The sequence below is a fragment of the Rhinatrema bivittatum genome, chromosome 1, assembly GCF_901001135.1.
Source record: "Rhinatrema bivittatum chromosome 1, aRhiBiv1.1, whole genome shotgun sequence".
Taxonomy (NCBI): domain Eukaryota; kingdom Metazoa; phylum Chordata; class Amphibia; order Gymnophiona; family Rhinatrematidae; genus Rhinatrema; species Rhinatrema bivittatum.
This window is the reverse complement of record NC_042615.1, coordinates 586,186,710-586,258,798: the sequence shown is the minus strand read 5'-3', so window position 1 is coordinate 586,258,798 and position 72,089 is coordinate 586,186,710.

Below are 72,089 nucleotides of genomic sequence, written 5' to 3'. Positions count from 1 at the left end.
GGAGTGCAGTAATGCTATCCCGGGGTAGGAGGCAGGCAGCCTCAAAAGTTGTAACCAGGAGCATTGGGGAAATGATTGCCCTTGATGACCAGCCCTTGCAGATAGTGGAGAATGTGGGTTTCAAATATTTGCTGAAGGTCATAGTTCCAAATTACAAAGTCCCTTCCAGAACCACATTTAGCAGAAAGGTCATCACCAGCCTGTACAACCAGTGACACAGTCGCATCCAAGCGCTGCTAGCTAAGGCAGAGGGAAGTGTGCATTTTACCTGTGATATCTGGACTGCCATGAATGCTGCACACTCTTACCTCTCCCTGACAGCACACTGGTGGGACCTGGCTGAGGCAGGGGCAGGCAGCAGCTCTATTAGTGAACAAGTATCAGGGTGGAGGTGGGCTTTACTGCACACCCACCTGACTGATGAGGCCCATACCTCAGCCAATATTCTAGCATGCATCAGACAGATGCTGGCGGGCTGGCAACTACACCAGCGAGACAGGAATCCTCAGGCAGAGTTCTTTGTCACAGACAATGGTGCAAGCAAACATGGTAAAGGCAATATCCGAAGGGGGCTTTCAGAACATCCGATGTTTTGTACATACTCTGCACCTGGTAGTGAAGTCAGCTCTGGGGTTGGAATCCAATCACCAAGAGAATGAATACCTGCATACGTTAATACACAAGTGCAGGAACATAGCAGCGTACTTCCACAGAAGTGTAAAGGCGGGGCAGGTTCTCTGACAAAAGCAGACTGATTTGGAGATGCCTCACAAGCATCTCATTCAAGACACTGCCTCCCTGTGGAATTCCACCTTTTTGATGCTGCAGAGGTTAGTGGAGCTGCAGACACCCCTTCATGAACTTTTTTGTTCAATGGACATAGGTGTGCAAATTCCCATGGTAGGAGCACTGGATGGCTGGCGCCATCTTTAAAAATGGCGCGGGCATGGCGCCGGCCATCCAGTGCTCCTACCATGTAACAGGGGCCAGCCAATGGCATGGATACCCTGTCACATGGTAAGGGCAAAGGGCCATCGTCGCCATTTTTTATTAGTGGCAGCTGTCGGCCCGAGAGCGGGAGATCGCTCCCGGCGCCCCCACTGGACCACCAGGTAATTTTAAAATGTTTTTGGGGGGGTTGGGAGGGTGGGGGAGGCTAAGGGGTCAATTTTAAAGGGTCGGGGTGGGGATTTTTTTTATCGGGCCATCGGCGCCATTTTTATTAGTGGCAGCCGACGGCCCGAGAGCTGGCGATCGGTCCAGGGACTTCCACTGGACCACAGGTGATTTTAAAACATTTTGGGGGGGTTTGGGAGGTTGGGGGAAGGTAAGGGATAAGTTTTAAAGGGTCGGGGTGGGTTTAGGGGTTGTTTTGGTGTGCCGGTTTTCCCGCCCCTCCCTCCCCCAAATAACTCCCGTTAGTGGACACAAACCTGATTAATGATTTTTCACGATAAATCGGGGGAATTTCTATTGTATCACACTCTAACGATTTTTGACAATTTAGAAAATATCGGACGATATTTTAAATCGTCAAAAAACGATTCACATCCCTACTAATCAACAAATCGGTTTTCCCCCATGAAACGAATGCAATGAATTTGGGTCCCGGTGAAACAAAAACCGATTTGAAAAGAATTTCTTTCCTTCTGCACATCCCTACCAATTATTTTACCTAATAACTTTTTGATTTTGCAACTGGTCCACACCAAATTTTCATGAGTTATCAGGGAAGCCAAGAGGAATTAGACACAGCTATCATTTTCAGAAATTTATATAGTATGCATCTGCAAATATGCACACATTCTAGAAAATAAGCTCCATTAGTTCTACATGAAAATTCTAGTTTAGGCATTCACCGCCATAAGCAGTTTTAAGGGAAAGGCAGTTTTGCAAATCAAATAAAGAAATTATATTGGTAGTATTGTTAAGAAAGCAAAAGTAGTAAACAAAGACCCTCATTTGATTGACTATTAGAGGGAAAGGCAAATTATATATAATTGCCTAAATCTAAGTTCAGCTTTTATTCTTGTTTAATGATTATGAATTGTAGATTCTTAGGTTTTTTCCCTTGGCAATATTAACTAAGGATCTATTTATGATTATTTTATTGCTTTATGTTCTACACATATATTTTGATGTTTGTTCACTTATGTATATGTGTTAGGATTTTATGCTTTTGTATGCTTACAATAATAAACTGCTTAGATTTTTTATTTTTTTTGGAAATGCAGTATAGCAAAATTACTAAACTAAACTAAAGACAAAATTAATCATAAGAAGCATCTTGATGTAATAATTAATTCCTGACAGTAGGCTAGTAATTAGGCATCTCTCAAGCAGAAAGCAATAAAGCCACATTAAAAAGAAATGAACAATTATGTTGCAGTTCTACTAAGAATTTTAAAACATAGGTCATGAGCATATCAGTTGTATCTTATGAAATAATTAACACTTTTAAAACTTATTAGGATGTAGACTAAATATAAGAGCCAAATACACACTGCCCATAGAACATAAGATTTGCTATGCTGGGTGATTCCCAAGGTTCACTGAGCCCAGCATCCTGCCTCTGACAGTGGCCAATCCAGGTCACTAAGAGATACCCAGCAAATCTCAAGGAGTAGAGACATTCCTTGTTGCTTACTCCTAGGATTACATGGTGGCTTTCCCAAGTCTGCCTGGCTAATACTTTTTTGTAAACATTTTTTCCAGGAACTTGTCCAAACTCCTTTGAAACCAAACTATGCTAATGCTAAATGCGTTGACCACATCCTCAGGCAACAAATTCCACAGCTTGATTATGCACTGAGTGAAAAAATGTGTTCTAAAATTTGTTTTGAATCTTCTACCTTTGCATTTTTATTATGGAGTTTCTCCTAGTTCTAATACTACTTGTAAAGATAAATAGCTGTTTACGATTTTTCTGTTTCACTCACTCATGATTTTATAAACCTCCATCTTATCCCTTCTCAGTCATCTGTTCTCCAAGCAGAAGAGCCCTAACCTTTTTAGCCTTTCTTCATAAGGGAGCCATTTCATCCCCTTTATCATTTTTATGTCTTTCTCTGTACCTTTTCTAGTTCTTTTATACTTTTTTGAGATGGGGGCGATGTGAACCGCACACAATAATTAAGGTGTGATTGCACCATGGATCAGTATAGAAGCATTATTATGTTGTCTGCTTTATTCTCCATTCCTTTTTGTTATGTTTGCCGGCTCGCAGCACACTCACCCCCGAATGCCACAACATCAGGCTTCACTCACACAGCAAGGATGCTGCCATCCTCACTGGACCTGCTCTCCTTAGGCGCGGAAAACCGGCTGCAGGAAACAGGCAGTGGTGGCCTTGGATGACATCATAGGCTTCAGCCCTTAAAAGGGTCTCAGACTTCTAGACCTTGCCTCAGCAACAGGTCTCCTGCCTTCCTTGCAGTGCATGTTGCCAGCATTCCTGTTCCTTGTTTCTTCTTATAGCCTTGCCTCATCTTTCAGCCCAGCCTCATCTTGTCACCCGGTTCAGCCTAACAAACCAGGAACCCAAGGAGCTAGGCCTAGTGGGAGAGACCACCCTAGGTCAGCCTTGCACCTCTCTAAAATTAATGGTTCCAGGATACCTGATTCATAAAGATGTATTTCGATGCTTTTGCCTTACTGAACACAGGATAAAGCTGAAGGGAACTTTATACATGGAGCTCTGGTCCAAAACTATAGCATACCATCAGTGTCCTTGAATTCCTCACTTTCAATATCCTTCAGTTATGGATATTCTATGCCAGGGCAGACTACTAAAACTATAGTGCCATTGACCTTACAAGGCTGGGGTCTTACATGAAGAACAAATCAGTCTCTATATGTTACCCAAGACAAGCAACCCAATCATTCTGGATCTGCCATGGTTCCTGAGTCACCAGCCCCATATTGACTGGGCAACGATACTAGAAGGGGGTCCTAAGTGACATGAACAATGTATTATCAGAGTGTCTTCTGTGGTACTGGTTGCCTGGACTGTTACCTCTGAACTTGCAGGCCTACTCACTGGTGTTTTCAGTAAGAAGCATGTGGAGATCCTACCACCTTATCATTTCTATGATTGTGCCACAGATCTCCTCCCAGGCAAGGTTCCATCTTGAGGCCATGTTTATCCACTCTCCACTCCTGAAACAGAGACAATATCTAAATACATTAAAGAGAATCTGGACCAAGTCTTTATTCATCCATCATCATAACCAGCAGGAGCTAGATTCCTTTTTGTAGGGAAGAAGGACAGGTAATTATATCTCTGCATTGACTATTGTGATTTCAACTCAATTACACACACAAAAAAAAAATTGATACCCACTTCCTCTGATCTCTGAGCTCTTTGACCGCCTCCAGGGTGCGCAGGTATTTACGAAGTTGGACCTCCAAGGAACATATAATTTGATCTGAATCCATGAAGGCAATGAGTGGAAGACTGCCTTTAACACCCATGATGAACATTATGAGTAATGCTGTCCATGTTTGCAACTCCCCCACAGTCTTCTGATTTATGGTAAATGAGATATTTTGGGACTACTTCCAAGTGGTGGTCTACCTAGATAACATCCTGATCATTTCAAAATCATTGTCTGAGCACTGACCAGTCTCTCTCTCAATCACACACACATGCTCTGTCACAAATGCTCTTGCACCCATTCTACCACACACACACAAAGCTGCTACTCATGCACCCATTGTACCACACACACACACACAGAAAGCTGCCACTCACGCACCCATTGTACGACACACACACACACACACACACACACACACACACAAGCTCTCACCCATGCACCCAGGCACCCATTCTACTACAAGCACACACAAAGCTGCTACTCACGCATCCATTCTACCACAGGCACACAAAACTGCCACTCATACACACACAAGCTCACACGGAGCCTCTTCTCATTGTTTGGCCCAATAAGCCTGCCCTCAGTTTATCAGCTGCCGCTGGCCTGACTTCCGGCAGTGCGCAACGTCTCTCCAGCCTCCGCCGGCCTGACCTCTGGTGGCATGCAATGTCTCTCCAGCCGCCGCCGGCCTGGCCTCTGGCAGCGGCGCACAGTGTCTCTCCATTCTTTGGCCCCGCTGACCTGGTCTCCGGCGGGGCGCACAGCTTCTCTCTGCTCTTTGGCTCCGCCCCTGGGGAGAAGGGAAGCACAAGTGGGGCAGTGGGACACCGGGAGCCGCGACATACCTGCCGGTGCTTGGCGACACACCGGTTGAGAATTGCTGCTTTGAACTATGCTTATCTATATGTTCTGCAATTTTTTTCTTTATGATAGTTTCTACCATTTTGCCTGGCACTGTGGTCTATAATTTCCTGGATCACCCTTTGATCCCGTTTTAAAAATTTGCATTACATTGGCACCCCTCCAGTCTTCAGGTACCATATATAATGTTATTGATAGTTTACACATTTCCAATAGCAGGTCTGTAATTTCATTTCTCAGTTCTTTCAGTACTCTGGAATGTACACCATCTAATCCAGCTGATTTGCTATTCTTCAGTTTGTCAATTTGCCTTAGTACATCTTCCAGGTTCACTGAGATTTGTTTCAGTTCCTCTGTATCATCACCTTTGAATATCATTTCTGGCATTGGGTATATCTCTTGCATCTTCCTCAGTGAATAAGGAAGCAAAGCATTCATTTAGTCTCTCTGCTAAGGCTTTTATTATTCCTAAGTGCTCCTTTTATGCCTTCATCACACAATGCTCCAGCTGACTCCCTTGCAAGCTTTTAACTTTGAATGTACCTGAAAAAGTTTTTATTATGAGTTTTTGCTTCCACGACAAGCTACTTTTCAAATTCTCTCTTTGCCTTCCTTAGGAATGCTTTGTATCTGACTTGCCAGTTCTTATACTGTTTTCTTCATTCTTATTCCTTTTCCATTTCTTGAAAGATGTTCTTTTAGATATTAAAGCCTCTCTCATCTCACATTTCAACCATGCCAGTAGTCATTTAGCCTTCTTTCCACCTTTTCTATTGTGTGGTCTGCATCTGTTGTGGGCTTTCAAGGTGGTATTTTAAACAAAATCCATGCCTGAGCTAAACTCTTAAGCTTTGTAGTTGCTCCTTTCAATTTTTTCCTAAATGTTTTCCTCATTTTATCATAGTCACCTTTTCGAAAGTTAAATGCTGTTGTAGTAGATTTCTTTTTTGTGCCTCCTCCAGTTATTAAGTCAAATTTGATAATGTTGCATTCACTATTGCGAAGTGACTCCAATACGGTTACCTCTCCCACCAAATCCTGTGTTCCACTAAGGACTAGGTCTAAAATAGTTTCCCCTCCTATTGGTTCTTGTACCAGCTGCTCTATGAAGCAGTCATTTATTTCATCTAGGAACTTTTTTTTGTTAGCTTCCCTAATTTCTTTTAGCACTTCATTGTCTATTAGTTCATTCTAGTCAGGTGGATGGTAATACACCCCCATTACTATTTTATTCCCTTTTTCACCTGGAATTTCTATCCATAATGTTTCAACATTGCAATTTGTTTCCTGCAGAACTTTTATCCAGTTTGACTCAATGCTCTCTTTAACATACAGTGCCACCTCTCCACCAATTTGATACATCCTATCATTTCAATATAATTTGTACCCTGGTATCACAGTGTCTCATTGGTTATCCCCTTCCATCAGGTCTCTGAGATGCCAATTATATCTACCTCTTCATCCAATGCTATACACTCTAAATCTCATCTTATTTTTTTAAGACTGCTAGCATTTGTGTATGTTTCTTGTTTGTATTAATAACCCGCTCGTCAGTTGACAGGGGTAATCTGGAATTTTTCTGCACTTTACTTAAAGGCACCTAATCCCCTTTGGCATTTATTGCAACCTCTCTACTGGGATGCCCTGTTTTCCCTGTTCTCTTAGTATCCTTCAAAGATACATAATTCTGAACCATACGCTTCTTAGCAACTATTGGCTTTCCCCAATAATCTAGTTTAAAAGTTGCTCTATCTCCTTTTTAAAGGTTAGTGCCTGCATCCAGGTTCCACTTTGGTTAAGTTGGAGCCATCCTTTCAGAAAAGGATTCCCTTCCCCAAAATGAAGTACAGTTCCTAACAAATGTAAAACTCTCTTCCTTGCGCCATCGTCTCATCTACACATTAAGGCTTTGGAGTTCTGTCTGCCTCAGGGTCCTGCACATAGAACAGGAAGCATTTCTGAGAATGCTACCCTGTAAGTTCTGGATTTTAGCTTTCTACCTAAAACCCTAAATTTGGCTTCCATAACCTCTCTCCTGCACTTTCTTATGTCATTGGTACCCACATGTACCAAGACAGCCAGCTCCTTTCCAGCACTAGTGTCAGAAAATATTTTATTATTTTGTGTTTATTGATAGTTACCTATATTCACTGTAGTCAGTAATCAGTAGGCCATAAGAGAAACATAAGCATTAATACCCATATGCCTTTTCTGTTTTCAGAAACCATAGCACTAGTCAAAGCCTCTGCTGGATACATTCCAGCCCCCCTTCCAGACCTTGAAAAGAGCTGCTTTGAAGCTAATTCCTTATCTATATTGGAAAAGGAATGTTCAAGGTTTGAATTTTATGGCCTTGGGCAGCCTCAACCATTTGGTTGCTCAGGCATGTAAAAGTCCAATTCCTTTAATTAAAATGCACATGGAGCTTCTTAGGATAGGAAGGAATACGTAATTTCTTATCTCTGAACTGTTAGAAGAAAGAAAAAAACAGTAAGAGTGTTTTTGCCTGGCACTGCTTGGCATTGCATGAATGAAAGGAAAACAGGCAACACTTTAATCGGGCAGGAAAATTCCTATATTTTATTTTGCATATCCTGATATTAATTAAATTGTTTGAACCTTTTCAAGGTTTCAAACCATTTTCTTCAAAGGCTAAATACTGAAGTACTGACAGAAATAATACAGTTGCCACAGATTAAAGGATTTTGGAATTATAAAAATGGGAAGCAGACAAAGGAAGGGACAACTGTGACTGGCTTTTTCCTGACACATGAAAAGCTGAGAGAGACAAAGAGCGGAACCACTTCAGATATCTGGTAGATATTATTTTTATTTTTAGCATATGAGAACCTGTATTAAACTAATTGCTATTGTTTCTAAATTGGCATATATATTAGAAATGCATTAGTTAAATAAAATGTTGTTAGTTGATATATATTTAATTTTAATATTATCTGTCACCATATTAATGGTTTTCACACTGATTGAAGTGTATAGTTTGATGAAAATAAGATTTGAACATAGAAATGTTTTTTAGAATCATTTAGAGATTTTAAGATTGGTATTTTTCTTTATCTGGAATAAAGAAAATATTTTATTACATATTGTCTGGTTTTATTCTAGTGCATGCTGTGTTACATTAATTATTGGTTAATAAATTTCTGGAGTGAAATGAAACCATATCTCTGAAATCAAATAATAAACTTCTGTCTATAAGGCAAGAAGGGTAGAAAAAGAGATAGGATAAAGGGTTTACATCCAAGCAGGATCCCCTGGTAAAAACTTTTAATTCTGCTAGTGGTAAACTCCAAAACTTAAATCTCTTTTTTTCCACACTATCTAATATTCTATGTAATGCATGATGTCTGCTACCTTTGCACCAGGCAGGCAAGTTACTAAGCGATCCTCCTAACCTTCCTAATAATTGAATCACCAACTATAACAGCCGGTCTAACCCTTCCTTCCTGGGCACATACCCCTGGAGACCTAGCCTCAGTACGAGAGGATACTACATCTTGAGGTCAGGTCCTAGCTACAGGATTGCTTCCTGCCTCATCAAGATGATGCTCTCCTTCCAGGTGAACTTTCTCCTCCAAAGCAGCACATGAGCTACCAGACTGGAGGAGAGACTTCTCTACTATGTCTCTGAAGGTCTCCTCTATATACCTCTCTGTATCCCTTATATCCTTCAAGTCTGCCACTCTAGCCTCCAGAGATTGGATTAATTCCTTGACAGCTAGGACCTATTTGCACTTGGTGCACACATATGACCTCTCGCCAGCTGGGAGATCTTCATACATGTGGCCTCCTGACCCCCCCCAAGCTGGCCAAAAGTTCCTTTTGGGTGCAACGAGGGTCCCGGAGCAATCGCGCGGGGAATCACATGACGCCGCATCACTCCGACGTGACGCCGACGTCACGTGCTCCTCGCAAAGGAGTTCAGAAATGGCGTCCTGACTCCCTGCTGTACCACCAGGGAGTTTTGGTAAGTCTTGGGGGGTGGGGATTAAGGAGGGTGAGGGGTTTAAATTTTTATTTGCACGTATGGACATAGACTCAACTTATGGAATTCTCCATATGTCCATATTGACCGCAAATGGGACCCCCTTTCGACTTATGGACTTATGAACATAAACGTTTGCTCTGCACATCCCTATTATCTATTTACTAGACCTTATCTATTTTTTTTTGTTTTATATTTTTTGATTTTACATGGTAATTGTGTTTGGTAGGAGTAATTTGTTGTAGAGTTTATACATAAGGAATCTAATTCAAAACAAGAATCAATAAGTTGGGTAACTAGGAAGATATAGGTAGATTAATTGTAATGTGTTGAGGTCATTGCCAGACACATATAAAATAAATCCATAGACTGAGTACTATAGGTTAGCTTTACATCCCTGCTCAGGAAGCCCCCCCCAAGCTGGCCAAAAGTTCCTTTTGGGTGCAACGAGGGTCCCCTGGAGCGATCGCGCGGGGAATCACGTGACGCCGCGTCACTCCGACGTGACGCCGACGTCATGTGCTCCTCGCAAAGGAGTTCAGAAATGGCCTCCTGACTCCCTGCTGTACCACCAGGGAGTTTTGGTAAGTCTTGGGGGGGGGGGGATTAAGGAGGGTGAGGGGTTTAAATTTTTATTTAGGATCAACAATCGCGATTTCCAACTTATTCAACATAGCTATGTTGAATAAGTTGGAAATCCGATCGTTTTCGCCTCATCACTTTTTTAAGTTAAAAAAAAAAAAAAAGTTGCGTTTTACATTTAAATTCAAAACGAATGCACACCCCTAACAGATAAGGTATAGCAATGTAAATAGATATAGTATTATATATATTAACTTATGTTGTCATTGGATTTTCCATTACATTTTGTATTTATATATTGTTATGTTCTTCAATAATTCCATATTGTTTTTTCTCTCCTAGTATTTTGTTCCTATTACTTCTCTTCCTTTCACATTAACCCCACTAATTTCTATGTACTGTGTTAAGTTCCATGTAAACCAATATGATGTACCTACGAATACCAGTATATAAAAGCTTTAAAAAAATAAATAAATAAATAAATATAGTAAGAAAGTTGAAGGTGTGTGCGTTAGGTGCACACTTCTGATCCTTTTCTGCTACAGGGCCTCAGGAAGCTGGGGCTGTGGAATTCAAAGCCTGGTTCATTTGCTAGGATCTCTGGAGTCCTCTCCACGGGGCTGCTGGGTAGAATATGCAGATGAGCCTTCTGGTCCTCTTATGCTGTCATTATTGGGCAGGGAAACACTTACCCTCCAGGGCATAGATAAATAAGATTCCTAGTTGGGCAGGGTATCCTTAATTTAGATGGAAAAATACCTCCAAAAATACTGATGGCAAAAGATTACTCTTTGCATAAATATCCTTTTTCACTTCCTCTTCCTAGGGTAAAGACTCCATTCGGGGTCCTCAGAATATCTCAAAACAGTCTTACTCACAGTTCTCCTCCAAAAGCAGGCAACACAGCATCTCTCTACAAATGTACCCTTTTCAAAAAGGAAGGGTGACCACATATTTCCTCCTGGGTACTCTGAAAAATCTTCACAAAAATATATAAACTCTGGAAACCACCTGCAGCGGGTCACCTATGATCCAGCCCTGTGAGGGCTAGAGAGCATTGGATCCCTACCCTATGATTTAACCTAACTGGCAGATACTCCCTCCAACTAGAGGTACCATTGCTTTCACAGCAGGAATCCTCAAAACAGATAAAAACATCCAAAAATCTCCAAACAAAAATATGAAAGTAGTGCCAAGGGAGGCAGAGGTATGGGCCTAGGCTGTGAAACCAGTATCCAAGGAAGAGAACAACTCAAGAAAACACTCCTACTCTCTCTGACTCCTAACCAAAATGCCACATTGTGAAATACTGCAGGCTGCCTTTATAAGCAGCAGGAGACTGGCCAATCCAGCAAACTCAGTGGAGGAGCTGTTCCGAATGGTGCACCCCTCCCTCCTGCTACCGTTCATATTCTAGCTCAAAGGATTCAAGACTAGGGCCATGTAGTGACAATCCCAATGGGTCACCACAGTTGTAAACCACTTTGGAAGATTATCAAATTAAAAAAAAAACCCAAACAAACTTTGGAAATAACTTGAAGTCCCATTAGGCGAACTTTCAACCCAATGAAGCAGATTTCTTGATCCATGAAATGCTACCCCATTTCTCATAGTTCTATAAGGATTACACATGAAAGCCTAACAATGCTATCAAGTTGTACATTTGGAGCACTACAGTAGCACTGTGAGAGGTAGAGGAACTCAAACCCTAGTGTAAAGAAGCGATGATAGGTGTGGTTTGCAGTTCAGGCTGTGTGAAGAAGCATGCCGGGGGCATTTGAGGGGAGGTAGCTCTCTTAGAACAATTCACAACAATAAAAATATACCCAGCAGGCAAACAGGCATGAGACTTGCATGTGTATGGTAGGGTATGCTGCTAACGGTGCTGTCAGGTAATACTCTTGACAGAAATGATGGTGGGGTATGCCCCCAGCATTGCTGTCAGAGCAACGCTGAATTGCATTAGGAGTACTTTAAGACTCTTCCGCCTCTTGGCTTTGCCTTGTAAGTTTTGAGGGTTGCAGGTGGGACACAAGGGAGGAGATGAGAACAGTATTTGGGAGGGGAGGTGCTCTTGGGCTGTGGGTATCAGGCTTGTTTGCCTGCTATATATTTTTGTTTACTTAACTGGCTATATTCAGCATATATCTGGTTAGGTTTAATGTTATCCAGATAACTTTACCACTCATCGGTTTATTGAATACGGACCTCACTGTTTTTAGTGAAATAAAAAGGAATGGGGAGTAGCTGTGTGCAGCCACGGTATTTTTTCCTGTGTTTAGTTTTTTTTCTTTTTTTGTTTCATTTTATGTAATTTTCACATTATTGTGCATGCTAAATAATTTAGCGTGCACTAAAACCATTTAATGTGTGTTAAGTGGTTAAATGTGCACTAAATGGTAAGAGAGCGTGCAAAACTGATTTAGTGTATGCTAGAATGTAGAAATGACAAAAAATGTGTTTGCTTTATTCATTTGAAAATGCTGCAAAACAGCACAACACATGTCTTTGGTGTTTTCATGTCGTCATGAACAAATGACAGAATATCCCTAATGAGGTGCAATATGGCTTATCTAATGTCCAGTAATAACGCACAAAATGTGGAATCTAATATAATTATAGATTCTACTCAGGCAGTAAATTTATTTTTTGCCTGTTTCACCGATCTCTGAAGTATGTTTAATTCTTGGCCAAAGGAATATACTAAGACAGTAGAAAGAGGCACATCCCTTCCTCCCAAGCCGATTTGCCATTTTAAGATTAGAGTAAGCTTTTACTGAGAGAGAGAATAGTTTCACACAGTCTTTACTGGGGCTCAGTTTGTTTAATCACACCATTGCTTTGTGTTCCAAATGACTGTGGTCATTTCTGGTAAATCCTATTGCTCATCCGTTACCATCGCCCCTTCTTTTGAAGCTCTGAAACAAATGCTCTTACATCATTCCCCACTGCAGTGCAGCATGATTATGGCATTACTGTTTTTTTGGGTTTTTTTGCCTTTTTCATCTTTTCTCCCTCTATCATTTGCTCTCCTGTTTCCCGGATGGTATGCCCACGTCCCTTCGTAGAGGCCCACCCTACATGCTGCTCGATATTTGACAGTGGCTGAACATCTGGATCCGACAGGGTCCCTGTACTACAATGAATAATTCTGCAGTCTGAGCCACAGGCCGGCTTGATGGATTCATTGTTTTAATGAGCAAAAACATAAATCTCCAAGCAAGCCTGTTGATTCCAATAGATTTTTCTCACTTCCCAATATACAGCAGGAATTGTTCTTCTCATTTTCTTTTTGGTAGAAACAACGATATCTGTTAGGAAATGTTAAGTATGTGCAGAAGGTAGGGTTTCAGACTGATTCCATATATCACAATCTCTACAAATGTGGTCTGATGAAATATTGTTTACATTGATATAACAGAGCCGGGCAGTTTGAAAGGCACCAAGCCAGCAGGCCCTTGTGATGGGGAGGGCTACCCACCAGTGCTGATCACCTTGTAACAGTTAACATCCAAGGTAAAAAAAAATTGAAAAAAACTGCCTTTGAAACTGAGAAGAGATTTCTGTGGGGAAAACCATGATTCTGAGACCCGCCCCCTCCCCTGACATCATCGCAAACAGAGCCGGGCAGTTTGAAAGGCACCAAGCAAGCACCCTTTGTGCAACCCTTTGTGTTATTTCTTTAATATGCTCCTTGTTATACCTTTTGCTTAATTGTTAAGAACTTTGATTTTGATGGTTTTATTTTTGTAATCTCTTAGCCTCAGGTACAAAAATTTTAGATTGTAAGCCCTTTTAGGGGATAGTGAATTACCTATTGTACCTTATTGTAAGTCGATGTGATATCTCTTTTTGAAATGAACATTGGTATATAAAAATCGTAAATAAATAAATAAAATAAATAACATGTCGGTGAACCTAGTATACAAGAGCTTCAATGAAGAACAATCCGTTTATATTTTCATTGCTGCTACATTATGAAATTTCCATACAATTATTTTCTGTTCCCAAAATAGCAACTAAATATAAATCAACATATTGATAAGGCACTAGTGTAATTTTAGAATATTCTATTTGTAGGCAGAATTCAGGAAGCATATTTTAGAATGGGGCTCAGAGCTTTCAGGACCTACTGGGTGGGAGATGAAATTATTTCTATTTGATTACAATTCTGAGTCACACATATGCTTGCAGATACCTTTTCCAGTTCGCTATATGTACTGAGCAAAATGGATAACAGAGATCTATCCATAGCCAACATGCATTGTATTTTCAAATCAAGTCTTTTTATTTGTTTCTCCCTAATTTAAATGATTTATACTGTAGACATCATCAACCAACAATTTATTCTGATCACTATTAACCATATGAGAAACTCAGCATAGCAGAGGGGGCAACACAGTTCTGAATTGTACTGAAAACAAAATTGATAAGTGCTGGTGAAAATAAAATGTAATATAGGCAAGCATATATTTAGAAACAGAAACATGACATCAGAAGAAAAGGCTATATGGGCTATCTAGTCTGCCCATCCACACCAACTATTCAGCATTAGAATCCCTACCAATCCCTCTGAGATCCTCTGTGATTATCCCATGTTTTCTTGAGGGCAAATACCGTCCTTGTCTCCTCCAATTCCACAGGAAGGCTGTTCTATGTGTCCACCACCCTCTCTGTAAAGAAATATTTCCTTAGATTACTCTTGAGTCTACTCCCTTTCACCCTTTACCCATGACCCCTTATTCTAGAATCTCTTTTCCACTGAAAGAAGCCCACCTCCTGTACATGGAAACTTTGCAGGTATTTGAATATGATTTCAATTTAATTTAATTTAAAAACAATTTATCTTCTGCTTATAATGGAAACCCATGCTAAGCTGATTACATCATCAATAATACAATACATAATATAATAAATCATACTTATGGTTAAACATACACTTTCCATCTGAAAATACTGTCAATCTTGAACAAACAGAAATGCTTTCAATTACTTGTGGAAGGTGGGATTATCGCCTATACCTTTTAGCCTATCTGGGAGCCCATTCTACTTCTCAGGCCCAATAATGAAATATGCACGCGTCCTTGTTTCTAGTAAACCAGCCTCTCGGATAGTAGGAACCTGTAATAATTGTTTCCCCTGAGATTGTAAATCACAGGTTGCTATATATATTTCTTTAAATCATCAGACAGATAAGAAGGACCATCTGTTTTTAGAGCTTTAAAAACAAGCATTATTAATTTAAAATCAATGCGTTTTCTCACAAGCAACCAGTAAAGATCAATCAAGAATGGAGATATGTGGTGTCATCTTTGACCACCACTAATCAATCAGGCAGCAGAATTCTGCAGTATCTGCAATGGCTGTGAATGGTAGAGGCAGGCAACCCAACATAAAGTACATTGCAGTAGTCAAGGATGAATGCTTGGATAAGTGTCCAAATATCTTTTTTGTCTAAAATATGTCTTAAGTGTCTCCCTATCCCACTTTTCCCTCGAGGGTATGCATGTTTAGATCCTTAAGTCTGGCCTCATATGCTCTAGATTTAAAAAAAAACAGAAGCCACCTCTCTGGACCGACTCCAACTGTTTATACTTTTTGAAGGTTGCAGTCTTCAGAGCTGTACACAGTATTTCAAATGAGGTCTCACCAAGGACTTATACAGGGGCAATATCACCTCTTTTTTTTTTTCTGCTGACCATTCTTCTCCTATGCAACCCCTGGCTTTTGCCATTGGTTTATGCACCTTTTTGGCCACCTTAACATCATCAGAAACACACACCAGCAAATCCTACTTTTCTTTCATGCTTAGGACAATTCCACACTCTGTATTGTGCTGCTCCCTTAGGGGTGGATTTTAAAAGGCCCCCGCGCGCCGGCGGCCTATTTTGCATAGGCCGCCGGCGCGCGTAAAGCCCCGGGATGTGCGTAAGTCCCGGGGCTTTTGAAAAGGGGCGGGAGGGGGCGTGTCCAGGGACATTCCCAAAATGACGCGGCGTTTCGGGGGCGTGCCGCGGCGTTTCGGGGGCGGGCCCGGGGGCATGGCGCCGGGCCGGGGGCGTGGTCGAGGCCTCCGGATCAGGCCCTGGGACCGGAGGACAGAGCGGGGCTGCCGGCCGACAAAGGTAGTGGGGGGTTTAGATAGGGCTGGGGGGGTGGGTTAGGTAGGGGAAGGGAGGGGAAGGTGGGGGGAGGGCGAAGGAAAGTTCCCTCCGAGGCCGCTCCGAAATCGGAGCGGCCTCGGAGGGAACAGGCAGCTCGCGCTGGGCTCGGCGCGTGCAGGTTGCACAAATGTGCACCCCCTTGCGTGCGCCGACCCCGGATTTTATAAGATACGCGCGGCTACGCACGTATCTTATAAAATCCAGCGTACTTTTGTTCGCGCCTGGTGCGTGAACAAAAGTACGCGCTCGCGTATCATTTGAAGATCTACCTCTTAGGGTTTCAGAGCCCGAATGCATGACTGCATTTTTAGGTTTAAATCATTGCTGCCACGCTCTAGATCACTGTTTCTCAGCCATCAGTCCCTAGTAGCATTTCTGCCGATCTGTGGAGCAACAGTGATTGTAGGAGGATGAGGAGAAAGTAAGACCTGCCCTGCAGCTGTTCATGCTGTACTGCACCCTGCACCACAGCTAGCAGACATTTTACCTAACCCTCCCTTCCTGACCTGCTCTTCAGACCTTTTTTTTTTTTTTGTGTGTGTCAGCTGGGGCCTGATCTGAGATCCTATCTCTGGCAGGAAAGCAGTTACAGCTAAATGTTAATGAGTGAACATGAGACTGAGTCTGCCTGCCCCACTCTCAGGCATCAACTCCTGTATAGAAGCCAGGTGGAAGGGCCTGAGATTGGAGCACAACCTGACTCAGTCTCATTAACATTCAGCTGCAGACTGCAGGTGCTCCCCTTCCAAGGACTGGGCCTAGGGACCAGCCCCCAACTGTAAAAAAACAAATATTCATAGGGTAGGAGTATTAATCCTGCTACTGTTGCTGGATGGCAGGGGAGAGGGAGAAAGGGGGGGATTATAATTTTTTTTATGTCAAGCTCATGGTCAACTGAATAGGGGATGGAAAAAGAGGGCTACATTTGTTTGAATGAATAAATGATGGCTGGCTGGGAGGGAGATGGATAGAGAGGATATTGTTTTCTTTTCTGAGAGCAATGCAGTTGGCCAGCTGGGAGAGGGAAGGGGAGAAAGATTTCTTTTTAACAAAATCAAATTTTTAAAATCACATTTCTTAAACTGATTAAAATTACGCAGACCAGCTGCAGGGCTGACCCATAAGAAGGGTAGGGTAGGAGAGGGAGAACAATCTACCCCACTCTTTAATTTTTCTGGAAGACTCATCAGCATTGCAATCAACACATATAATTTAAGGAAGGTAGTTAGTCAATTCATGGCATATAGAAAGCTGAGAAACATCATTCTTGAGAGGGTCACGTGATGCGGTGAGCGAGGCAAGACGTGCCTAAGGGGGCTCCGGGTGCCACGCTCTGCTAAACTCTTTTTTTAAGCCTGCAAACCGCGGATTTATTATTGAACTAAGGCGTACTGGTGCACCATACATGTCCATAACAAATTATATGCAGCGCTCACCAGCGGGAATGCCCCTCCGAGCCGGGAGAAAAGACAAAGATAAGCTGAAACCCGGGGACGCAAAAATGGCGGCGGTATCTGAAACGGCGTCTGCCCCTGCTTTGCCTGAGCTCACACCAGAGATTTCGGCACAGCTTAAAACGATCCTCATGGAAGCGCTGGATGTGAAGCTGGCCACCATTTCATCTCAGATGACGGAAATTCATACTGCGCTCTCGGATCTGAACCCTCGGCTGGAGCAAATAGAGTCGCGAGTCAGAACGTTAGAGGATGACGCACTTACCATATCAACCAAGGTGTCGGCGCTGGAATCGCAACTCGAAGCGCAGGCAGCAAAAATCGAAGATCTAGAAAATCGGAATAGACGATCTAACATCCGGCTCCTCGGTCTGCCTGAATCGCTATCAGAAAAAAACCTGGGGTCTTTTCTGGAAAGCTGGCTCCCGGATGCCCTCCACCTCCCGGAGTTACTCCCTGTTCTCCGCATTGAGAGGGCCCACCGCCTTGGTCAGCGACGCGATGGTGAGACCCGCCCCAGAATTGTGATAGCTTAAGTCCTTAATTATGCTCATAAGCAAGCGCTCCTGCAAGCTTATAGGAGCGTTCCGGACCTGGCCTATGAATCTCACAAGGTTCGCATCTTCCAGGATTACTCGGCCAAAGTCTCGGGGCAAAGGTGGAGTTACTCGCAGGTATGCTCAGCTCTATTTGCTAAGCAAGTTCGCTTCACCCTGCAATTCCCAGCCCGGCTCAAAATATGGCATGACAATCGCACGCACCTCTTTGAAAATGCTGAGAAGGCTCAGCAATTTATGTCTCAAACATGGCCTTAACGGGTGGTGATGGATCGGCCATTTTGGTTAGACACCATTTACAGTGCAGAGCCGAGGCCTCCGACGGACTGGAGACTGCTTTCGTCCCCTAGGGCATCAAGGTTAGTGTCCGGGGTGAATGGTCTCACCGCACAACGATGTCTTTTGTTCATTGGTGCTACGGATTTCCTGACGGTTCACCAGTTGCCCCCATAAAAACGTTATGGTGCACGGTTGCGCCTTTTGAGGGTGGATGTACTGTTGTTTTTTTTTTTTTTTTTTCTCTTTCCACGAGGTCCTATGTCTTTGAGTACTGCACTCCTTCCTTGTTGACTGTTACGTTTTTGGGCTCTATTTAGACTTTCCTATGTTCCGCGGAGCCCACACTGTTATTTGGAGACTGGACCAACTTCGCCCATGGCGGGCAGCTGGATATCTGACTTGATTTGCTCAGTCCGGGGAAAGCGCCCGTTTACAGATTGACTGCTGCAGGCCCGACTGAAGACTTGCCTAGAAGAAGCGGTGCTCAGCAGAGCCTACGCGGAGAAGATGCGTGGCACCCGCCCGCATCAAATACGTGACTCTCTCCCCATTTACGGGGCTTAGGAGGGGCAAGGACTTACAGGGAGGTATTGGGGATGGGAGGGGGAGGGGGGAGAGAGCGGCAGGGATGGGGGGGGGTTCGGGGAGGGAGAGGGATGGGAGTGTTGAGGGGGGGGGGGGTAAGTGTCATGTGCTCATTTCTGACATTTTGATGTGCTCAAGGTTACTTTACTGTTTTAAGCTCGGGGGGTTGGGACTTTGCTTCCGAGTTTGTATGTCCACAGTGGGGGAGGTGACCATGAGAGAGCCCAGCCTACAGGCACAGAGGCCGGCAGGCTTCCCAGTTTTGGGCCCTGAAATGGGTGTTGCTCGGTTTTCTGAATCTGCTTCTCTTCAATATGGGTGATATTATCAAAATTGTATCCTGGAATGTGAATGGATTGGGGTCGCCAATCAAAAGGTATAAGATACTACAACAACTAAAAAAATGCAATCCCACTGTAGCATGCTTACAGGAAACCCATCTGACTGCTGGCGAGAGTCAAAAACTACAGGAAACCCATCTGACTGCTGGCGAGAGTCAAAAACTACTGAAAAATTGGGTGGGTGCCTGTTATTTTTCGCCTGCTAAAGGGAAAAAAGGTGGAGTGGCTATCTTAGTCCACAAATCCGCTTCCTGTACCATATCTCACACTATACAAGATCAAGAAGGGCGATTAGTTATGGTTGTAGGTACTGTTAATGGTCAGCAATTCACGATTTGCTCCATCTATGCTCCGAATACCTACTCCCATGCCTTTTATTCATATGTCTTAACTCAGCTCGTGACCCATGCCCAAGGTTACATAGTAGTTGCGGGAGATTTCAATTTCACTCACGATCCACAATTGGATAGGTCGCCACCGGGACTGGCCCCTAGGGGACATGCTGAGAAGGGAGCTGCTTTTTTGTGTCAGGAACTTTCTTTGCTCGATTCCTGGCGCACGCTTCATCCCACAGAGCGGGATTATACCCATGTATCGCGGGCCCATGTAGCCTTATCCAGGATAGATTACATACTAACACCTCAGGACGGATTTCAGGCCCTTAATAAGGCGGCCATAGGGTCTCCAGCAATCTCAGACCATGCGCTGATCTGGGTAGAGCTGCGGTTTCAAACCAAGGAACCTAATGAAAGGTTCTGGAGGTTCCCCAGTTTTCTAAGTGCGGATCCTGAGTTTAAAGAATTTCTCTCCCAAAAATGGAAGGATTTGGAACTTAATAACCACATACATAAAGAAAATTCTCACCTGTATTGGGAGACGGCTAAGGCAGTGATGAGAGGTGAACTTATTTCCTATATGGCCTCACGGTCCAAACGACTCAATCATAAAATATTACAGTTAGAATCTCAACTACGTGATTATAAGAAACGTATGACCTCTCATCCTACAATAGCCCAGCATAAGATGTATTTTAGTATATTGAGAGATATAAATTGTGCTTTACATCAAAGGGCCCAACAGGCATTCCAGACTGCAGAAAAGAATTTTTTTAAATTTGGTAATAAAGCGGGTAAATATCTGGCATCATTGGTGCGCACCCACAGAGGAAAGACTTTTATTCCCCTAATGAAAACAAAGGATGGGCTAATGGTCACGTCCCGTAGGGCCATATGTGAGACATTTCGAGTGTTTTATGAATCCCTTTACACTGACGATATCCCTGGGGGGGCTAAGGAAGAGACGGATTTCTTTCAGGATCTTCCTCTACCGTCTTTATCGGCTTCCCAACTGGCATTTCTTAATAGACCAATCATCCCATTGGAAGTTTCCAATGTTATCGCCTCAAGTAAAAGGGGTAGGACCCCTGGCCCAGATGGTTTCTCATTCGATTTTTACAAACTCATGCAATTACAAGTAGCTGCTCCCCTTACCATCTTCTTCAACGATGCTATTCAAAAAGAGTCCCTTCCCACCCATTTTAATACCGCTTATATCACGGTTCTCCCTAAGCCGGGAAAGGATCACAGCAACCAGCCTCTTACCGTCCCATCTCACTTTTAAATTGTGACTTAAAAATATTGGCAAAAATTCTAACAGACAGATTGGGGCATTTTTTACCTGCACTTATATCCAAGCATCAAGTGGGGTTTGTCAAGAACAGGCCGGCCTGCACTCATATTATGCGCCTGTTAACTGCTATGGCAACTTCTCTCCATAATAAGACTCCTGCGTTAGCCATAGGGTTCGATTCTGAGAAGGCGTTCAATAGGGTCTCTTGGCCTTATATGTTTTCCTGTCTTCAGAGATATGGGTTCCATGGTAACTTTATGACCTATCTATCACTCCTTTACAGAAATCCTAAGTCCCATATTGTGGCCAATGGTTACAAATCGGAGGCGGTGCATATAGGGAGGGGGGTTCGGCAAGGGTGCCCCCTATCACCTCTACTGTGCATTTTGGCTATTGACCCGCTACTTAGAAAAATAGCACAGACCCCGGACATCAGAGGGTTGGGATCTCCTGATCATGAATTCAAGATAGCCGCGTTCGCTGACGACCTCTTGGTCTATATTACTAATCCTCACACTTCCTTACAGCTGCTGTTAGACATTCAAAAAGCATACGGTTCATTTGCTGGGCTGCGGGTGAACCAAGATAAATCTGAGGTTCTAGATGTCGGAGGCAGAGTGCGGGGAACATGGGTTGGAACGTTTCCGCTCAAATGGGTCCAGGGAGCCATGAAATATTTGGGTATTAGAATCCCTTCCTCCCTATCAGATCTTTATAGGGAGAACATTGACCCACTTCTACGTACCACGAGAGCCTCCTTGGAAAGATGGGGGTCCCTCCCACTCTCCCTCTCAGGCCGAATACACTTATATAAAATGATGATCTTACCTAAATGGATCTATATTTTTCAAATGTTACCAGTCTGGCTTACCCAGAGGCATCATCGAGTACTCCATGCGATGTTGCGGAAATTCTTATGGGCTGGTAAACAAGCACGTATCGCATTGAGGTCTTTGATGACGCCATTCGAGAAAGGGGGCCTGAACTGTGCTGATATTCGGATGTACAACATGGCGGCCCTTCTACGGCATCTCAAAGATATGCTGGAAGACACCACTTACTATACCCCACTAATAGACCTCCGGAATTGGTTAGGGATACGGTCTTTCAATGCGCTAGTTCAGCTGCCCGCAATTCACCTGCCCCCGTTGATTGCGGCGCAACCATGGATACAGGCATGTCGCAGGGCGTGGGTCTTCCTAGGCAAACAACTCCATCTCTCTTCCAGAGTAATGGCCTTCTTGACTATATGTGACCATCCCTTATTCCCACCAGCGCAAACACCCTCTGTCTTTCACAAATGGAAGAGTAAGGGACTGCAGTGGCTGTATCAATGTTATTCCCAGAGCACGGGGCTTTTGTATGCCTTCTCAGACCTGCAGACGACCTATGACATCCCTAATACAGATCACTATGCATATAATCAATTGCGGCATTTCTTAGGAGCACAGGGGAGCTGTTTTGCGCCTTCTCCTCCTTTTTGGGCTTTACATAAACTGGTAGGGGCCAAAAAGCTTAACAAACCAACTATAGCCACTTACAGACGGGCGTTGCAAGAAGCGACAGACTCAGGAGATGTCGCCTCTCTTTATGAGAAATGGGGAAAATGGCCCAAATTTCCGTTATCTCTCTCTGTTTTTCTTAAGTGTTTTAAGGCTATACCCACCTGGTCCGAAAGTGTTCTGTACCGGGAGCTACAATATAAATTTTTAAGGTATTATTATATGACTCCAGCCCTGGCTTTCCTAGCTAAGGTCAGCCCCTCCTCTACCTGCACGAAATGCAAACAGGGAGAAGGCACGTACCCTCATTGTTTTTGGTCTTGCCCAGTGATCTATGCTTTCTGGACGCAGGTTGTTTGTACCTGCGGACAACTATTACAGAGGGACCTCCCGATGAACCCCATGTGGTGGTTGTTTGGGGTGACACAGACGAGTTCACCTAAGCCAACAAGGGACGAGCAATATTTTATCTGTAAGGCAGGGCTGATAGCCAAGAAGGTGATTCTTACCGGTTGGGTGGGTGAGGAGGCACCTAGACATGAGCACTGGTTCACGTTGTTCATTAAGCTCTACACTCTAGAATTTTGCAGTGCCAGAAATACCTCATCTAAGCGTAGATTGGACGTTGAAACAATATGGAAGCCCTTAAATGCATATCTGCGACCCACCATACATTCTTCCCGGTAGCATCCGACACGGGGCCTGAACTCCATGTCTCCCAGGGCTCAGTGGCAACTCAGCATATGTTAGTACTCGAGCACATTTGATGGCGCTTTGCACAGACACATTGGGGTTAGGGGGGGATAGGGACTACATACGGGGCTACGACTTGTCTATAACATACATTTGGGGGGGGGGGGGGTGAGGGCGGGCTAGGCTGGCAACGGATTGTTAAGTATCCTCCTTTTGACTCATTCTTTATAATCTTCCATTCTTGGCTTAAGAGTGGGCTTATGGTATGCGTAAGGCCGAGTTGAAGGTTTGTCTTCTGTAAGTAGATATGAAGTCTGCTGTTGGGAGTAGTTCTCCCTTTTTATCCTGTTTATGGATAAGCCCACTAAGAATGATTGTGTAGCACACTGGTATCTTCCATATTCTTTGTTATATTTGTCATATGTTATTTGTTATTGGAGGGATATAAAGGAGAACACCAGAGATGGATTGTTCAGAGCTCTGGATGTCATATCTTCCCTTTTTCTGTTCTGTATCGTGTGCTATGTCTATGATGTTTATGAAAATGCAATAAACATATTATACAAAAAAAAACAAAACATCATTCTTAACCTTCATTAGATCTGTTCTTATGTTTTCCACACCTTCCTGGCTTTCTGCCCTGTCTATACAAGTTTATGCACCTAAAGTGGATCATTCTGAGCAAGATATTGACAAGTTTTATGAAAATTTGGACAAAGCTGAACATCAATGTAATTCCTAGAAGTATTTATCATTATGGGTGATCTACATGCAAAGGTTGCTCAAGGTAGAATGAATAATATAGTGAAACCATCATGGTGCTGGACTTTGAAATAGAATGGCAAACTATGGATAAACTGGTATACAATGCATCAAGCATGTAACAACAAAAGATTTTTTTATATATATATTTATATATATATATATATATATATATAATCTAAGATATCTGAGGACCTGGAATAGTCCAGGAGATCTAGCACAGGATCAAATTGATTATATCATTATAAATTAACACTTTCATAATGCTGTTCTTCAAGTTAAAAGATTTGTGGATGTGGTAAAGTTGATAGCTTGCACATATGGAAACAATTCAGAGATGGAGAGCAAGAGGCCAGCAGAGACACAGAATGCCAATAGTACTTAGTGGGATCAGGAAAGTAGAAGGAAATCAAATTGGGGGGAGTACACCTTGACCTTATATTAGGTGGCATAGAAGTTTCTTTTCAGGAAGAAGGAGAAGGACTCTTGCTCGGTACACCAGCACACTTGTAGAAAGAGAAAGAAGGTATGTGACAAATTGATATTTCGTATAACTGGAAACATTCCAGAGATGGGGAGGAAATAGCCAGCCAGAGACATAGAAGGTACTGTATAGAAAACCTCATAGGAGGAGATGAAGGAGAAAGAAGAAATAGTGCCCAATTTAGGACTGGATTTTCTAACTTTGCAATGTTTTGTGAATCGCGCGGGGGCGAAGCGGGGGGCCGGCTTGAGAAAGCCAGCAGCCTTCGCACCACCGCGGTTTTATCGCTGCCGGCTTTCGCACCCAATAGCGCCATCGTGAAAGGAGGTGCTATTGGGCGAACTACTGGCAGCGATAAGGGGTCTCACCTTATCGCCGCCGGTGATGTTTCCGCAACGTCTGCCCTGACTCCTTCTCTTCCGATGCCGACACGATCTAGCTATTGCGTGCAAAAAGTCCCTTTTTGCGTGCGATACGCTTACAAAATGACCCCCTTAGAAAGAAAGGGGTAAAGATCAAGGAGCTTCTTGTCATTGGAGACCAAGGGAAACATGACCTAAATCCCACCTGGAAAAATAAACTATCGGCAAAGTGAGGTACATTAATTGTTGGATCCAGGTGAGTCAAATCAAGGAATTATTTAGATAGCAAAGTCTCTTTCTTGGTGAATGGCTGCCATGGAGAATAGAGTGGACCAGGCCAGGATAATCCAAGGGTTACTCAGTCAGTAGCCTATAAGGAAGTTGCTCTTCGGTAACTCACTGAAGAGCTGCATGCTTTGTTGAGCTCTCTGATAGAGTGTTTCAACAGCAGTCTTTTGGTTTAAACACATTGGTTAGACTATAAAGGTGCTACTCAACCCCTGTCACTTTTGCTATACCAGACTAATATGGCTATCCCTCTGAAAATCTTTCAGCCAGTAAAGGATTTCTATAAGAACATAAGAACATAAGAAAATGCCATACTGGGTCAGACCAAGGGTCCATCAAGCCCTTCTATGTCAGAAGGTTGTGTAAACCTGCTACTAGGGAGTTAAGCAGTTTGGCAGTACAAGTAGAAAACATTTTGTTTTGGTTTCTGCATGGAGTTTATGCCAGCCTGTATTCAAATACCTTCTGTACATGTTTGGAATCACTTGATATGTTACGGAGAAGAACTATGTTATTATGTATGACATAACAAACCTGTGAAGAAACAACACTGTTCCTTTGTTGTATAGTCACTTACTAGGAGGGATTCATGTGGTGACCTGTCACACATTTAAAATTAATCTGAGAAAATTATTTTTCACTCAATGCACAATTAAACTCTGGAATTTGTTGTCAGAGGATGTGGTTAGTGCAGTTAGTGTAGCTGTGTTTATAAAAGGATTGGATAAGTTCTTGGAGAAGTCTGTATTATCTGCTATTAATCAAGCTGACTTAGAAAATAGCCACTGCTATTACTGGCATCAGTAGCACGGGATCTTCTTGGTGTTTGGGTACTTGCCAGGTACTTATAGCCTGGATTGGCCACTGTTGGAAACAGGATGCTGGGCTTGATGGACCCTTGGTCTGACCCAGTATGGCATGTTCTTATATGCTATGTAAAAGTCAAATTGAAGAAACTAAAGAAATAAAAGTAGGTATAACTATTAAAGTTTAATTTAGTAAGAAATAACTGAAATAAATGAGAAATAAAGAATAGCCAATAAATAATTTAAATGTATTTTAAAAGTGTGCTGGGAATAATCTAGCATGTTAATTATCTTCAATAAATTATAGCACAAGTAATAGAGGAAGATATTCTAAAACAGAAGACAAAGGAAGATATGAATGATACAAAAATATTGGATTTAATGGACCATAGACAGAAAGCAAAACAATCTAAGACAACAAAAGATCTTGAAGAGACAAGCACGTTAGAAATGTAATAAGGAGAAGGAGCTCTGACTAAACCAACAATGTAAAGAGTCTCAAAATTGAAATCTATTGATGCTGGTAACAATCATTGAAGAACACAAGAAATCATAGGAAAGAAAAAGTTGTGCTTCAATAGCTACATGAAAGCAAAAGATGAAACAATAATAATGGATAAAAATAATGCTGGATCATTGAGAGAAATGCTTCTTGGAGCTATATGATGACAACAGAGTTATAAAACCTGTTTACAAAATCTATGGATAGCCCTGCAATGAAGGGACAATTCAGGCTACAATTTTCTTAGCATATCCTAATGAAGCTTCTGCTTGCTGTCACAATCAAAATAGAAGAAGGGCAGCAAAGCATTATGGACATTCTTCTATATGTGACAAAACTAAAAAAAATGCAGGTATTGCATAAAGAATACTTAGGGTATAAAACACATCCTTGGTACTGCTTTCAGACCGTCCATCTTCAGACCCTTGTTTCAAATGTCATTTTGAGAACATGCAGGTCTCTATGCAAAACTGAACTCTTCACTTTTATAAAAAAATTGAGAAACTTCCAATGAAAAGGTGTGCTTGGCTCTTATACATATGGATTGACTATGCATATATCATATGTTTTCACTTCTGTAAAAGTAAGTGAAGCAAAGGGGCCGGAACTCTTTCACCAATACCAAAACGGACAACACCCTTGGGACCAGATCAACGAGCCTGCCTGCCTACCTGCATTTCTGCCTGATCTTCAGGGTTAGAGAAGAGACACTGACCTGAGATGCCTGCACCCAGCTGCTGAGCTTTCCAGACCTGCAGGGGTGAACACAGATGTAGATGCACTCACAGAAAAGCAAGTTTGCTTACTGTAAATAGTGCTTTCTGTAGATAGCAGGATGCATTAGCCATGCTGTCTGGGGTCGTCCTTCCGGGACGGCTGGGTGGAGCTTGACCAAGCTGACAGAGCTTTGCTGTGTGCGGCGTGCGGCCTTTGCCGCGCAGCGCCATCTTCCCCTCAGTCTATTCCAAAGCGTGTCTGCGAAGTGTGATGTAGAGACTGTCCGGGAAGGCGGGGTGAGTCAGCATGGCTAATTCATCAGGCTATATACAGAAAACATCATTTACAGTAAGCAAACTTGCTTTTTCCCCCCACAGATAAGCAGGCTGAATTACCCATGCTGTCTGGAAGTCCCCAGCTGAAGGTTGTAAGCGCAGCAAGACAGGTCCTCCTCATAACATGGCACAGTTCCCAAGGATGAGTGAAACATCAGCGCTTAATCTGGTCCAGAGCCATGAACATTCTTCTTATTGTGTTCCTGATTGGAGAATGGATTTGCCCATTACCACATCTGCAGCTGCTTGTAGGTCGAGATAGTAATGGGAAGTGAAAGTGTGGCGTGGGGATCACGTGGCGGCTTTGCATATGTCCATGATTGGAACCTCGTGTAGATGGGCTACTGATGCTGCCATTGCTCTTACTTGATGGGCCTTTGCCAAACTGGTCAGTCTCTCTCCTACCCTGATCTGGATCCCACATAGTCCCCCTGCTCCCTCTACTCCTTCAGAGAAAGAGCCCTTGTCATTAATGTACTCATAGCCTTCTCCTTTATTCCTTTTAATTATCCTCTGTTTTGTCTCCCATTTCACTGCTCCTCCTTATATACCCCCTTATTTTCCCTATTCCCTCTTCCTCTGTCCTCAAACCCTTCTTTTTCCCTATAGCAACAATTTATACCCCTTTTTATTTATCCCTCTCTGCTTTCTTTTAACCCTTACTTTTCCCTATAGCAATCCTGCTAGTCTATACATAGTTGTCTTTCTGAACGTATAATTTGTAATGTCATATATAGTGTCTCCTGTATGTACTAGTTAAAGATAATGCATATTATTGTATATAATACTTTTTGTTATTATTGTATATAATACTGTTTGGAGTGTATAATTTATATAAGGTTATCCACAGTGGATAAGGTTACACATTGTCCCTTATTGAGTATATAATTTGCAATGCTACTTATTATGTTTCCTCTGTTGTTTTCCATTAGGTACTGTTCCTTTTCTCCTCTTCCTGTTTTTTCCCTCTCTTCTCTCGTCCCTTCTCTCTTCCTATCTGATCCCTCTTCCCCCCACCCTGGCTTTTGTAATTTCCTCCTTCAATTATATTGTAAACCGGCATGATGTACCCATGAATGTCATATATAAAAGCTAATAAATAAATAAATAACTCTTTTACTGTAATGTACTGAATGCACTGAGAAATCCAAGTTGAGAGAGTTCTCTTAGAGACTGGCAGAGCCGGGGTATTTGGGTTGAAGGAAATTAATAGTTGTGAAGATCTAGCTTTGAAGTACATTCTAAATTTATAGTAGGCAAAGGTTTGCTTGCAGTCTAGTATATGAAGCTGCCTCTCACCCTCATTTTTGTGAGGCTTTGGGAAGAAGGTTGGCACGGGGATAGTTAGGTTTATGTGGAAAACCGAAACTACCTTGGGCAAGAATGAAGGGTGTGTCCGTAAGGTCACCGTGTCGAGATGAAATTCCAGGTATGGCGAATAGTGAACAAGAGCCTATAACTCACTGACCATTCTTGTGGAGGTCAGGGTGACCAAGAACAGAACCTTCCAAGAGAGATATCTCATGTGATTAGTCTCCAGAGGTTCGAAGGGTGGAATTGTCAGCTGTTCCAAAACTAGGTTGAGATCCCAGGGGACAGGTGGTTTGTGAACCAGTGATCACAGTTGTAGAATGCCCTTCATGAAGTGGGAGACTAGTGGATGGTTGGACATTGGTAAACCATTGTGAGAATGATGGTAGGCAGCAATCGCACTCAAATGAATCCTCACTGAAGCAGTCACCAATCCCGCTTGATAAAAGGAATGGAGGTACTCCAAAGAGGCACTCCGGTGGGCAGGAGAAGGGGCTATGCACTTGTCGCCACACCAAGCAGCGTATCTTAGCCACTCGCCTTGGTAGTTATGCCTGGTGGAGAATTTTCTGGATGATAGCAACACCTCTTGGACTTCCAAAGGCAAGCGCATTTGACTTAATACTGTCCTTTCAACCTCCATGCTGTGAGATGCAGTGAGGAGTGCATGGGGTGAAACAAGGTGGCCCATCCTGTGACAATAGAGGGGAATGGGTGGTTTGACAGAGAGAGACACACAAGTTAGCATATCATGGTTGTCTGGGCCAAGCTAGAGCGATCAGGATAAGGTTGGCAACATCCACCATACACTTGTGTATGGTTCTTGAGATGAGTGGAATAGGGGATAAGCATAGAGAAGCCCTCCCATCAATGATATGAGAAACGTGTCCTGTGCTAGTCATCTCTGGCTGGGGTATACTGAGCAGAACATCTGCACCTTTCTGTTCAGCTTCGTAGTGAAAAAATCTATGTGTGGGAGGCCCCAAGTTTGGAAGAGAGACTCCACTACAACCTGGTGAAGCTCAAACTCATGCGGATGGAATATCCTACTGCTCTGGAGTTCTTCGCCCCAGGTAGGTAGGTTGCCTGAAGGCTGATGGAGTGCTCCTCCCGATCATTCCAGGATGTGCACTGTTTCCCTGCACAACATCCAGGAACCGGACCCTCCTTCTTTATGTAGAACATTGCAACCTGATTGTTCATATGGACCATGAAGGTTTTCCCTCATAGGAACCTATCGAACGTGCATACTGCATTTCTGATTGCTTGGAGCTCCAGGAGGTTTATCTGCTGGAGACTCTCCCAGTGGGACCAGAGTCCTTGTGTCCACACGTGATGCAAATGGGCTCCCCAGCCTTTGCTTAAGGCATCCGTGGTGAGGATTATTTGATGAATTTGAAACAGGGCCCCAATGGAGAGAGCTGCGGGGCATAGACACCAGTCCAAGTCTGTTGTCATGCTTCGGGTTAGACGTACTTACCAGGACAGTGGATGTGAGAACTATGTCCACTGAGACTTGAGTACCATGTAGATGGCTACTGCCATGTGACCCAGGAGGGTCAAGAGCTGGTGGGCTGAAGTGTGAGTAGAGTCTCTCAGCTGTGTGGCCAAGGTGTGCAGTGCATGGGCCCTGTCCACCAGAAGGAATGCTTTTCCCTGAGCTGTACTTATGCGGGCACCAATAAACTGTAGGTTCTATGATGCTGGAGACTGAACTTCTCGTAATTGATTATTCAGCTGAGCCCCTCCAGGCATTGGATCGTAGGCATTGTGGGCTGTTCTGAAAGGTGCAGATCATGGTGCTTTTAGCAACCAGTTATCGAGGTATGGGAACAACTGGATTCCATGCTTCCTGAGCTGGGCCACTGCTACTGCTAAACATTTGATGAAGACTCTCAGAGTAGACGAGAGACCAAAAGGAAGTACCTTGCACTGATAGTGGCATCTGTTGACCTGAAAGCACAGGTACCACCAGGAGGAATGGTGCATAGGAATGTGAGAGTACACATTCTTGAGTTCCAGTGAGCACATTCAGTCGTTGGGCTGTAGGAAAGGAAGGATGGACTTGAGAGATGTCATTTTGAATTTCTCCTTTTCCAGGAATTTGTTGAGAGCTCTTAAATCCAAGATTGGGTGGAATCCTCCCGATTTCTTGGGAACGAGGAAGTATTGGGAGTAGAATCAGTGGTTCAGTTGCGAGCTGGGGACCCACCGGATCAAATGCAGCTGTAGCAAAGGTTCCCTGAGGTGGACCAATGTGGGCTCACTCAGTGGGGAAGAGTTGGCGTGCTCTTGAAATTGAGGAAATAGCCTTCTCTGACAATAGAGAGTACCCAACGGTCAGAGGTGATAGCTTCCCAAGAATGGTAGAAATGGGAAATCCTCCCTCCTACATGTAGTGGTAAAAGCAGCCCAGGTGTTCCTAAAAACACTGCTGGGGTTTTGTGCTGTTAGTCGGTGGCAGACATTGTTGCCTTTGGTTTCTCTGCCTGCCTCAGGTCTTTTGTGGCTGTGGTAGTTGAGGCAGTGTCGGAGGGTTAGATGGCGGGCGGTACGTGGAATATGGCCTATACAGTCACCTCTGGATGTAGGGCTTCCTGTATGTTGGGTAGTACTTTTTAGTCACCGATTGCTCCATCAGGGACATCAGTGACAATACTGCAATGTTCTGTTCTTTTAATTGTGCTACCGTCTCATGGAGCTTGTCCCCAAAGAGGTTGTCAGAGAGACAAGGGAGGTCTACCTAATTGTCGTTGACATCTTCTCAAATAGCGGTGGACTGAAGCCACACCATTTGACAAGTGGCTATGCCTCCTGCCATGGTACGAGCGGATGACTCAAAGGCCTCATAGATTGTGCACAGCAAATGCCTTAGACCTTCTTCTAGATCATGGAACTGTTAAGGTGGGGCCTCCTCCGGTGAAGCGGCAGCAAAGAAGGGCTTGAGCGACTGAAGACCCTCAAAGATACAGGGTGATATAAAATTGGTGCTGTTGAATCTTGGCGTTCAGCATCCCCGCCTGGAACACTCTTCTGCCGAAGTCATCCAGGTACTAAGAGTTGCACCCTGGAGGAGTGCTGGAATGGATGCGTGCTTTCTTAGCTCTCTTCATGGCTGATTCGACCACAATGGATACATGTGGTAGATGAACTGTGCTATAAAATGGAGATTACCTCATCCTGAACTTAAGGTCCATCTTGCGAGAGGTTGCTAGCCTCCGAGAATGGGACTCCCAAGCCTGTGTCATAACTGCATTTAGCACAGCATGTGAAGGCAAGGCAGTTGGCTTGGCTGGTGTTTTGAACATCTTTAGTATCCCCAAGACCTCTGCATGGGGGGTCTGGTACTTTTCATGTTTCGATGTTGAGTCTGGCACTCACCTTCTCCACAAACTTTGAATAGGAGAGGTCTTCTAAAGGGGAAGCCAGCTCAGGTTGCCCTTCTGGAGGGTCCGATGGGTACCCTGTCAAGGAACCTGGTGATGCGGGAGGAGAGAGGGAGTGCCCTGGAGCCGGACTTCTGGATTAGGGGTCAGAACCTTCGTCCTCTTGAGGAGGCAAAGGTGGTCCACCATGGGGAGGGGGGGGGGGGGGGGGGGGGGAGGAAGAGGTCCTCTTGTGGAATAAGTTGAGAATTGCCGTTTCCTTGGTCTTCTACGGAGGAGAGGGACAGGGTTAGGATCTTATACATTGCCTGAAAAGTCAAGGTCCCTCGCCCATGGCCAGGTGATGAGACCTCTGCCAGAGGGTTACTTGGTGGTAGTGCTGCCAGAAGGATGTCCAAGTCAGAGCCTCGGGGGTCGGATCTTTACCCATTCTGCTGAAGCATATTTCCTGTGACATTTTCAGAGGGGGTCCTGCAGATGTGGGGTTGATCTCTTGTGTCTGGAGACTGAAGATCAGACCGGGTCTACTTAGACTTAGGAGCGAGAGGAGCTCGTGAATCCCAAGTCAGACGCCTGTCATCATCAAAGAAGACCAGATTCAAGTCAGGGAGGATGGCCCCCTGACTTGGATCTCTGGCCAGGGCTGGACCTTTGGAGGATTTTTGTATCTCGGTGACTCACGGGTGCTTTTTGCATTGAGCTGCATGACACAGCTTGGACCTGCATTGGTGTTCTTGCCAATGAGTCGTGCCGAGTCAATTCAGACACCTTCAGGTGACTGTGCTGAATCTTCCTTGCACTTCAATTTCAATGCATGCGTCAATGATGTTTGAGGTGCGTGGTACTTCATGGCAAGCAATGCGTTGGGGCGGCAAGATGTATCGAACGGTTGCGTCGGTGCTTCAATACTGGACAACGCAAGGTGCCATGGTGGTTGTGTTGGTGCATCTCTCAGCGCCTTATGCCCCAACTGGGAGTGCTGAGGGGCAGGGGATTTACCCCCTGGCCCCCCTGCTTATCCGGTGGTCCCAGAGAGGAGGCCCTTTTGGACTTTTTATGGTGATCCAGACTAGACCTCGGAGAGGAGTGGGCCAAAAAGCACTCCGAGCTGGGGGCATAGGACCCCAAATTACCTTCCCGTAGTCTGGCAATCTTGGCAGCTCATTGGCACTGGGCATGGGGGGACATGCAGCCGCACTCCTGACATGCTTCCTGGTCATGGTCCAGGCCGAGGCACAAGAAGCAGTAATTGTGCCCGTCTGTGGTAGACATTATCTTGCCACACTGGCAGAATTTGAAGCCAGGTGGCCATGGCGGCATGTTTTCGATCCTTTTTTTTTTTTTGTTTTAAACAAACATGATGCTCTCTGAGGAGAGAAAAGAAGCTCCATGTGCAGGCTGCAGCGTGGAAGAAACAGACTGAGGAGAAGTTGGCGCCGTGCAGGAAAGTACTCGCAGCCGTACATAGAGCAATGCTCTGCCAGCTTGGTCAAGTCCACCCAGCTGTCCCAGAAGAACGTCCCCAGACAGCATGGCTAATTCAGCCTGCTTATCTGTAGGAAAAACTATCCATCTCCAACTGCTGTTTGCCAGCATGTTGAGAGGACAAACTTTAACTTTAAGAAGAAAGTCTGAAGTTACTATTATTTTTTAAGGGTAAATCTATATAAATAAAAATGTTAAATAGTTTGGACAAAATCTCTAATCTCAGAAACCACTGAACCGATTGCTTTCAAATTTGGACACAACCTTCGTTTCGCATACAGGAAGGTTCTTCTGAACTTACATTACAGATATGTCACACCTGTGACAGGTAAAATAGGTTTAAAAATGTTTTCCAGAAAACAGCGACATCTGCTGGACGTAAGCGCCATCTGTTACACCTTACACTAACACACGCTACACTAATCATTTCGCCAGTCCAAGTCCACATTTCACTTCCATTTTAACACATTCGTGCACTTTTTTCGCCGGAAGATAACTATTTCCTTTACAGATAAAATACACCCACCACCCTCCTCACGCCCCCCACACACATGCCAAATTGATTTACTTCCCACAGCCTCCCAACACACACAAAACCACCCTCCTCACACACCCCACACAATGCCAAATTTATTTACTTCCCAGGCCCTCACAACGCACACAAAACCTGACAGAAGTCCGGGAGGCTCCAGCGGGGGGCAACGACCGGTCCGGGAAACATCTCCTGCACTACGGCCGTCGGCTACCCGCCATCAACATGGCGCCGACGGCCCTTTCCCTTACTATGCCACTCGGGGACACCAATGGCGGCAGTAGCCCACGTGACATAGTAAGGGCGAGGGCCCCTCAGCACCATTTTCAGGACTGGCAGCCAGCGGACCTTTGCCCTTACTATGTCAGAGGACCTACCGCTGCCATTGCTCCACCCCACTAACATAGTAAGGGCAAAGGGCCGTCGGAACCCGTTTCAGTGCTCGCGGCTGATGGACCAACACCAATACATCATTCCCGGACCGCTCCTGAACGCCCGCTCCACCGACTGACATTTTTATCAGGTCTCGGGGGGTCTGGAGGGTGGGGGTGGTGATGAATTTATTGCGAACATCTTGGGGAGGGGTCACAAGGGGGGGCAGGTTTCATTCATTCAGCAACTCTGGGGGGGCAGGGGGGTGGGCTACTGTTTTTCGCATGGCTGGGGGAGGGGGGCAGGAGAGTGTGGGGTGGTTAGTTTAAGAGAACTTTTCTCATAGGGTTGTTTTTTGGGGGAAGGGGGAGGTTCACACACAAATACATACACTAAACTTGCACGAGCTCGGGAATGCACCAAAATAGCCCTCCCCAGACCACAAAACAAATTTGGAAGTGCAAATTTGGTTAGGCACTCCCCTATTTAGTTACATAACGCGCACAGATGCCCAGGGACAGACCACAGGTAGCACCAATTTAATTTCCCAGGTCTTGGGAGGGGGCAGGAAGGTGGGGGGGTTATTATTTGATTTAAAGGGTTGGGATTGGGGGGTGGGGGGGTTCCCACAGAAATAGAAAGACAAAGGTTTTCTGATCTGAAGGGTAGGCAATAGGCGGGGGGAGGTGACAGTGAGGGGAGGGAGAATGAGGGGGGAGGTGAGTGTCAGGGGAGGGAGAATGAGGGGAGAGGTGAGTGTGAGGGGAGAGAGTTGGAGTGGGGACAGGGGAGGGAAGGGGGGTGAGTGACCAAGGGGGAGGAGGATGAGTGACTGAGGTAAATGAGCAAGGGGAAGGGGGAGGGAGAGTAAAGAACCTGACTCTGCCACTGCAACACGTGGCCGGGTACCGCTAGTAGCCTATAATTTTTCTGATTTTAATTTTTGCAAAATGTTATGCTAATTTAGAAATTGTGAAAGGTACACCTAATTATCTTGAATTACTGAAGCACTTAATCAATCATTTTTAATAGATTAATCGACTGTGTCTTGATTGATAAAACGCCCATTAAAACCTCTAATTTTAGATAAAATTAATGTATCCTTGCTCTTATTTAAAATGAATCCTGATTGACAATAGTTTGAGTAATTAATAAATTCCAGTAAATTAATATTCCAATTACTCCTACATTTATAGTGTTTTACCCACAGCAATAATGTCAGACAAAATCAGAAATACTCTGTATAAAATGAAAAGGGTAAATTAGTAAGTCCAGATGACGTACTCAACTCACTGAAATGCTACAAGTTTATGATGATTTAGGCATAGAAGAACTCGCTACCCTCGCTAATAAAATATAAGACACAGTAGTAAATCCAGCAGATTTGAGTGAGTCAATATTAATTGTCCTTCCATACGTAGCCCCCTACTCCCATGTCCTCAGTGCAAAAAAAGAGCTTTGATGGGGAAGCTGGGTCTGTCCCAAAGGGGGCGGGAGGAGATATGCTCCAGAGCCCTTGCGGTTCTACCTTTACTCGGACTTGAGCAAATACTCGGGATCCTCAGATGGTGCTCCAACAAACATAGGGGTCTTATTTACTAAACCACAATAAAAGTGGAAGTAGGCAACCAATTTTAACAGGTTGTTTACAACCTTGTGGTTAGCTAGAGACTGCATTGTACAAATCACCTCCTCTTGTTGGTACCTTTCATTAACTCAAAGAATAGAAGTTCTTCAGTAAATTTACATTTGCAGTTAATTCCTCTGTGTATGTAACCTCCTTCCCCCCAAAACCACTCCAAGTTGAAAATGTTGCCTCTTACAATGGTACATATATATATAGCATGTCATACTGACTCTTTCTCTCTCTACTTAAAAGGTACAGTTATTTCTGACGCTAAATCCCATGTTACTCTACTTCATTCCATGCTAGGAGACCCTCTTCATCCAGGCCTTCACTTAACCTACAGTTCCAGCAATTCCTCACTAATTCAGACACTGACTCCTACCTAAACTCTCTGACAAGTGTAGCCTATACACTTATGCCTCTTCTCATCATATTATTGTATTATCTAATTTGTTCAGTTATGCCTTCTATCGCTCCGGCTATCCTAGCCCTCCAGGTTAATACCCCTTGTTATATGTAACTTTCATTTCTTGTTATATGGTTGACTTTGTTATTCCCCTCATGTTATTTGTAAACCGATCTGATATGAATTTCTTTCATGAAGGTCGGTATATAAAAATGTTAAATAAATAAAATAAATAAATTATCTCCTTCCACTTGCATACTAAATGTAAAATTTGCATGCTAACTTGTTGCTGTTTATTGCATGCGTTACAGCCATAACGTGAAATGATACATGACCCAGTATTCTGGAAGGAGTCATCATTGTAAGAGAGCAACATGGCTTTTCAATTAAGTCAAAGAAAAAACAGATTGAAGGATGTCTGCAATTAACAAGCAAGTTGTCTTTCCCCAGGAAAAGAAATATAGAGGGCAATTTTCAAAGCTTTTTCCAAGGGTAAAATAATGCTTTACCCATGAAAATTGGTTCTCTGAAAATTGCTCTACCTGTGTGCAGAGAACACTACAAGTATAGTGGCACTATATGCATAATTTTACCAGCAGTGAAAGGAGGCATTCCCGGTGTAAGGGTTGAGATGGGACTTGCAAGCTTTGTATACTTTTAAATTTTCCAAAGTGTTGAATTAATTTTCAAAGTAATTACTCACAAAAAATTAACATTTACATACGTAAATAGGTTATAAAATAGCATCTATGCAAGTACAAACATCAAAAGTATGCGTGAATTTCTAGTTTCACACACACATTTACCTGCACAAAAAATGGATGGGCTGAGGTTTTCCAGGGCAGGGCCAAGAAGAATGCGCATAAGTTGCTGTTTTATAAGAGATGTATTTGAATATATTAGGTAACTGTTATGATCCTGCCCGCGGACCCCATCCCGTGGACAGGCTCTCACCTCTCTCCTGTGCTGGCCCGATGCTGCTGTCTTCATCGCGACCCGGACTGCCACCGAGCCGCACCTCCCCTCATCTTCACGGCCTTCCTGCCGCTGCTGCTTCCTCCTGCGCAGTTGGAGCAGCACTACCGCTGACTCCTCCAAGGGAAGTCCCCACCGGGATTCTCCCCTCCTCCGCTGCCCGAGTGCCGCCATCTGAGCTCCTCTTCGCAGCAGGAGCCGCCTCTGGCCTACTCCTTCTTCCACATGCGGCAGGATGCCACCGCAGGTCTTAGCTCCGCCCATCTTCCTCCGGGTCTCCCTCTAGGCATGGGTGCGTGCCTCTCTTCCTGCTTTAAAGGGCCAGAAGCAGGAAGCACCCTTCGGCCCCTCTGGATGATGTCCTTAGGGCACTTCCTGGACCTGCCCTATATAAAGGCCCTGCTTCAATTCCTCAGGGCCTTCAGATGGAGTTACACACTCCATGGAGCTACTACATCTTCGATGGAGTTCCACCTATCCCATTATGGTCCATCTTGCTGCTCCTGTCTGGATGAATCCATGTTCCATGTCTTCTCGTTCTCGATGACTCCGTTCAATGCTCCGGGTCTCATCCTTCGTCAGATCTTTGTGGTATATTCCAGCCCTCGGTTTCATTTCCTGTAAGCCTTAGGGTTCCTCATCTGTACCTGTATATCCTGGACATTCCAGATGTCCTCTCATCCAGATGCCCAGATGTCCACTCGTTCAGAGATCCAGATGTCCAGATGGCCTTGTGTCCGGAGGTACCATTCTCTTGTATACCATTTCCCTTCTCTCCTTATCTCGATCCTGAAGAATATGCTAGGAGCCTTGCCGTCCACTGGACTTCATCTCCAGCCGACCTCCTTAGGAGTAAATCCGTCTCATTTGGTGTCCGTCTTCAGGTGACTGGAATCCGCTTCCGGCTGGACTTCTCTCGAGTGCTGTCCAGAGCCTCCAATCTGTGCATGTTCTGCTCTCCGCGTGATCCATGACCAGCCTTCCAGGTTGTGTAGGGCATGCAGCGGGACAGGTTGGTCCGTGACCAGTCCATGTCTGGCTGTGTAGGGTGCCCTGAGGGACAGCACCTTTCAACTCCAAAAAGTCTCGTCTCGCCCAAGCCTCCTAGAGACTCGTATCGCCCAAGTCTCCTAGAGTCCTTGTCTCATCCAAGTCTCCTAGAGTCCTTGTCTCATCCAAGTTCCAGGAGTCCTTGTCTCCCCTAAGTATCTGACTCTTTTATGCTCGAGGATCTGGAGTCTCCTGCCCCAGTTATTTGCCTCTTAGTTTCCAGATCTCTGCCTCCATCTGACCTCACTGGTGCATGTTGGCTCAGCGGGGGGCAGACCCCGCTTCATCCTACTCCTGTGTTCTTGCTCTTCCCATACTCATACTTGCTCACCTCCCTTGGAGTATATCTTGGGGATCCTCCCTGAGTCGCCTCGTGGGCCAAGGGCTCACTCTCTCCCAGGAGCAAGTGATCATGCTTCTGCGTCCCTTCCCAGGGCCTGCTGAGTGCGTTCGTAACAGTAACATATTTGCACAATTTTATTCCTGCTAATATATAAAACAATTAATACTGGACTTGTCTGTTGCCTGCTATAGTTGAGTGGGAGGTCTGGGTGAACTGGGGTGCGTTCACTGTGAAATAATAGGAGGGTTTCAATGAACTGGAGATGGATTGGGTGGACTGGGGGAGATATCGGCAAACTGGTGATTTTGATTACATGCACATTTTTGAAAATAGACCTACTGAGCATAAATCAAGGTTTTATGTAAGTTCTATTTGTAGAGATACTCTAAGACTAAAATGGGAAAAATTGCTCCTTGAAGTAGCTTGATGCTTTACCCCTGATTTTGATGAATATATATATATATATCTAACAGTTAACATGGACTCATTTCTCATGAAGTATTGTTTGAAAGGCCAATGCCTGTTCCTAAGTATGCCTAAGATATCAATAGATATGAACATTAAAAAAAATGAACTGATTTTACATTGCCACAGGTGGTTCAAAATAACGAAAAGATTGTTCAGATTTCTCTGGTATTCCAAGGCCTACCTAACACAGATTATCCACACATTCAACTAAGTGACTTTGTCCATTTTAAAGTTTTCAAGACAAAGTACTGCTTATGGCCAAGGTGGAAAGGACCTTATCAAGTACTGTTGGTGAGTTATTCTGCTTTAACATTGCAAGGAATTGACCATTAAGTACACATTAGTCATTGTAAGAAAGGTTATGAACAAGTTTCTACAGCAATTCAACTAGATCAACATGAGATCCAGTGGGACTGGAGCAATACAGAGCGCTCAGCTGAGCGCACTGTTAACCCGCAGTCAGACGCGTGTTGAATAGGCGCTAATCAGTCCCCTAATGCAATAAGGGATTAGCGCATATTCAACGCGCATCTAAAGTGGAGTGAATCTAATAGCGCTCATCACATGCAAATGCATGTGAATGAGGCAATTAGGCATTCACTCCCAATGCGAAAAACAAAATGTGCGTCCCGGACGCACATTTAACTGTCATCTATTAACGCCTGCCTGGAGCAGGCGTTAATAGCTGAGCGCAACTAAAACAAGTACAGAAAAGCAGAAAAAAAAACTGCTTTTCTGTACTGCCACCTAATTAATATAATTGTGATATTAAGTAGGATGAAAAATTCAAGAAACAAAGTTTAAAAAAAAATAGACAGTCGGGTTCAGGAAATGGACACTCGACTGACAAACATTCATTTCCTGAACACTCGGCATCGGTTTTCCTTACCGGCGGAGGTCAGAGTCATGAAAATCCATGCCAAGATTATCGGCGTGGGTTTTCATGGTTTGGCCGTCCGCCGGTAAGGAAAACAGACGCCGATAAACTCGACGTGGGTTTTCCTTGCCGGCGGATGGCCGAGTCACGAAAACTGATTGGGCTTTCGTTAACACCTCCTTGCTAACATGACCCCCTAATTTAAATATTGCATGGCGCCCCCCTTGGGGGCACCTGGGGCACATTAATAAAGCGGGCGCTGACTGTTCAGTGCCCGCTTTCTATGCTAATTTATTGTATCGGCCCCTATGGGGGCCAAGATTGATAAAGAACCCATAGTCAGCCTGTCTCACTCAGCCATGTGGGTTCCATGCCTTCCAAGTGAGATTGCACCTTTGGGGAGAGTGCTTGTTCTAGATGCTTGTGTAAAGCAAGTAAGATATGTGAAATGTTGATATTTAGCTTTGCAGCCCAGCAGAGACACTGATAACATTGTTGGTGACAGTGAGGCCTACCCGCTGGCCATCCAGTGCTCCTACCATGTGACAGGGGCCGGCCAATGGCACGGATACCCTGTCACATGGTAAGGGCAAAGGGCCATCGGCGCCATTTTTATTAGTGGCAGCTGACGGCCCGAGAGCGGGAGATTGCTCCCGGAACCCCCACTGGGCCACCAGGTACCTGTAAAAAGTTTTTTGGGGGTCGGGAGGGTGGGGGAAGCTAAGGGATTAGTTTTAAAGGGTCGGGGTGGGTTTTTTGTTTATCGGCTCGGGCACAGCTGATAAACAAAACCGCGATCGGGCTGGATGAAAAAAAAACACGATGTGAATCGGAACCGGAATCAGAACCGATTCCGGTTCCGATTCACATCTCTACTCCCTAACCCCTTAATATGTTTATGCTGATTTTTATAAGTTGAGTTACTTTCTATTTTTTCAGCTTTAACAACTATGGGAGAGGTTCCCTTTACTAAAGAGGATTCTGAGATTACTGAGTTCTGTGGAGAGGGATGACTTACAGCCATCTTGTGTAAAAGGATAGAGGGGAGAAAGGAGTTGGAAAGGATCCCAGCAGGGCTCATGAACATCTGCTGAAGATTTAGGAGAGGAGGAGTAATAGCAGTATCGCTTTGATATTAAAAGGGAGAAGAGGAGAATAGCTGGTGATAGTCAGGTATTGTGAGAAGACTAAGGAGGGAAGCACTAACATTTGTCCTATGCCATTGGAATGAGTGAAACATGGAAATAAAGATTGAATCAATTGGCTTTACCATCTTAAACTTTAAACAAGATATTAAGAAGTCACAAATGTATTACAATAACTCACTTGTAACACTGATAAGTGAAACAACTGTAAAGAATGTTTTCATCATTTCATAATATATCAGAAATACTAATGTTGGAAACCAAGTCAGCTTCCAGTGTGTTTCTTACTGCCTAGAGACTAACACTCAGCAGTGCTGTTGTCATCACTGCTGTGTACAAGAACTTTGAACTGGGACTTAAGTGTTTGGCCAGGAACTTTTGGCCAGCTTGGGGGGGCCTCCTGACCCCCCCAAGCTGGCCAAAAGTTCCTTTTGGGTGCAACGAGGGTCCCGGAGCGATCGCGCGGGGAATCACGTGACGCCACGTCACTCTGACGTGACGCCGACGTCACGTGCTCCTCGTAAAGGAGTTCAGAAATGGCGTCCTGACTCCCTGCTGTACCACCAGGGAGTTTTGGTAAGTCTTGGGGGGGGGATTAAGGAGGGTGAGGGGTTTAAATTTTTATTTAGGATCAACAATCGCGATTTCCAACGTATTCAACATAGCTATGTTGAATAAGTTGGAAATCCGATCGTTTTCGCCTCATCACTTTTTAAGTTAAAAAAAACAAATAAGTTGCGTTTTACATTTAAGTTCAAAACGAATGCACACCCCTAATAAATACTTATGCGCCCTGGTGTGCACCCAGGTCCACTGCCACGTTAACTTCTGCTGTGGAGAAGGTGTACATTGTAAAAAAAAAAAAAAAAACCCAGCCATTTTGGAGGGGTTTAAAAGGTCTGGGGTTGAGAGCAGGCTATTAAGTCAGGGGGGTTTGGAAGACATAGCTCAACACTGGGTGAACTGGTAGATGAACTGGTGAAACTGGTCATGGCTTGAATGTGGGCCGGTTTAAAAATACCGACTTATGCGCCTAGGTGCATGCCCCCTTAAAATTAGGTGCATATGAGTTGTGGGTTCAGGCTATTTTATAACATACATGCAAGTTATTAAATCGCTGCTTTCTTGGGCACACACCCATGCGCTGTTTTGATAGTACTATGTACATAGGGATGGTAACTTTTACACACATAGGAGAGAGGTTAAGGAGAGGTGAACTCAAACCTATAGATAAGAGATTGATAATTGCATCACAGGATAGTGGACTATGGACAAGATAATTCACAGCCAGCATAGAAAAGACTGGTAAAAAGAATAAATGCAGATTCTGTGGAACAGAACTAGAAATGGTTAAATATCTCATCTCTAGATATGACATGCTGATTAGGGATGTACAGAGGAAAATAATTTATTTTGGTTCATTCATTGATTTTGTGGTCATCTTAATTTGTTTCATTAGTTTCCAAAGGAAAAAAAAATTGTTCATTCGTTTAAAGGTGAATTTTAAAAGTCCGGCACATGCATCAGTTAGGGAATGCACGAATAAGTCGGGCTGGCGCACACAGAGTGGATTTTAAAAGCCACCGAGATATGCGCATATCTTCCACAGTATACACATCTCAAAAGATTTCAAAAAGGAGTGGGGCATAGGCGTGGTCTGGGTGGGGCATAGGCATTTCAGGACATGAACTTATAATGTGCTCGTAAATACCGACATGACCTGACACACTCCAAAGCCCCCTGCCACATAACTTTTGCTCTGGATGCTGTGTAAGTTAAAATTTAATGAAAACTAGGAAGATCTGCACAGTTGTAAGGGTTGAGGCTAACTGGGGGGAGTGTAGGCTATCAATCAAACTAAGGGGGGGGGGGGGTTGGAGGGCTTATCTGTTAACTGGGTGAAATGGGGATGAACTGGTAAAACTGGGGCATGGCATCAGGGTGCGTCCCTTTTAAAATTCTCTGTTTTATGCAGTAGAAGTGGGATTTGCACACCCATGCGTGTACCCACTTAAAATTTGGCACTATATGCACACAGACAGGCTATTTTATAACATGCATGCATATACACGAGCAAGTTATAAAAAAGCTGCATCCCTAGGTGTGGGCCAACACACATATGTGTACCTGCGTGCCTGTTTCGAAAGTTACTATCCCAACTTGTTCATTCATTTGCCATTAAAGTCAATGGAGGAAGAACTGCAACCTATTTTGTGTTCCAACATTGTGATTTTCTCATTAATTCTAATGAATCTTGTGGGAAGACATCATCAGAAAGGGGAAAGCACTTCATGGTGCCTAGACTGTGACAAAGGAGGACCCAAAAATGGCACAAATATCATAGTGCAGCATAAAAAAGCAAAGGGGTATCAGCAATGGCAGGAGTTCTCTAAGGCACTGCCACAGAATTCAAAGAAGCAGCAAAAGAGAAAAGAACAACTCAAAGTTTCAAAAGAAGATATCAACAACAGGGGCATGAACCCTCGAGGGCACCATGTGAGGCAAAGTGGCACAAAGAGTGTCATCAACATCCTATACCCTGCAGTTGGAATAAAGCAGAAAAGTTGGCAGGAAAAACCCCAAGGCAAAAATAAAGGGACAAAGCAGCACAAAGAGTGGCATCAACACATCAAAGCATCATGAAAAAATGAAAAGCAGCCCCCACAATAGCAAGAACACTTCAAGGTGTAGAGTCTGCGGTATGGCAGGGAGGCAGAGTGGGGAAAAAAGACTCCTAAGGCATAGCAGCAAGACCGAGTACCATGGGAAATGTCTGTCTTCTTTGGAAATCACTTGCCACTTATCTTTCTTTTGTACTAAATCAGATGCCATCAGTATCCCTTTTGTGACAAAAGCTTTTATTACATTCACTACTTAAAATTGATCTTACTGCTGGACGGAATTTTGGGTTTCTTTTTGGAAATTTGCGTTCTGATTGAAACTTTAATATGAAATTTGAATATGAAAATGATATCTCCTTAGAGTGGCTTTTCTGGTAATTTATTAACTTTCCTTTTTTAAAAAGGGTTTTCCCATATTCTATAGCTGAACACAATCTCTTCCCTTTGTAGATTTTCTGGAATTGCATTAGTTCTCTCTTTCTACTGAAAGCTTTACCACATTCAGAATATGCAAGAGATCTCTCCTGTGCATCTTTTCTGCTGAGCCTAAGCTTCTTCCTTTTGACTGAATATCTTTGGTGACAACACACCCCAGTATAACCCAAAAAGAAGAAGAGTAGAAGAACTAGGTTTGGATCCTAGAGATGTACAGCAAAATATTAAGGGAGAGAACTAGAAGAAAATGTATTTCTTTCTTTTTTCATTTCTGGAGACAAAAAAACTCCAATGTAATCAATAAACAGAGTGGGAGAACCAGATTGGGAATGGAGAGGGTTAGAACAAAATGAGTCAAAAAAACAAGTTGAGTGAGAGGAGAAACATGTATTTTTTTCTTTTTTCACATTTTTGTTCTGGTGACAAAACAAGCATCCCAGTATAACCAACAGCAAACAACACGGAGGCACCAAATCTCCCATGCTGTTACATAATAGAGATATATATATAAGGGGCATGACAGGTAAGAATGTAGCAAAAAAAAACCCCAAAAAACAACCCTAAGGTGGTGCAAGGGGCATAGAATGTAGACAGATTAGTAGCAGCAAGACCCCTACAGTGTTGTAAGGGCATGGCAGGTAGGAAGATCAGTAGCAGCAAGACCCCTAAGTTGGTATTTAAGGGATATGTCAGGTAGGAATATCAGTAACAGCAAACCCCATAAGTTGGTATATCTGGGGGAATGGCAGGTATATAAAGGGCATGGGAGTTAGGCAGATCAGTAGCAGCAAGACCCCTGAGTTGGTATATAAGGGACCTGGTGAATAGGCAGATTAGTAGCAGCAGGACCTGAAATGTAGTGCAAGGGGCATGGCAGGTAGGTTGATCAATGGCAGCAAGATCCCTAAATTGGTATATAAGAGACTTGGCAGGTAGGGATATGGCACAGACATCAAAAGAAAAATAACCATTGTCTAAAAACCTAAATAAATTGTTTAATATCCTAGTAATAGGAAATCAAGTATCATTAGGATCCAGATTATGAAACTTTGGACTAATCCATTACTCAGTTTGGTTAGAAAACCTTAGGGAAGCAGTGGAACAAAGGATTTAATGCATTTTTAAATATGAATTTTCAGCACTTTTCACCAGCACAGCCTAACCAGGGAGCAGATTCTTGCAAATTAAAATGTTCATATATGCAAGGTCAGTACTGATGCTGTGTTCAATCAAATTGACCAATGATGTTAAGTAGGAAATAAGTAATTATTTGGAAACCAACTGTACTACTCTTCAAATACCACTAATCATTTCTTGGAAACACAATAGTCTGCAATAGTGTAGCATGCATTAATTTGACATCAGAATAATTTTGCAGGTTGGAGCACATCAAGTAAGTACACTTGTGTCTTTGGTCAGTTAATGAGATCATTAACAATATCAAATGGGCAGAGTATTCATTTAGTGACTCCTGAGCAAGAATCAACAGCAATTCTATCCTCTGCCTCCCTTCTTGATACTGAACTCAGTCTTATTTAAATTATGACTTTCTTTATTCCTATACATTATTCTTTATTTCTATTTGCTATTTACATTTCCAATGATTACTCAAGAACAACAAAATATAGCATACATAAAACAGATATAAAACAAAACATGATACATAGCCACATTGTTTTTTGTATGGTATTGTTTTGCTATTATATTTGTAAAATTGTTACCTTCCTTGAACTATGGAGGGTGCGGGATGCAACTATTTTTAAATAAATAAATAAAACATATATTTAAACCATAAATAATCACCCATCATAAAGCTCCAATACTATCCTCATATGGAAACAGCATTTACAATTAAAAACAGATAAAACAATCATAGAACCTTATACAGAGTTTAATATTTAATGTTTAATATATAGTTTTAGCAGAGGTAAATCTTGTCAGATGAATCTGCTGAATTTCTTTGACTGAGTGACCAGAGAGTTGGATCAAGAAAGAGTGCTAAATGTAGTGTACTTGAATTTCAGCAAGACCATTGACACGTTTCCGCACAGAAGACTTAAAAATAAATTGTGTGCCCTTGGTATGGCTCCTAGTGTGACTGAGTGGGTTAGAAACTGGCTGAGTGGGAGGTGACAAAGCATAGCGGTAAATGCAGTTTTCCCTGAGGAAGGGGTTGTTATTAGCGGTGTGTTTCAAGCATCAGTCCTTGGACTGGTTCTTTTCAATCTTTTTGTGAGCGACATAATGGAATGGTTGTCAGGAAAGGTTTGTATTTTTGTCGATAATACTAAAATCTGTAGCAGGGTGGACAGCCAGGAAGGCGTGGAAAAATTCTAGTGAAGCTTGAGGAATGGGCTATGGTCTGGCAGCTAAGATTTAATGCTAAAAAATGCAGAGTAATGCATTTAGGATGCAAAAACCCAAGGGACTGGTACAGTATTGGAGATTAAATTCTTCTATGCACAAAGGAAGAATGGAATCTGGTGGTAATTGTATCTGAGGATCTTAAAATGGCCAAGCTGGACTCCCAAGATGGTGGCACACTGAGTCTAGGGTAAGCAGGGATCCTTGAAGCTAGTCGAAAAATCTGTTTTCCTATTAAAAGAAAATGCTTTCAAAAAGAAAAGGGAAAATTTGGGTTTACCTTCATCGACAGTGCAGCAAGAGATCACTAATTACCTCAGCTCGACAGCAAATAAACCAAGAAATGAGGATCCTGATGTGCTAGAGAGAGAGCTTTGTCTGAGCCAGCAGAGGAGTTGTCTTTGAGCCCCAACCTGAGGCAAGCACCAACACAGAGGGCGGGGGAAGTGTTGCAGCCCGGACCGCTGTGTGACGGAACCTCTTCCGGATTATTAGCAGAGAGAACAACGCTGACTGCAGCTTTGGTGGAAGCAGGACAATTTTTGGCGGAAATCTCAGAGATTCCAAACAGCGGTGGATCAATAGGTACCGGGCTAGAACCAGGGGCGACAGGGAATGACCCCATGGAAGGATCCCTGCTAACCGCCATGGTGGGAGTACAGGAGTTTAAACCCCTGGTAATTCCTGAATGCCCTCAAGTTGTTACTCTTGCCGCTTTGTGGGACTTAGTAGCTTGCTTTGCCGGCACTCTTAATAGTTTTAATACACGATTAGAGCATTGTATACAGCAGAATACCCAGGTTTCTCTACAAATGCAAAGTCAATTAAATCAATTAGCAATAAAAGTTGCAACTCTAGAGGAAAAGGAATCTGGGACTTTGAACTTTAAGGCGGCTACAGTTAGACAAAGAAGCTGCTCTGGCGAAAAGGATAGAGACTTTGGAGAATAAAACCAGGCAACTCAATTTACAAATATTAAATTTCCCCAGAGTTCTTGGCGAAATACCCTATATAACTTTGAAAAGGTTCATGGTGGAGATATTGAGTTTTACCCAAGATGACATCCCATCTAATAACAAATGCTATTTCCTGCCAAAGTCTACAGTAACATCATCTGGACAAAATTGGCAGGGGATTCGAACTGAAATTCTTGAAAATTCAGCCATAGAAGTTCTAGAAAGAGCTACGCTCCTGGTCTCCTTTATTTCTTTAATTGATATTCAAACAACAATTATGAGAAAATATTTCAGAAGTTTTCCTGTAACATTTATGAATGCCAATATTAAGATTTACCCATCGACACAAATAAGACGTAGGGGTTTCTTAACCCTATGCTAAGAAGTAATTGGTATAGGTTATTCTTTTCTGTTAAAGTTTCCATGCAAATGTGTGTTAAGGAAAGGGGGTGAAACATTTTTTACCCCAGAACAATTGAAAGTATTTTTAGATTTGAGAAAACCAGCCATATCCATTCCCACAAATACATAATTTAATTTGCTGGGTAGTGTGTTAAGTATTTCCTTGATTTTTATTTTAACATTAACATTCTCTCTTTAAATTTCTGGGAGTTTCCATCAGTGATTTTTGGTTAAAATGGAAAAGATAGATATTGTAGATTATAAACTAAAGGGAGAAATGTTTCTCTTTCTCTCTCTTTTTCTTTTGGTTATCCATGTATTTCATTTTGCAAAAATGTTTGTTCTTGTAAATCAGTAAATTGATAAAGAATTTAAAAAAATGGCCAAACGGGTGGATAAAGCAATGGTAAAAGCCAGAAAGATGCTTGGATGCAAAGGGACAGTAATGGTCAGCAGAAACCAGGAGGTGATATTGCCCCTGTATGGTCCCTAGTTAGACCTCACTTGGAATACTGTGAAAAATTCTGGAGACCACACCTTCAAAAGAATATAAATAGGATGGAGTCAGTCCAGAGGGTAACTATTAAAATGGTCTGTAATTCTATCCAAAGCATATTGGGATAGATTTAATGATCTAAACAAGTATACCCTAGAGGAAAGGTGAAATAGGGGAGATATGAAAGAGACATTCAAATCAGAGGAGGTGAGCCTTTTTCAATGGAAAGGAGACTCTAGAATGAGGGGATCATGAGATGAGGGTGAAAGGGAATAGATTCAGGAGTAATCCTAGGATATATTTCTTTACAGAGAGGGTGGTGGATGCATAGAAGATAGAACAGCCTTCCAGTGGAGGTGGTAGAGACAAAAACAGTATCTGAATTCAAGAAAGTATGGGATAAATACAGGGGATCTCTAAGGAAGTGTTGCTAAAGTAATTGGATGGATTGGCAGATTGAATGGGCCATTTGGTCTTTTTCTGCTGTCATGTTTCTATATTTGATGAATTTCCAGTCAAGACAATGAGTTCTGGGTAGTGAGTTGCTGAATCAAAATTTAGCCAGGAAACAGAAGGAAATATTTAAATCTCAAAAATTCCAAGTTCTGGGTTCTAAGATACAACAATGATAGATGAAAACATCGAGCTCTAGGTTGGAAAAGTCACACCAAAAAAGGAGAATACCTCTTATCCAGATACTGCCAAATCTCTATTGGAACTTTAGATAACTGGCAACTAATGCAACTCCCAGATTCGAATCTGAGAATGCAAGTCAGAAATGTGAATAAATAAGTAAATGAATATGATTCCCCAATGAGAGGCAATTAAAAGATGAGCAGCTGCATTGAGGGAAATATGTACAAGTCCACTGAGCAGATAAATAGGTAAATGTACCTAGTCATCTTTATATGGATATTTAGGGCACTTAACCAACTAAAAGTGCTGCTGAATATCTGAATATTTTGTGAGTGTAGAATTAGGGCAGCAATTTGTGCAGATGAAGGTGTTTGCACAAATATAGCTGGGTAGCTCTGAAAAGTAAATATCGCTTTACATATCTAAATTAAAAAAGCCCATCCTAGGAATGTCCTGATCTGGTCCCTGTCTATCCTGGCTAAATTTGTGTGGGTAATGATTTTACCCTCACAAATTTTGCCAAATAAGGAGGTAGGAGGGACATTTTGAACTGTAAATCTTTTAAATATCAACCCCATTGTATGCAAGTTGAAACTTTTAGACAACCCTGTTCAGCAAGCCCTTGTATAACACATCACAGTAATCAACATGAGATGTTATACAAGCACAGATAATTGCTGCAAAGAGCAGGTCTGGTGCAATAATCTTAATTATGCACATATGTTTTGGTCACCCTTCTCTGTACCTTTTCCATCGCAATTATATCTTTTTTGAGATGCGGAGATGAGAATTGTACACAGTATTCAAGGTGCGGTCTCACCATGGAGCGATATAGAGGCATTATGACATTTTCTGTTTTATTCACCATTCCCTTTCTAATAATTCCTAACATTCTGTTTGCTTTTTTGACTGCTGTAGCACACTGAGCCGACGATTTTAAAGTATTATCCACTATGATGCCTAGATCTTTTTCCTGGGTGGTAGCTCCTAATATGGAACCTAACATCATGTAACTACAGCAAGGGTTATTTTTCCCTATATGCAACACCTTGCACTTGTCCACATTAAATTTAATCTGCCATTTGGATGCCCAATCTTACAGTCTTGCAAGGTCCTCCTGTAATGTATCACAATCCGCTTGTGTTTTAACTGCTCTGAATAATTTTGTATCATCCACTGTGTAAGGTGTCCTCTGTGATTGAGCTTTCCTCGGCAGCCATCTTGGCAATGTTGGCCTCTTTTTCTGGGTTTTCTTTTTTATATGAAAACTGACGAAAATCTACAGATTTTCACTGAAGAGATATCTGCTGGTAATTATAACCAGTATAAATCGATAGATGAAGCAATTAGACCGCGGATGCCTGAGATGTTTTAAGGAAAGTCATTGGGAGGATCGAGGAGCTCTGAGTTTATGCTGCCAGCCGGCCTGGTCATCATTTCCTCTGTCCAATATTTTTTATAAGCATGATAAAAATATTTAGCTTTGACCTCAACATGGATCCATGTTTCGAGTATAAACCCATTGGATGGCTTAAGCAGCAACCAAAGATGTCTGTTTATACATTAACACCCACATGTTTGCTGTGAATAGCACAAAATGCATTATTTCAAATGGCATGTAGGATACATAATAGCCAATTACATCACATCACTGAGCACTTCTCAATTGTTTAAACAAAATGGCCATCAGTAGTTACAAAGAAATCCAATGATAGGACAAAGATTGAAGCATATTGAAGAGTGGTTCAAGTTAAGATAGTTCACGCTAACTTAGAATGCTTTGCTTGATAAGTTTGTTATATAGGCATAGGAAACTCACTTATATCACATGCCATGAGAGGGAAATGTGAAAAATAACTTATTCTCTCTATGAATAACTGTCCTTTTTGGTGGTAACTTTAAAAACATTTATATGCATAGTTTTAGCAGTGTAAATGAGCTATTAAAACTTACCCTGTGATTGCACATGCAAAAGTAGGTATGGCAGTGATTTCACATGTACTTTCATGCATTCTTGAGAAAGGCATTCCCAGGGGTGCATTTGGGTAAGGAAATCATTCATGTGCATACTTATGAAAATCAAATGAATGTGTTCTCCCTAGCAAGTGTAAATGTATGCACATATGCAATGCAAGGATACGTGCATGTATCCAGTAATTTTCAAAGTGGACTTGCTTTCATAAATAGCTTTGAAAATTAGGGCTGTAGTCCATGCAAACTTCAGCTCTGTATGTTTTTTGAATATAAGGTCCGATCTTTTTTTTTTTTCATACAATTTAGGAAATATATTTCTGTCAAAAGTTGTTCCATGTCCCTAAATTGGCTGAATGTTAGTGCACTAATTATTAGGAGAATTGCACAGCTCAGTCAATATTTGTTATGTTCCCTTTTTAAAATAGAATCCTGAAGAGGTCTGTGCACCCACTATAAAAAGGAGAATTGCCGTAAGGGTAGAATAGCAGCCTTCATGCTTTTAGCAGAGCTAAATAAATCCTCCTTAGTTTAGATTACTCTGAAAGACACAACTGTTTACGTTTTTCATTTTCCACTCCTTTTCACTATCCAGTTTTAGATTACTAATGGACATATATATAAAACATGCAAAGTTTACAAACTACCCATTCTATTTTCTTCAGTTACTCTTTCAGTTGAACTGGTTTTTACCTGCCCCCAAGCCAAAAAAAAAAAAATACAAGATAAATCTGCAATACATGACTAGCCTGCTTTAAAAGGATTGCTGTGCGGATTAGTTTACTGTAAAACAGCCTGACAGCAAGATAAATGGGAGTATTGTTTCCTTAGTTATGTCACAGAGGCATTGCAGCTCCAGAGACTTCTGAGTCAACTGTTACAAAACAGTGTGTCAGAATACTGAAATATTATATTCAAAGATTTTTCTTTCCTGGCTTGACTAACGCTTTCATCATTTCCAAACTGGAATCATTAAAGGATATTTTTTAAACATTGTCAGCAATGAGAAAAAAACTAGATTATTTCAAGAAAAAAAGATATAAAAACACAACATAAGTACATTTAAGAATTGCCAAACTGGATCAGATCTAAAGGTCCTGTTGCGCCTGTCAGTCGCAGACAGCTGCAAACTTTACTGCTCACCTCATTTTGCCCTATAGCTCAGATTCTGGCTAAGATGGCCGCCACTGCCTCTGCACGCCAACCTCCCTGGCGTTCCCGGTCGCCATCTTGAATCTGGTGTAACTTAGGGCATGCGCGCACCTGCCTCCGTCTTATCCATGTCCTGGCGGGAACCTCGGGGGCGTCCCCTCCGCATGACGTCACTGCCTACGTGTACTTAAGCCTACCAGATCTTCCTACGAATGAGTTAGCAAGGATTCCATCTTGCTCAATTCCTTTCCTCAGAGACGCTTTGCCTCACTGTTCCTGCGTTCCAGACTGAGTGACTCAGGTACCCGCTCCTCGGGGGCCTTGCTGCACTAAGGGCTATCCGCTCCTCGGAGAGCCTTCTCTGTGAGTCTCACCTTCACCAGCTTAATGAATACCTCTCACTACCTTACAGACGACTCTTCAGTGTTCCTGCTCCGGGTCTCCGCTGCTGCTACAATGATATCTCTACAGCAACACTATGGCGTGAGTACTAGACCCGATCTTCAACTCTGCTTCTCTCTTGCTGTGCGGATCCTTGGGTTACCCTGCTCTGCAGACGACTACCGGATCCACGCTGTCTTGTGCATACTGCCAACATCTATCTCCGGCCTACCCCGTGCTGTGGATCACTACCGTAGAATCCATCTCAGGTATTCCTACTCAAGGACTGAGTTTACAAACCCGCTCCTCGGGTTTCTCTTATGCTGTTTAATAAATAATAATTAAATAATTCTCTGACTCCTGTGTCCATCACTGCTGAGACCCCACCTGTCGTGGAGAGTCCCCACAGGGCTCCTCCCTGTGGGTGGAATCAGCTCTCTCCACGACCCAAGATCCCACAAACCAAGTTCAAGTATAACAGGTCCATCTTGCCTCTCCTTTTGAATCTGACATTTGCAAGATGTGGGTTTTTAAAGAAAGTGTATAGGAAACAGTACATATGTAGATTTGTCTATCTGCTATCATACCTGTTCAGTTTCTAGCAGCCATGGCTTAAGGATATACTGATCCTTGGTTGTCTTTCCCGTTTATTATTATAAAGAGCTTGTGATCTATTTATATAATCTCATTTTAAGCTGAGTTATATACTTGATCCCACAATATCTTGTCGTAATAAGTTCTACAACTTTATACTGTATTAAAAAGCACTTTGTTTTAATTGATTTAAACCTGTCTCAAGACAGTTTCATCAGATGACCCCTGGTTTTTGTATTGTTAGACATGGGGTTCTGTATACAATGGGAGTTAAACTGGCAATGAAACATGCATGGTACATTGGGCTATAATGATTGATATATGAAACAAATGAGATGCAGAATATTTATGTGATGAAAACCTCATGTTAAAGAGCATGACACTATTTCCAGAGCTGGTGCAAGAGTATCTGGCACCTAGGCAAATCTTCAGCCCCCCCCAATTACCTATTGGCGGTGGCTCCAACATAGCACTCTCTCTCTCCTACCAATGGTAGTCGCTCTGCCACAGCATCCCTCTGGGCCTTGAGCCGGAAGGATTTTGCTGTCCCCAAACTTTTGGCACTCTAAGTGACCACCTAGATTACCTAATGGAAGTACCATCCCTGACTATTTCACTGCATTTTCTGCATTTGAAAATATGTGATACGATATCCCCCAAGCTGACTGGCCCCAAGAGAATGGGTTGTTTGACTGGGGGGTAAACCTCCTACCAACATATTGACCCCCTCTCCCAGAGTGAAGCCACCCAAAAATACAACAATCCCACTTGTAAGACCCACACACTAAAAGCTCTCCATAGAATATCCCCCCCACCTACACCTTCACTGCCCCTTGAAAGTTCTACCCTCCCAAAATGAAGACATTCCTACTCAAAACTCCAATCCCTTTCATTTGTATCCCCTCAAAGTGAAGGGCTTTGCTGCTGTTGCTTACCTTCCCAGAACATGAAGGAACATCCCATGATCTACATCGTCCATAACCACAATGTAGTTTCTGAAAAATGTAGGAATTCAATACGTTAAACAGGAGGGAGAGAGAGAGAGACTAGATCAAGACCTCTGGCTCAAAAGCCTTGGTGTGGTATTCCTCCCCCTTGACTACAATATGCTGCTGCTCCCTCTCATCCAAAAGTAGCATAAGGTGGTCAAGGGGCGTGGAGGGCTGGTTGAAGGATTTTCAGCCAAAATGTTAACTTGGGGCTGCTGAGTCTCTTGTCATTCTTCTAAGTGTTTTTGTTTGCATATGTGGGTAGGGGAGGGGAGAGACTGTTTTATTGGGAAGAGATGTGCAGAGGAAAAAAAAATGTTTTGGTTCATTTATTCATTTCATAGGGATCTCAATTCATTTCCTTGGTTTCAACCTCCCATAAAATTATTCATTCATTTGTTTTTGTTCATTGGTTTGCCATTAAAGACAATAAGGGAAGTATTGCAGCCTATTTTAGAGGAAGACATGAAATTTGTGGGAAGACATTATCAGAAGGGAGAAATAACTCCAAGATACTTAGACTATGGGAAAGTGGCACCAAAAGTGGCATAAATGCCTAAGGCACTGTAAAGGGGTAAAGGGGCAAAGGAGTACCTGAAGTGGCAGGAATTCTCCAAGGTACCGTGAGCAAAGAAGCAGCAAGATTGTGAAGAACTCCCCGAGGATTCAAAAGAGGGCACCAACAGTGACATGAATCTTTGAAGACAGCATGAAGGAGGAAGGAAGCAACAAAGGTGGCAGGAAAAACATCTCCTAACATTGATAAAGGGCAAAGCAGCACAAAAGAGTAGCATCGACATACCAAAGCACCATGAGTGGGATAAAGCAGCACTCCAGAGTGGCAAGAAGACGCCAAAGTGTAGAGTCTGGGGAATGGCAGCAAAATAGAGTGGTAGAAAGTAAACAAAAGTGTAAAATCTGAGTATGGCAGCAAGTCTGAGTAGCATAAAGACCCCCAAGGTGTAGCATGAAATAGTAGCAAGGCAGAGATGTGTTTTCCTGTGGAGATTCTTGCCACTTGTCAGATTTGTCATCGGTATCATTTTTGTGACATGAGCTTTTATTTAATTCCCTACTTGAGCTTGATCTTGCTACTTTGTGGAATTATGGGTTTCTTGTGAAATTTGCTTATGAAACATGCGTGCAGGCGCGCAGGCACGCTTATGAAACATGCGTGCACGCGCATATTATAAAATCCTGGGTCAGCACGTGCAAGGGGGTGCACAATTGTGCACCTTGCGCATGCCAAGCTGCGCTGCCTTCCTCCGTTCCCTTCTCCCTAACCTAACCTTCCCACCCCTTCCCCTAACCTTTTCTCCCCCTAGCCCTACTCTAGCCCTCCAAAATTTTTATTTCACCTTTTGTGCCTGCCTCTGGGCAGGCGCAAATTGTGCGCGCCGGCACGCGATCCCTCGACACAGCGGACCGCCCCTTTTTTAAAGCCCCAGGACTTCCATGCATAGCTGGGCCTTTTAAAAATAGGTCCGGCGTGCGTAACCCTTTTCAAATCCGGCCCATACTCTTTTCCTTTTGTAGATTTTCTGGTGTTGCTTTAGTTCTCTCTTCTTTCTGAAACTTTTACCACATTCAGAACATGGAAATGTTCTTTCCTGTGTATGTTTTGTGTTCTGCCTTTTCCAAGTGACTGAGGACTTTTGTTGACATCCCAGTATAATCAACAAACAGGATGAGAGAACCAGGCTGGAATTTATTTTAAATGAATAATCACCCCACATTGTTTCTGTGGCAAGTAGATGTTATGTTAAGGCCCACAATGTCCAAAGAACAGAAGTAGGAAAAAAAAAAGCATTTTATTGTAACTCCCAAGGATGGAACAAGAAAGAGAAAGCTTTGGAACAGTCACAGGGCCAAAGTAGATAACCTCCCTCCCTCACTTTTCTTCCAATGGCATTCATACATGTAGAGCACTTCTTATCTGATTGTACTTATTAACAAAGCTAGTGGTTTCCCCGCAGAGGAGAAAAGCAAGTCCCATAAAATTGTGGCAGAAAAAAAATTCAATTAAAAGTTAAGTTACAGCAATAATTTCTCAGACTCAAATTCTGAAATGCAATAGAATTTATTTTCAAAAGATCAGACATTTAAGAAACTGTTTTTGTTAAGCAAATTTCTTTAAGTACTTTCCAAGAACACCTCTAACAATACCTGTTGAATGTCACTGAAAGTAAGTATATTTCTTTTAACTGTCTTTCAATATTAACTACTTTTTCCCTTTCTTCAGATTAAAAAAAAAAGCTTTTAATATTCTTTCTTTTTTATTGCCTTGCAGGTACAAGAATTTACAAATAGAAAAATATCAGATAAGTTTCAGTTTAAGAATTAACACAAACTCTTATCACAAACTTTTAACCAGGAATATGATTCTTTCTTTAAAATAATCACACTTTTGATTCTTGCATATTTCACATTTTTTTTCTCTGAAATCACTAAATTTATGTCAGTCTTATTTTCTTCTATCTCACTCTGTGTACCATTTTCGGTGTACTGTTTCTGAGTTTCTGGCCAGAAATCTACTGCCTTTGTAACACGTATTCAAAATATAGAGGTCGATTTTTAAGATGTGGCGCACGCACACATAGATGTGCTGATTTTAAAACATGCGACTTGCTTGTGCAGGGGAGTTTAGCAAAATACGCGTGGTGATGTAATCGGTCCTCCTATTAAGGAATGGAGGGAACTTTCCTATCCTTAACCCTACCCATCCTACCTCTTCCCCTCTCCTCCCTGGAAGCAGAAGTAATCTCTGCGCACTGGCCAGCCGCTGGCGCGTGCTTCCCCAGGACAGCGGCTAATGGCATTGTCTCGGCCCACCCCCTTGCCCTGCCCCTCCTCTCCCACATAGACCACGCCCCCCGTCCCACCCCTTTTGCAGGGCCCAGCACTTCAGCGCATAAGAGGGGTTACGCACGTGGCCGGGCGCTCTCTTAAATGCACACGACACGTGCAAGGCCTGGCCACGCACTTAACCCCCGTTTTTTACAGGCATGGCCCTTTTAAAATCGGGCCAATAGTTCATAGTTCCTCAGTCTTTGCTGGCTATGCTAGAGTGTATAGGTTTTCTTCTTCTGGAATTCTTTTGCCCTGTAGTCATTGATTCCTCTGGTCCTTATCTGGCCACAACACTCCACCTATTATCCTAAGCTTTAACTAATTCAACAAGAGAAACTATCTACTATGTTGCAAAGTATCTTTCTCAAGTGTCTAGGTATGTATAAGCCTCATTCGCTGGCTACCCTGTATGGAGCTGTAAACTAGCTAATAAAAATAATTGGTAACCGACGTGTCCTTAACTAGTTTTGTCAGTTACTCAAATTCTTTCTCTGATTTTATGTACATCATTCTTACTGGTATACAGCTCTTGTAGAGAAGGGTTTAGTTAGCAGAGACATTTTCCTTAATTTTGCTTATTTCCTCAGATATTAATTTAGATATTTAGTTCCATTCAAAAACTGAATAGGGTAAAAAAAAACCCTGCCTTTATAATAGCATTCCCTTGTGTGTAGGGACTTGTACAGAGTTAGTACTTGAACACACTATTCCTGTTAGCTTTTACAGCTTCTGGTTTTAACATCAGTTTCTGACTGAAGAGATTCTTAGATACTGGGGCGGATTTTCAAAGGGTTACGCGCGTATATTACTCTCGTAACCCCGAAAACCCGCTCCTGTGCGCGCCGAGTCTATTTTGCATAGGCCCGGCAATGCACGCAAGCCCCGGGACGCGCATATGTCCCGGGGCTTGAAAAAAGGGGTGGGGAGCGGGCGAGCGGGGGCGGGGCAGGGGCGGGATCGAGGCCTCCAGCACAGCGGTTGTACCGGGGGCTTGCGCACCGGCACTTGGCCGGCGCGTGCAATCTACACCTGCCCAGAGGCAGGCGCAAGTTTGCCAAAAAAGGGCTGGGGGGGGGTTTAGATAAGGCTGGGGGGCGGGTTAGGTAGGGGAAGGGAGGGGAAGGTGGGGGGGGGGGGGCAGAAGGAAAGTTCCCTCCGAGGCCGCTCCGATTTTGGAGCGGCCTCGGAGGGGAACAGGGAAAACCATTGGGGCTCCCCTAGAGCTCGGAAAGTGCAAGGTACACAAGTGTGCACCTCCTTGCATGCACCGACCCTGGATTTTATAACATGCGCATGGCTACGCGCGCATGTTATAAAATCAGGCGTAGATTTGTGCGTGCCGGGTTATGCGCACAAATCTACGGCCGCGCGTAGTTTTAACAATCTGGCCCATAGTATCAAAATTCACAATCAAACAGATTCAAATCAGTTTCTTTCATTCAAACCTTAAACTGCCACATATTGCAGAATTCTGTTTCTATGTCACTCTGCTGATAACTTTAACTTTAACTAGATTTTCCTTTCACACAAATTTCTCCTTTTGCTTACTTTTCCTCAAAGGATTTTTTGTAGTAGAGCTGTATACTTGGTTAGAACACAAACTACATCCACCAAGGTTAAATGTTTTCCTCTTCCAAACAATTTCTTTTTCTCTCTGACCAAAAAAAATTCTTTTTCCTATCACTCTGCAACAGCTACACTGGCATGCTTCTGGTCTTCTCCAATAGGCCAATGCAATATCATCACACGAAAAACATGTGTCCAAACTCACACTCAGAATGTGGGCTTAATCCACGCACAGTTTCATTATGTGTGGATTCTCTGAAAGGGGGGAGGGATGGACTTCCAAATCCCAAGGCATACTGAAAGTCTCTTTTTCTGTGGGTGCTACAAATGAGCTGCTGCACTAAAAGGAAAGAGTAATAGTAATAGGTAATTTGTGAGTCCCTAGCACTCTGCATCAGGCATCCAGAAGATTTGGCTGTGCACCTAAAACAGCCTAGCCAGAGCTCCCTCCCCACCCATGGGAGGGCTTTTTCCAATTGGTCTTTTCATAGACACTTGTCATGATTTTGGTTGCCCTTCTCTGTACCTTCTTGATAAAGGGGATGGAACAGCTCCCCTATGAGGAAAGGCTTAAGAGGTTAGGGCTGTTCAGCTTGGAGAAGAGACATCTGAGGGGGTATATGATAGAGGTCTTTAAGATCATGAGAAGTCTTGAACGAACAGATGTGAATCGGTTATTTATTTACACTTTTGGATAATAGAAGGACTAGGGTCATTCCATGAAGTTAGCAAGTAGCACATTTCAGACTAATCGGAGAAAATTCTTTTTCACTCAACATACAATAAAGCTCTGGAATTTGTTACCAGAGGATGTAGTTAGTGCAGTTAATGTAGTTGGGCTCATAAAAGGTTTGGATAAGTCTGCCTAACTGATTCCTTCTCCACAAGTCAGAGTATTTCTGGGATCAATACACCTCCAGACGGAGTTAAAATAATCCCAGACTCACACTCCTAATTCATTTTCAAGGAAGCTATTTAGCTTCCCCAAAAATACCTCTCTTTTATGCAAGGACAACATTCTTATTTCAATTATATCATTAAAATGAAATAAAATGTCTCCAGTTTACCTCTGGTAGTGTGTCTGTCATTCCCCTGGTGTGCATCCACTTTTTTCTCACTAAGGTCACATCCATGTGCAGAAGCAGTGGGGTAGATTTTTAAAAAAAGTGCGTTCGCGTACTTTTGATTGCTCACCAGGCTCAAACAAAAGTACGCTGGATTTTATAAGATACGCGCGTAGCCGCGCGTATCTTCTAAAATCCTGGATCGGCGCGTGCAAGGCTGCCAATTTTGGGCAGCCGGCGCGCGCCGAGCCACGCAGCCTGTCACCGTTCCCTCCGAGGCCGCTCTGAAATCGGAGCGGCCTCGGAGGGAACTCTCTTTCGCCCTCCCCTCACCTTCCCCTCCCTTCCTCTACCTAACCCACCCCCCCCGGCCCTATCTAACCCCCCCCTTACCTTTGTCCGTAGATTTACGCCTGCGAGAAGCAGATGTAAATCTACGTGCACCAGCGGACTGCTGGCGCGCCGAGCTCCGACCTGGGGGCTGGTCCGAAGGCCTGGACCACGCCCCTGGGCCGGCGCCACGCCCCGGTCCCGCCCCCGAAACGCCATGCCCCGCCCCTGAAATGCCGCATCGTCGGGTCCCGCCCCGACACACCCCCGACACGCTCCCTTCCAAAAACCCCAGGACCTACGCGCGTCCCGGGGCTCTGCGCGCGCCAGTGGCCTATGGAAAATAGGCGCGCCGGCGCGCAAAGCCCTGCTCGCGTAAATCCAGGCGGATTTACGCGAGCAGGGCTTTTAAAATCCGCCCGAGTGAGCATAGGACACTGATCAGCTGGCTCAGGTTTCCTCTGTGAAACCTGTGCTGGCCAGTGAGTCTCACCATGTTTTTTGTTTTTTTATTTATTTAGATTTATATTCCACTTTTTGCACTTTTTTCAGCACTTCATGTGACCCCCGCACCTATCCCTTGCTGTGTAAGGGCGGGAGCTTTCAAAACAGCTCCCTGCTGCTTTCCCTGGCAACCTCTGATCTGCAGTGGGAAACAACCTATCACACTCAGCTGCCTCTTCAGCTATAGTTTCATTATGTGTGGATTCTCTGAAAGGGGGGGAGAGAGGGACTTCCAAGTCCCAAGGCATACTGAAAGTCTCTTTTTCTGTGGGTGCTAGCTCAAACTCTATTGAGTTAATAATATTCAAAGGAGTTACATGTGTAAAATTAGCATATACACATGAAAGTAGCCTGTATTTACATAATGCTTTTTTTTTTTTATAAACATCAAAATATTCGCTTATTTTTTGTTTTGTTCCATTTACCTGCATCCAAAAGGGACATTCTAGGGGCATTCTGGGGTGGGGCCAAGAAGTATATCCATAAATTGAAACTTTATAAGAGATTTATGCAAATACATTAGGCAACTTATTTATGCAATCTTATACTTGCTAATTAACTAGCGGAATTGATATCTGACTCACCTGTTGTCTGCTATTTTTGGGTGGGAGGTCTGGGTGGACTGGGGAGAGTTCAGGTTAAAGTACTCGATGAACTGGAGATGGACTGAGTGAACTGGTGGAGGTATTAGTAAACTAGTGATTGCAACTACACATGCATATTTTAAAATATACCTACCAATATTTTTTGTGCTTAAAATATACACACATATGTTTATGAAAAAGGTAGAGAAAATATGCTTATTCAATGCAATGCCAATATTTGCCCATACTGCAACGCATGTATGTTGGAGAGCATATATCCGCATATTTTATAACTTGCACAGACCAAATAATAATAGATTACAAAATAGCATAGTAGATATCCACTCACCCATGAGGCCATGCAGAGATCTTTGAAAGTTATTCTTTATTATTTCCATAACTTCCCAATACCATATTATAGGCTGGACACATAAGCAGTATTACAAAACCAAAAGTTTATTGTGCTGCATATTCAATGGAAATTAACTTGTACTAAGTACACTTTCTTTTTGTCAAAGCTATAATCAAAGTAATAAACCGCATCCCAAATTATCTTTAATCTTTCTCCAAGGTTCCTGGTCTTCCCATGGATGGAATATAGTCTGCTTGGATAGCTGTGAAAAAGGTATTCCTACTCCTTAAGGATCTCCCTGGGGCCCACTGCTAAATCCTTTCTTCTCCATTAGAATTAATGAGAAAAACACTAATTTTGGATCCCTAAATATGCTGCAATTTTTCTCAATTGATTTTAATGGTAAACAAATGAACAAATAAAACAAGTACACTTTTTTTTTTTTACTTGAAACAACCCAAATGGAGGTGACCTACAAAACAAATTAATGAACCAAAACAATACTTTTGCCCTAATCCATACAACACATTGACTTCAAAGGTACTGGAACTCTGATGGATACAAGTTGCCCTTTGCTACTGGCACTCCTAGTTATGGCAAAATTCTAGTAAATCAAATTTTTTTTAACTTCTCCTCTCCCACTATGTATAAACAGGAAGCATTTCACTTTGGCGACACAGCACCTGACATGGCACCATGTTTCGCCTAGTGCTGCTTCAACGGTGTCTGGCTCAAACTGCTGAAAGTGTTCATATCAAGTTTTACTTCAGGAGCCAGCATACTATATATCGCAGCCACCATTTTGTACTTTGGGTCAGATACCCCTAAAGCAGCAACAGGTGAAATAAGGTGCCATGTCAGGTGCTGCGTTGCCAAAGTTCTTATTTATGCATAGAGAGGAGACGCCCAAAAATGGATTAATCTTGCATGCCATGTTGTAACACATAGGGAAGTATTTTTTCATTTCATGAATTTTAGTTTTATCTGCAAATTCCAGGTTGAAAAAATTAGTATGGATTAACAAGACCAGTGATCATATGTGACCCGTAGTATTACTAAGTTGAGTTAGTGAGGATATGCGGGTGTTATGAGGGGTCTTGCCCTTCCAATTTAAATGGCTCTATACTGTAAACAATCAATTCACTGATATTTAAGAAATATACGTAAGAGGAGTTGTGAATGCTATTGGAGAAATTCATATGTTATGTGCATTTCACAGTTACTTGGGCTCGTTATCTGGGTAATTGCACTTCAACCGTGTACCATTTGTGATTGTTCATCTGCAATCAAGTATTTTGGTAAAAGGGTTTACTCTTTGAACAGCAGCTGACATTTATGGTGTGTTTTATTTTTATTGAAGGAAGGAAGCCTAGGGCCTTGACAGATTTTCCACTTTCCCCCATTCAGGAACAAACCCCAGGGTTATGTGTGGTAATCTTCTCTTAGCACTCCTCCGTGTACTCCTGAGCCCAGTCACCCGGCAGGATAAGAGTTACATATACATTGGAATGAATCTTTTTATTTTTTTTAGTAAATAATTATGATTGCCATGTTAGTTCACTTGCATATGTGGAATTAAGGGAAATCAAACAAGTTGTAGGTGATACCTTCTTTTTTAAAAAAAAATCTGTTTTCAAGTTTCTTGGAAATATTCATCAGAATACAGCACATACCCAAGTGTGAATCTTGATCCCTTTCAAATCTTTGCCCAGAACAACCATACAGCCCCTGTTTACATGTGAAGATTATTTAGTACTGATATTCTCACCATGTGTACCGAATGTCTAAAATTGACCCTAGTGAAGAAAGATTATTTCTGTTACAGGAACAGAATGTTAAATGATAAAGAGGATAATCGTATAACAATCCATGTAATTTATACATTTCAAAAATACATAAGCTGCATCAAATTTCAAGCAAACGTGCATACATTCGCTTGGAAAATTATCTGAAAGAACACACACGAAGTAACCTGCATAAAGTTGCACCTGCTCCTTGCAGCACATAACTTGTGTGGGTTGATTTACGTGCATACATTTTAAACTTCAAAAGTATGTATGTAAAGCTCAACTCCACCTCCTGGAATGCCTATTGTTTCAGTTTGTGTGCTTAAAAATATGCATGAAATCGGATTATGCACATACTTTCATGCATACAACCCCCAGGCAATTTTATAATGAGCCGTTTACTCGCTTAAATGAATGTTTTTATGCACGTAAATGGCTTAGAAAATTACTCTCCCCCAAAAAGATATTGTGCAGAATATCCGATTCAGCCAAGATACAATGGAAAGGGATGATCTGGATTCTATCCCCATGTTAATTGAAGCAACCACTGCTTCCCCTTTCTCATTTTCTCTAGAATTTCAGTGTTTATTTTAGCTCATTTTTGTTTGAGTGCCTCCTTCTCACTCTCCCCTCACTAGACAGTGTATTTTTATCTTCTCAGTATATTTGATTACTCCCACTTCCAGGAAATGCTGAAAAAAAATGTAGTTGAGCAACAGTCTTTCATAACAGACTACATAATAGATATGTCTGAACATGCAGCAGACACCAGCAATGAAGTTTAGAAATGTAGAAAAAATAAAACCACTTGCTTATATGTCTTAAGCAATACAGGAGCAGTGTACATCATGTACCTACTTCCCCTCTTTTCTCCTGCTCCATTCTTCTCCACTCTGTGCAGTCTGATAATGACAAACATCCAATAGAACCTTCCATAATAAAATATTACAGTCCTTATTTATCCGTAACATGGGGGCTGCAGCTCCTTTGAATGGCCCTAGACACAATGTTGGGACCCAGATTTGGCTGCTTCTGTAACTGAGGAATCCCTGTAACATGGATGACTTTCTGTCATCAGTGCTGGTACGTAATTTTACTTGCAGAAGACAGCACATGAAATGGTAATGGTATCATATGAGTTTAGAAAACAATGTTCCATGCAGTAAAGCTGCAGCCCCCATGTGGAACATCACACCGGGACCCCCCCACTGGACCCCAGGTAATTTTAAACATTTTGGGGGGGTTCGGGAGGGTGGGGGATTTATTTTAAAGGGTCGGGTGGGTTTTAGGGTTGTGTTAGTGTGCCGGTTTTCCCGCCCTCCCCCTCCCCCGATTTACAATTTTTGACTATAAATCGGGGGAATTCCTATTGTATCGTGCCTCTAACGATTTTTGACGATTTAAAACATATCGGACGATTTTTTAAATCGTCAAAAAATGATTCACATCCCTACTAACCACATCCTCTGGCAACAAATTCCAGAGCTTTATTGTGCGTTGAGTAAAAAGAATTTTCTCCGATTAGTCTTAAATGTGCTACTTGCTAACTTCATGTAATGCCCCCTAATCCTTCTATTATTCGAAAGTGTAAATAACCAATTCACATCTACTCGTTCAAGACCTCTCATGATCTTAAAGACCTTTATCATATCCCCCCTCAGCCGTCTCTCCTCCAAGATGAACAGCCCTAACTTCTTCAACCATTCCTCATAGCTGTTCCACCCACTTTATGATTTTAGTTGCCCTTCTCTGTACCTTCTCCATCGCAACTATATCTTTTTTGAGATGCGGTGGCCAGAATTGTACACAGTATTCAAGGTGTGGTCTCACCATGGAGCGATATAGAGGCATTATGACATTTTCCGTTTTATTAACCATTCCCTTCCTAATAATTCCGAACATTCTGTTTGCTTTTTTGACTACTGGAGCACACTGAGCCGACAATTTTAAAGTATTATCCATTATGATGCTTAGATTTTTTTCCTGGGTGGTAGCTCCTAATATGGAACCAAACATCGCGTAACTACAGCTAACAGTAGGGTTATTTTTCCCTATATGCAATACCTTGCACTTGTCCACATTAAATGTCATCTGCCATTTGGATGCCCAATCTTCCAGTCTTGCATGGTCCTCCTGTAATGTATCACAATCTGCTTGTGATTTAACTACTCTGAATAATTTTGTATCATCCTCAAATTTGATAACCTCACTCGTCGTATTCCTTTCCAGATCATTTATATATATATACTAGCTGTACCCGGCCATGCATTGCTGTGGCTCAGTCTGGTTAAATGGAAAAGAAAGAAAAGAGAAAGCTCACGTTTCAAAATTGTTTAATTTCACAATGCTTGGGGGTATACAATATTTTTTGTTGTTCCATTGTCTGTGCAGATATAGAGATTGTCTGGTTTGCCGACTCTAGAACACGCAACATCTAATTGTCCATGTGAGAAGCAGTCTGTGTCTAGATGTAAACCGCATAATTCTAGCAATGAAAAAGAATGAAAAAAGAAAAAACATAAACTATACTCACTAAATGAATGGTATGGTAAACGACACAGCTCAATTCCAACGCAATGTCACACGAAATAATTAAATCAAAATGAAAATAAATCAAAATGTATGAAAATTCAATTTAACAATGCAATCGGAAACATTGAAATGGAATCGTAAAATATGTAGTCCAAGCCTTTAAGCCCGTTAAAATGGGTGAGATTTTTGTCCCCTTTCCTCCTACGTCTTTGCTCTGCTCCTTTCCTCCCCTCCCCAGCACCACGAAGAGCCAGAGGCGGCGGCGGTAGAAGGAGCTGCAGCGGTGGCTGAGGGGGATTTCACAAGGCATAATGGTCCTGCCATCCCACCTCTCTCCCCCTTCCCCAGTGGCAGAGGGACAGGCTTAGACCCCTTTCACTCTATCCTTAAAGGCCCCAATTCCTTTGCTCTCCCATTCCCCTCTACACAGAACCCCGTCCACTGTAACCTATAAGTGGAGAGCTGGGGGGGGGGGGGGGTAAAGAATCTCTCTCTCATACAGCCCCCTACATAGGCTTCCTCTCTCTCTTTCTCTTGCACATACACTCTCCCTCTGTCCCTCACACATGCATGCTCAATCCCTTTCACACACATACACAATCCCTCAAGTAGTCTCCCTCTTTCTCTGGCACTCACACTCGCCTTCAGCACACATTACCACACTTCTCTCTCACACAGTTAAAATGGGTGGGATTTTTGTCCCCTCCCCACCTAAGTCTTTGCTCTGCACTCGCAAGAGCTTGCAAAGTTCCCATGCCAGTTGTGTCTGGAGAGTGAGGAAAACACTCCGTCCGTCCCCCCCCCCCCCAAACACACACAAAGGGCAGGCGGCAGGCACTGCAACAGATTTGGGACACATTGCTTAGCTTACTTTGCTCTTTCTGGAAGACCTGTGCCTTTAAGAAATCTGATCGGGGGCTTGAGAGGGAGGAGGGAGCAGGGCTCTGGCTTTCATTTTCGTCACGGTGCTTTGCTGGGAGTGGGGGTGGAGTGATGCCCATGTAAACTCTTCCCGTGGCGGCTGAGACCCATGGGTGGATTGACAGCACTGCCTTCCCCTCCCCCCCCCCCCCCGCAGTTGTGGGATATTTACTTGGCTTCTTATCTGCGGGACTCAGGGGGCGGGGGAGAAGGGAGAGCTGTTCTCTGTTCAGCTCTTTGCACTTTGGCTGCTGCAGGCTGCAGCTGCTTGTGATCTCTTCGCAGCCACTTTCTACTGCATTTGCTCTGCTCCGGCCATCCCAACTCCCTCCCCACCTTCCCCGGCGGTGGACGGACTGGCTCAGCGACTCTTCTACCCTGTCCTCCTCTTGTGCGTAACTGTCCGGCAGTCCCTACTCCCTCCCCCCTTCCCCAGCAGGGGAGAAACGGGCTGAGCCATTTCTCAGAGCGGCAACTCATCTGCCCTTTCCTCCTCCCCTCTATAACACCCAGCACGTAGCGCAGAGCTCAATGGTCTGCACATGCGCAGTAGAACTGCTCTCTACTGCACATTTGCGGGCCATCGGTCAGAGCCCATTTATATTGTAGATAGCGTGTGTTGCTCGTACGTCCAACAGATTTTCCAAAAAAACATGTTTTTACCTGTGTGACATTTATATAATATAGATATATAAAAACACACGTATTTGAATGCAACGTTGTGTCAAAATTTCAAAGCAATCTGTGAAGAAGTTTCGGAGATTTAAGATTTTGAACAAACGAACATTTACATTTTTATTTATATAGATATTGAAAAGCACCGGTCCAAGTACAGATCCTTGAGGCACTCCACTGTTTACCCTTTTCCACTGAGAAAATTGACCATTTAATCCTACTCTCTGTTTCCTGTCTTTTAACCAGTTTGTAATCCACCAAAGGACACCGCCTCCTATCCCATGACTTTTTAGCTTCCTTAGAAGCCAGCTAAGATGAGGCACATCAAGTCCTTATGTTCAACTTGCTGTGCTATAGAACACACCTTTGGAGTTTTTTTTGAAAAGTAGATTTCGCTGTTTGGACAAAATGGATGCAGCTTTAATGTATGTGCCACCCACAGTAGCGGATATAGTGCTGCTATGTTGTATATTCCATAATCTCTTTCTAAGTCATAATCTACCAACAGAGATACTTCAGGACCTACCCCAGAATCCACCATGTCCACTTGCAGAAGCCCAGGTCACTACACTGAGTGGCTGCCAGCTTTGCCAAAACCTGATACAATGCCACTTTACTTGTTAGCAATCAACTATCCCTTCCCCTTCCATGTAAGAGAGCTGAACAGAGTGTTTGCATCAGCTCTCCTCTTGACAATCTTTCTTTTACTCAAGCTTCCTCTGTCTGGCTCCATGTGTGAAGAAACCATGTTGGCCTAGTTAGGGTTCATCTTGACAATGCTGCAATTGACTGTACTAGAAAAAGTGTATGCCAAGAAAAGGGATCAACAAAGACGTGTCTGGCCAAAGATTTTCAAAATGATTGTAACTGTAAAAGAGCCAGGTCTCTACATAGTGTTCGTATAGGCTTGCCAACACAGTATACATAGCTTGCTAGGTTTGGCTGGTTGGTTGGCCCTAGCCTTTGGACACAGTCCTAGGCCTCACAGTCACATAGCTATGCTGGGACTCGAGCAGGGCCTGGAACATGGAGTCCACCAGCTCTAGAAATCATATCAAGCCCAGGTAGCTCAGAAACGTTAAGGCACAGTGTCAAGCTACAGGTTGACTATAAAATATATTATTTTCAGAGTAGACATTTAACAGGCTCATTCCATAGTGGACATCGACCAACCTCACCTGTACATGAGATGCATTTTGTCACAAGGACCTGTAAATACATTGATGCCAGCACTGCATCAGCCGTGGCAGAACCACGCAGACATCAAAGTACTCATCTAGCAGGCATGCAGTAACAGGCTTCCCGAAACTGCATATCAAGGATAATGTCTTTCCCACAATGCTCACAGGTATTTGCAAGCCAGCATATCTGCTAGTGTTGGGTGCAGCCATACACATACGTACCAGCTTCCATCTATCTAGGCTGTCAACTATCATGTCCAGATGGTGAAGGCCTTGTCTGTTGGTATGTCATGTTGGTTATGATCGGGCGCTCTCCATTGCTGGACCTATGCACTGGAACTCACTCCCAACCCACCTCAGACTTGAACCTTGCATCACCAAATTCAGAGCCCAGCTCAAAACCTGGCTATTCAAACAAGCCTTTCCCCAACACCCTTGATGAATATTGAATTGTGATGGATCATGACCTGAATTTGACTATGAACTTGTTCTTATGACATTATAGTTCACTTGTTAATTGTTCCTATGCTTCTCTGCTCTCCTATTGGTTTTTTGTACCCCCTACCCTTCCCCTGTTACTTGTAATTTCCGTTGCTTTTGTTCCATGTAAACCGAGGTGATGTTTCGACTAACATCGGTATAGAAGACTCTTTAAATAAATAAAAATAAATACATGTTAACTTCTCAGGGAGGCTAGGCAAGGATGCTATTTGGACTGGGTGAAGGCAGGCCAGGGAATCAGATGGTTTCATGCCTTTACCTCTATTAGAAAGTCACATCCCAATTGTCAAGTTCACAGTATGGTTTTGAAAGACTGTAATAGCATCTACATGTCTCCTAACCAAAGTTTCCCTTAATTTAACCCATTGCAAAGATGTGTTTGAAGCTATTTGCCTAGCCTGAGAGTTCTCCGGTAGCCTTTGCCAACTATGGAGATATGACGGTGCTGCACGGCCCTTGGGCCATACAACTGAGGGCTAGTCATATCGTGCTGCTGTATGTATGTACTTCTAATTAATGCCAAGTTGTGTGTTACTAGCGATAGGTAGTATCTGACTTATACTCCTTATGCTTTCTGTGGGCACTCTTAAAGCATTGTAGGACTCTTGGGGTGAGCAGCATGCAGAAAGGACAGAGGTCAGGGTAATGAAGGTACAATCAGGTGGTTTAGGGATAGAGGACCTTGCTGGTCCACATGACAGCCCTGCTTTGTAGCCCCCTCAGAAGAGTACCTGTCCTCTAAGCTGTGTCTCATGTGGTGTTTGTCACTGTAACCATTTGTGCTGAGCAAGGCAGGTGTGCTGAGAAACTCTCAATAATAAGCTCGGTGTATAGCATCCTGGCTCAAAAAGGTGTTGTCTGCTGGGTCCCACAGGAGCCTACAAGCGGCCTGTATGTTAAACCAGCCACAGTGCTGAATGTATAGGTCTACTGCTCCCAGAGGTCTCATGTGGTTACCCTGATGGCTTATGTGCTTTCTGTGTTGGCCTCTTGCAAGACATGCATTTAATGCCACCTGAGGCCTTGAGGGGCCCATGTCAGCACCTGTGACAAAGTATGTTCAATATATACCTCGGACAGTTTTTTTTCATGCGTGCAGGTCTAGGACAAGTAATAATCAGACTTCCTCATTAGCAGTTAGGGACCAGGCTCCACAGACATCACAGATGCTTGATTACAAACTGTCCAGGAACATACGAATTGGCCATGTGTAGGTGCATGAAGTGGTGCTGGTAGTCGGTACACAACAGATATGTGTGTCGGTGTGTGTCTGGGTAAGTGACATGCGGTGTTAGCCTCTGTCACTATCTATGTGTGGGGGGTTATGAAGGCCTTGTAGTTCCCTCCCTTACCTCAGCAATGCATACTCCACAGCAGGCAGTGTGTGTGTGTGTGTGTGTGTATTCATTTTGGATATACTGTCCTTGGCCAGCAGTGATCCAGTGCTTCCGCTCATGACAAGGGTTGCCTCAGAAATATTATAGAATGGGCTGATGTCAGAATGGCCTCATGCGTAGTACCCTGACCTTCCCCCTATACCTATCACTGGAAAGGCCTTGCATTGAGAGGGGTAGGGGTTAGGCAGGGAAGTGACAACGCCTGCATCACAACTTCGATAGGCACTGCTATGGTTTGGTATGAATTGATATCTGCCAGTAGTGTACACCTCCCCTGCCCCTCCCCCCCCCCCCCCCCCATGGTTCTTCTGCCTAGAAAGGGGAGTGGACCTAACAGTTCAGTAAATTGGGGGTGTGTAGGGTTGTGTCGTGTAGAGAATGGCCACAGGCCAAGAGCAGACAGTCTAGAGGGCTGCTGCTGCTGTGCAGACTGGCACAGATTGGCTGCCACCCCTGTACTGGCCTGTCTCGTGGATCTGTCTAATTCCTGCAAGCTCATCCTTAGCTAACAGGTATTAGACAGATCCATAGGCGAGGCCAGTACAGGGGTGGCAGCCGCTCTGTGCCAGTCTGCCTGGTCCGAAAAAGCAGCAGCAGCAGCCCACAAGATCATCTGCTCTTGGACTGTGGCCATTCTCTACATCAGTGGTTCTCAACCTTTTTTCTGTTGGGACACATCTGACAGATGGTTCTCACATGCTTGACACACTGATCACAAGACCATCATAGGGCTAAATGTAAAAGTACAGTTTGCATCCACAGGAACACCCCTGACCCACAATTATGAATGTAAAACAGAATTATGACATTCTCCGTAAAACTCACCTTACAAAAAATATATTCTGGTTCTAGTGTCATCTCAGTAACAGCAACACAAACTCCAACTACCTGGCTCAATAGCCCTACTTATGAAAAGACAGCAGTTTCTCACCAATGCATGTCCTCCTGAGAAAATACAACAAATAAGACTAATACAGTAAAACACCTCACCTCGGTCACATACACAGAACCAGCCTAACATACTCCCAGGATCCGCAGTAATGCCCATAAACTAATCCGCACACAGTTACACTTGTATTTTGGAATACACTCAAACAGTAACAACTCTACCTATGAAAAAGCAACACTACAAATATTAAATCAGGCCCTAAAAACCAATACACCTCCTATTAGGAAAACAGAACTAGCCAAGCAGCTATAGATCCCAACTCAGAAATAATTGTATAACTATACTAATAAGAAGAATAAATATTTCACAACAACTATGAACAGAATAATAACTAATAATAATAACATTTTTAAAGATGGCGCCGGCCATCTAGTGCTCCCTCCATGTGACAGGAGCCGGCCAATGGCACAGATACCCTGTCACATGGTAAGGGCAAAGGGCCATCGGCACCATTTTGATAGTGGCAGCCAACGGCCCGGGAGCGGGAGATCACTCCCGGGACCCCTACTGGACCACCAGGTATCTGTAAAAGGTTTTTGGGGGGGTCGGGAGGGTGGGGGAAGCTAAGGGATTAGTTTTAAAGGGTTGGGTGGGTTTAGGGGTTATTTTTGTGTGCCGTTTTTCCCGCCCTCCCCCA